Source organism: Vulpes lagopus, chromosome 8, assembly GCF_018345385.1.
Source record: "Vulpes lagopus strain Blue_001 chromosome 8, ASM1834538v1, whole genome shotgun sequence".
Lineage (NCBI taxonomy): Eukaryota > Metazoa > Chordata > Mammalia > Carnivora > Canidae > Vulpes > Vulpes lagopus.
The window spans coordinates 43,955,129-44,027,217 of NC_054831.1; the positions used below are offsets into that span (position 1 = coordinate 43,955,129).

Genomic DNA, 72,089 nt, shown 5'->3' on the forward strand with positions numbered 1-72,089 from the left:
ATGGATCATTGTAAAGCCAGTTTTGAATGAAATATGTATCCTTACTTTTTCCATCTTAATTTTTAAGAATGTGTATATCCTTCAGTTGCTAAGTAACATGCGTATAATGTGTTATCACAGTGGTTCCATCTGAATAATTTCTGTAATCATGTAGGAGATTGCTTTAATAGTATATCATCCTAAATGGTAAGAAATGACTAATTCTAGGCTGTTTGGAGAAAACTGACTGAAGTATTTCCTCAAAGGCAGGAGGTTCATCAGCCAAGGAACAGGAGACAGAGCACATGATATATACCTCACTCACAGCAGTTCTCCTTCACAAGTTTATCACTGCCTTTAGTGCCTCCAGATGGAACACACACTCACCAGGAACTTTTTAAAGTCCCCAAAAGCCAAAGGATCCAGAAGGGGAGATTTTTAAAAAGGAGTATTTTGCTCTAGTGAATTGAAAAATTGCATTTATTACAGCCATAAATGAAGCATGAGACAGAAGTAAGGCTGCATTGCTCTAGTTCTATCGGTGCAGAAACACAAGCAGAGCAGGAATATGGAAATACCACGACTATCCTAGTTGAAGGGAACACCTGACCAGACATGGAGCAGTGTGGCTGCAGGAGACCCTCTGTAATGTCATCTTCTTCTGCTTTTTTTACACCAGGGTCTTGGGACTGGGGGGGGGGGGGGGAGCGGGCAGGGCTCAGAAATATGCTCATTTGAGCTGGGGACCAACAGGACGGAGTCTGTGACTCTGAACCCCAAAACATGGGCCAGGCTTGTGTAGTTCCCATGGGCAGACTCTACCCCAGTCCTCACTATCATATGGAAGCCATTGTCCAGGGTGGTGTGTATAAGCAGCACAGCACACATCCATGTCTCTTGTACCCTGAAGAAACTGTGTCCCTTAACCTTTCCTTCCTTTCTGTTGACTGATTTCCTTCCTCTATCACCAGACTTTTAGAAAGGTTGGCACTGCTTCCACTGTCTACACTTTCCGGCCCTGCATTTTCTCTTCATCTCACTGCAGTCTGGATCCTCGCTCTCCTCCCCAAATAATCACTAAACTGTTCTCCTAAGGTCAATTGTGACATCCTGAATGCCTGATCCCTGTCCAATTTTCAGCCCTCCACCTGAAGGACATCCCTGCTGTGTTCCACATGGGACACTGTCCCCTTCTTGCAGCTTGTTTCTCCAAAGGTCTTGGCTCCCTGGGTGTGTCTCTCAGTCCCACCTCCTAATTCTCCTGTTCTTCTCCCGTTTCTTCTTGATCCGCTTGGCTGACCCTCTTCTTTCCATCCTGTAATTGTTGGTGATGTAGAGGATTATTATTTTAGCTCTTCCTTCTTTTACCTCTGTCCTGCTATCCTTCCCCCTTTTCCCAAATCCAGAACCATCTTACCCACCCTACTTGGTGCTGGGCACTGTTTGTGCTGGAAATTCAGAGATGAATAAGATCCAATCCCTGACTTCATTGCACACACTAGAGTCCAGAGTGAATGTTAGTGTACCATGGCATACATTTGGACAAGGAGTCCAAATGGGGAGTGGTGGGGAGAAATCAATTCTACTTGATGGGAAGGGAGTACAACACACTGGAAGTGTGTGTGTGTGTGTGTATGTGTGTGTGATGTTACGTGCATGTGTGCCTAGAAGACTTGTGTAGTTGAGGAGCTGTTCCACTCTAAGAAGGGGAACTTATCTTATTCAGGCATTGCTACTAATGTAAGTTACCAGAAGACTAACTAGTTGGGGGAAGCTGGCTTTGCCCATATTTGCAGATGAGTCACTAATTCTTCATATTCCCCCTTTGAACTCTATACTCAGGATATCAAATTATTTTTGTGTCTCCGAGGGTGATTTTAAAAAATATTTAACAAAGTCATCAACACAGATCAATCAGAATGAGTGAACATGATTCTAGAGATGCCCTTCTATGCCATAAGGTGAATCCATTAGGTCCTTGAGATCATAGGGAAGTGTGTGTATGTATGTGTGCACATGTGTGTGTGTATGTAGGCACGTGTACGGCGTCCTGAAGGAGAAGCTAGGCAGCTAAGGCAGAAAGGAAGGGATTTTGGGGGTCTTAGGACAGAGCAATTTCCCATCTATATGAAGGTATTTCAATATATCAGCATCCTATATGGCCATACAGAGGCAATCTTGCCTTCCTCCTGCGACTGCAGATTCTCTGAGAACAGATTACACAATCTTATTTTCAAGGTCAGCCCGTTAGCATTTCCCCTTTGCCATGTAAGCCACATATTCACAAGTTCTGGGATAAGATGTGGACATTTTGGGGGGCATGCATTATTTTGCCTACTATAATGCACCTATGAGACAAAAGAGAAAACAAAACCCACCAGTCTCCTGACATCGTGTGAATGCTGGTTAAAGCCTGGGATACATTTCCTGTGAAATACGGTAAAGTGTCGTATGCAAGCAACACACATCAGCAGTAAATATTATCTACTTGGAAAGTTCCCTTACGTGACTCAAAAGGAATCTGGTAGACTCTAACCCTGATGATCAAAACATGAAAAAGTTTGAATAAAGTTGTTCTATAAATAAGAGATTAGAAAGAGCAGTTTTTTTTAAAGTATGTATTTAAGTAATGCATTAAATATTTTAAACAGCCATTTGACTATTTCTGCTATCTCCTTAAGGGTTATGTGTTTGAATTGGCCTGAACACTTTTTAAAGATATTTTTGTTGGAAAATAGGATCCTCTAATATTGTGGTCACCTTATATTTGGGAGTATATGATAAACATTTCTTTTTTTTTTAAGATTTTATTTATTCATTCATGAGAGACAGAGAGAGAGGCAGAGACACAGGCAGAGCGAGAGGCAAGCTCCCCGTGGGGAGCCTTATGTGGGACTCAATCCCAGCACCCCAGGATCACTCCCTGAGAGAAGGCAGACGCTCAACCACTGAGCCACCCAGGTGTCCCAGACATTTCTTTATTAAAGATTTTATATATAGTCAAAATAAAAATCCAAATGGTTAGGAGAGTAGATGGTAAAAAAATAAGAGAGTGTGTGTGTTTGTATGTGTCCTGATCCACCCCAGTACTACCCTCCAGAACTACTATTAATAGTTTCTTGTGTATCTTTCCAGAAATGTTCTGCCTATAGGCCTATAGAATCTAGCTCCTGTTTACTTTTTGTAATAGTCTTTCCTTGCTTTCTGCTCTAGCCACTCTGCCTGCTTTTTGTTTTTCCAAAACATCTAGATCATTCCTGAAGCCCCAGGATCTTGGCACTTTTCACTTCTCTTCTTGGAATGTCTTCTTTCAGACTCTGCATGACTAGCTCTATCTCATCTTCCAAGGACCAGCTCAAAATTCCTTCCTCAGTGAAGCTTTTCCTGCCCCCATAGACCCTACTATCATATAATCCTGCTGGTGTTAGTCAGCTTGGGTGACCATAACAAAATTACTACAGACTGGGTGACTTAAACAGCAGGATTTATTTGTCACGGTTCTGGAGCTGGAAGCCCAAGATCAAAGTGCCGGCCAATTCGGTTCCCCAGTGAAGACTCTTTCCTGGCTTGTAGACCTCACTGTATCCTCACCTGGCCTGGAGCAGGAGTGAGGTGGTGGTGGAGGTGGTTGGGTGGGGAAGGAGGCAAAGTAAAGCAAGCACTCTAGGGTCTCTTCCTATAAGAGCACTATCCCCCTCATGAGGGTTCCATCCTCATGACCTCATTTAAACCTATACTTTTTCAAAGTCCCCGCTTCCAGATACCATCCACTGGGGGTTAGGGCTTCAAAATAAAAATTGGGGGGGGGGGGTACTCAGTTCAGATCATAGCACTATACTAGTCTTCAGAGAACATAGAATGTTACCAGCTAAAATTAGCGTCTAGTGTTTTGCTGTTCATGCACGAGCCCATCTAAAGAACACAGACCTCACCAGGAGGACCTCATCAGTCTTTGAGTCTCCTCTTTGAGCCTCCATGAGATGTCCCAGAATAGTGCCAGCCCTTAGAAGCTAGTGACAGATTTTACTGATGTATTTTCCAACAAGATTATCTCAGAATCACCTGACTACTTTACACTTTGTCTTGCTTTCTCCACAAGAGTAAAAGGAATTATAATAAGTATAATTAAGTATTGTGCACTCCTGATGCTAGAAGCACTCGGGTGCAGCATTGCTTTTCAGAGCTGTGTCAAATGTCATACAGTGAAGTCATTGGCATGGTTGACACTCTGCTCACCTGGCTGACCACATGAGAAATAAGTGTTGAGGATTTTTCCTTGGTTGCAAATTCACATGATGATGAAAACGCAGAGGCTCAGAAAGGGTAAGTGACAAACTCATTCAAGGTCTCACAGGGTGTCACAGAAGGAGCTGGGTTTAGAATCCAGGTCTTATCCTGAATGGAGAGTTTCTTCAGGATTCATTACCTCTTCTCCTTTTGGTCAAATAGCTGTCAAATAGCCAGCCAGCCTTCACTCAGATACAGTTCCAGGCAACTGGCATCAGAGGCCACCCCTTGCCACCAAAAGGAAGTGGTACAGAAAAAAAGTTCCAGATGGATCCCTGGGGTATATGTCCACTCATTGTTGAATTACTGCTGGGTGGAGGCAGGCCTGAGTTTTGGGCTTGTGATCAGAGCCCAGAGGATCTTATTCCTTTGGGTAGCTGTGAACATGAGGTTCTGGGAAGAAAACCAGAACATAATGAAGAGGAAAGGACTGAATGGAACAGGAATCATCTATCCAGCTGATTGGTTGGGCCCCCCAGGAATTCAGGAGCTTTCAACTTGAGATGCCAAGTGACCCATGAGGCCCTCTCTCAGGGTCTGCCTCAGTGAATTTTCACCAGCTCTGTTGAAAACACAGACACACACAACTCACGTATTCATTAGAGAATACGCTTTTTAAAATTTGCAAGTAGGCAAATGGAGAGCAGGTTGCATTCTGTATTGGTTTGTTTTCAGGAGAGTAAAACCTACAAACCAAGCGTTCTTCTCAGCTGAAATGCACAGTGAGCAAGGAATGAAGTGTGAATTTAATCCAAAGCTATGGGAAGACCTCTCAGCCTTGGGACAGCAGCCTGAGTGCCTTAAGACAAACAAGGACCCAGTTTGGAAAAGCCTCCTGAGGCCCTTTGCAGTCAGGTACAGTCACACAAAATTCCTGAGGCCTCTGGCAGGTTCTATTGTGTGGACACCAGAAAAACTGCGGCAGATTCCAAACCTGGAGTGAACTGAGCATTGAGGTGACCCTTGTCATCCTCACGTTTCCCTGCACGTCTGAGGTGGCTGAGCCCCACTGCTGGGCCATAGTAAAGCTCCTGGCTGCTGGGGCCTCTGATGTGAGTCTGATATGACGCCCTGCTTACTACCGATTATGTCCCACACCTACCAAGGTGCTTCCACAGACTGGGAGGCCTATGCACAACATTTACTTCTCACTGTTCTGGAGGCTGGGAAGTCCAAATTCACAGAGATGGCAGATTCAGTGCCTGATGAAAGAGCTCACTTCCTGTGTCTGTCTTCTGGCTCTGTCCTCCCATGGTGAAAGGGGTGAGAGAACTCTGGGGTCTTTTTATAAAGGCCCTAATCCTATTTCTGAGGGCTTCACCCTCATGACTTCCCAAAGGCCCCACCTCCAAATACTATCACACTGGGGGTTGGGTTTCAACATAGGAACTTGAGAGGGGACAGACATTGAATCTATTGCAGAAGAGGTACAGAGGGAAGTGTAAGGGAAGTGAGCGGGTTTCGGGGAGGAAAGCGAATGAGAAGGGGTTTGGCACACAGTGTGGGTTGTTTGATGAGTTGGGTTGCATAATTGGCCCATTCTTCGCTCTCCTTTGGACCCTCACTCTGTGCCAGGTGACTTTGTAGCTACTCCCACTAGTGTATTTCATCATCTCTGATTTGGCTGTATGACTACCTTTGTATAATAGAATGGGACAGAAGTAACAGTGTTCCTGTCCCAAACCTAGACCTTTGGAGGCTCTGCATGACTCTGCTAGTATTCTTGTGCCTCAGCCTTTGTCATGAGAGGAACATTCCTCAATGGTCTGCTGGTCCTAAGGAGGAGAGGCATATGGAGCACGGCCTAAATCAGTCCTGACATCCCAGTGATCCAAAGTTATGTGAGCAAATTCAGCTGAGATCATCAGAACCACTCAGCTGAGCCCGGCTGGGTCAACTGACTTCCAAACACTCATGAGAAATAATGAGAGATTGCTGTTTTAAGCCACTGAGTTTTAGAGATTTGTTACACATTAATAGTTAACTGGTATAACTACCTACCAGCCACAATCCCCTTCTGCCTTGTTGTAGAATCCTGATTTTGTTAATGATGACAATGTACCATGATTGACATAAGCAAACCCTGTCCCTTCTGTTACTGTTTGCTAGATACTCTCCTTCTCAGACTTCTTTGCAGCTTCTGGTGACCATGTGACCTAGTTCTGGCCAAAGAGACCTAAAGGGATATTTTACTTCTGGGAAAGATTTTCCTCTTGATCAAAACAAAGTCCTTTTCTGTGCATCCCTTTTATTCCTCTTTGAGCCCTGGTCTGACTCTGTGATGCCTGGAACTGTGGAAGCCATCTTGTCACCATGAGGCCACCTGTTTGAGGATCAGAGGTCCACATACTACAGAGGTCCAAACAGAATGAGAAAACCCTGGGTTTTTTGTTGTTGTTGTTTGTTTGTTTTTTGTTTTTTTACTGCATCGTTAAGCTTCAGAACAAATGCTGAGACTGCCTACCTCTGGCCTCTCACTGAGAAAAACAGTGATCATCTTTATAGTTCAAACCACTGTTAGTCAGGTTTTCTATTATAGGAGCCCAATGCATCATTGAGTGGCAAAGGATACGGTTAGGGTGGAGGAGAGGATTGTAGGTGACAAATGAGGAAGGTGTGGGCCATAGTGCTGTGAGAAGAACATTGAAAATTGAAGACCTTTTCCTAATTAGCTGTGTAAACTTGAGTGAGTCACTCACCTCTCCGGGCTGCAATTTCCTATCCCAAGAGAAGGCATTTAACTACCTGATCTCTAAGGTTGTCACAGCTCGAACACAGACTCTGAACATGCAGTCAAGTCTCTGGGCACCACAGCTGGGCAAATATTCACAGTGGATTTTGGAGAATTACTAATTACACCCCAAGAAAAGACTGAGAATAGTTGTTCTATAGCAAATGGTTAGCTTTGGGCTTGTAAATAGTTTCTTCTTCATTTCTGAGTTTGTGTCTAACGTAAGTCTTACCTGCTCTAAGGGACTTTCATCAAATGCTCATTAAATGCCTTGTTTATAAAAAATGATTTGCATGCAAGGAGCAAATGCTTCCTTTTCAGGAGCAGGTGTTGTGGGATGAAGAGAAACATGCTGGCTAATGCCTTGTCATCCAAATTCACAGAAATTTTTGGTATCCTGGGCAGGTTTGACACCATTCTGGGGAGACAGCTAAGGGGCACATGTTCTGAATAAATTAGTCTATTTATTCAGTTTCTGGTTCTGCAGAATAGAGCCTTGGCAGGATTCCAGAGAAGTATCAGCTGGGGAAAAAAATCACTTTATTTTCTGCTTTAGCCAACAGCATTTTCCTGCCCAGACTCTGCAAAAATGGACTTGCTTAGCTTTGCAGGCTCCTCCAGCTGCCACTGTTTCTCTGTGGCCTTCTGCTTACATATGCCCCCAGCTCAGTCAGGTTTCTTCAGCTCTAATATTTTCCCCCCAGATGATTTTTCTGTAATTCTTCCTTGCTCTTCACCACAGTGATATACCAAAGCCTTCCTTTTTTCTACCCCTTGTTTTCTTCCACCTTCTAATATCTTCCTTGCTTACCCTCTCCATTTGCTGTTACATCCTGAAAGGCTTTGAATTTTGTGTAGAGATGTCCCTAAAATCTATTAAGAACTCTGGGGGTCATGATTATCTGATATAATCATGTACAAATATTTTACCAGCTACTATTTGCTGTTCACAGAGAATTTTACAGTTATAGTCTTGCTCTATTTTCCTTAGAGTATTCTGTAGCATGATTTATAGCTCTGGAAACAAAATGCTAGACAAAAGTGGAATTTGGGAAGAAGGGTGAATCTGGGGTAAAACTGGGGCAGAGCAGTGAAGATTACCTGGGCGTGTGAATGTTACTCATTTATATACACATTTTACAAAACTTTATTGAAGATGACCGAAATTTTAAAGCATGATGCTAAGGACTATAAGTGGAGACAAGTCACCTTATGCATGAATGTGTCCTATATGGAGCTTCCTTACAGGAGAAGCAGGTGGGAATTTTAAAAGAAAACATTTCCCCTTCTGGCAACACATACCTTAGGAGTTATCAAGATTAAATGTGTTTTATCATAACTGATTCTACTCAGCTGAAGTGAATCCCAAACCAACCCTCTACTGGACTCAACTAAAGACTCTTTCTTGAACAATGAACAATTAGATCTGTTTCAACCAACCAGGTGTAGATCTGTAGATTAATTTCCAGAGTGCTGTTTTTCAAACTTTAACCCCTCTTTCTGGATTAAACAATCTGATCCCCCGCCTCCTCACCACCACCATGGCCAGCCTTCAACTAACTAGTCAGTAAATTTCTTCACTCGTGTGTGTGTGTGTGTGTGTGTGTGTGTGTGTGTGTGTCTGTGTGTGTGTTTCCTTGGCTGGCAAGTCAACAAACTTGGCTTTGTGGATTTTATTTATTTTATAGCTCTGGTAATCTTCATTTTATTTGTTTTCAGAATATAGGCTGTAGGGGAGCCAACTATGTTTAACATCTGGCAGCAGCACATAAGAAATTCTGAACATTAAAAACAACTAAAAGAAAAACAACCAAATCAAACCAAACCAAACAACCAGTAACAGCAGCCGTAACATAATAACAGCAAATCTTACTCAGGAGATGGGGCCCTGCTAAGAAATGAGATCCACACTAACTTCCCAGTTCAGGTCATTTCTCAGTAGGAGCTAGTTTCAACTGGATGAAGCCAATTTCAACAGTGGTCTGATCCAGATCTGAATATTGCTTTCTACGTTTCTGTGGCTTCACTGTTCATTTAACATTGCAAGTTGAGCAAGCTGATAAGGAACGAAGGCCATAATTTTAACAAAAACTACCTGCCTTTTTTACTTTTTAATGATTTACCAGGTACTGCTGTAGAATTTTGTTAGTTTAAGCAGGAATTGTGCATCTTTGACTTTTGTACTGTGATAATCTGGATTTTTCTCAGAAGAATCCTTCCAGAACTCAAGTTCATTTTGTTTTGTGATTTTTTTAAAGGAAGTCAGGAGAGTTTGACTTCCTAGCAGTGCTTTTTCAGCACACCTTCCAAACTCTGGGAATTACTGGAGTCCTGCACATCATTCCTCGTGGAATGAAACATCCAGCACTTTCCCCATATGTGTACTTTCCTCCCACATCAAGATGCTGTTATGATTTGTTTTTTCCCTTATGGCAGATTACTAATATGCCACATATTTGTGAAAGGAATTTATAGGAAAAAAATAGAAGAGTCTTTTGAATGTACTCCTTGTTGTAGCTTTCAAGTATTACAGCTCAATCATGTTTCTGCCTCTGGCTGTCCCAGTATTTTAGGGATTTTTAGTCTGCCCTGTGAAGTCCTAAATTATATGGGACTCAATGTCTTTCTTGCTTATTGGCATCTTTAAGTAAATGTTTATTCAGTGCCCACCACCTAGGACTTCACCTTGGGCATATGCAAAATGGTGTCTGAATATACTCCCTTGGCCTCCAAGAGCTCAAGTTAAGCCATCTTCCTCCCTCCCTCCCACATTTGTTAATGGGCAGAAGAATGAACATAAGGAGAATCCTTTGATAATTTAAGAGGTAAGCCAGAGCAAAGGCCCCAATTAAGAGTGAATGCTTAATGGCTTGTTTCCAGAATGTAGAGAGTGGGACAGTGTAAGCCAATAGTGGGACTCTATCAAAGGAAGGAAGGAAAATATTTATCTTCCTTCTGTGGAAATATTCCCATAAGACATGGTTTCTTGAAACTATCAGCTATCAATTGCTGTATAATGAATGACCCCAAAACTCAGTGACTTTATTAAAGCAGCAATGATTTATTTTCTCCTGTGATTGTTAGGGTTGGAAATCTGCACAGCTCTGTTGCCTGTCTTGCAATGAGAGTTGCAAGAATTTGGGGGTAGAGTGTATAAGACGGCCTCACTCATTGTCAGCGGTCAATGCTGGTTGTTGGCTGGGGCACGTCTATTCTCTTTCACATGACCTCTTATCCTCCAATACACTAGAGTGAGCTTTTTCACAGTAGGATGGTCTCAGGGTCTTAAAGCCTAAGGTCTAGAACTTGTACAGTGCTACTTCTGCCACATTCTACTGGTCCAAGTAGGTCTCAAGGACATTCAAATTGGAGGGGTGGAGAAATAGAGTCCACCTTTTAATGGGATGACCAAAGGGACATAGATCCCAGCAGATGTGATTCATTGGGAGCCATTATTCTGACAATCTATCACAGAAGAAGTGGGGTCAGAAGAATGGGGATGGGGGCAGGGCTGAGAGGTAGGAGGAAGATAATTTAAGAGCTAAAGATGAAGGCTTCCTTCAGAATCTTTATTCTTGTATTCAATTATGGAATTCTATGTGTCAGAAAATAATTGTCTCTAGTTATTTGTTTCTGGGGATACAGACTTAAGGGGATGTATTAGTGAAAGAAAAATAATGGATGCCTACAATTTTATTAAAGTTTGGCATTTAGAGAATACTATAAAAATGGAGAAGCAGAAAATATTTCATTGCCAAAGAGATGAGGGGAAACAAGATTTTATCAGGAAATTATATACACATTCCAGATTATACATGCACATTTGAGCATACATATGAGATTCTTTCTGTTGTGAGACAACTTTAATTTTATGGTTGAAGATTTAAAGAGGGTTTTCCATTCCTTAGCCCTGCAGTTCAGGCAGTCTGTCACTAAGTGATGGACATATGGCTTTAATTGAGAGCCAAGTGGGTCCTTTTGTTCAAGTCTCTTAGAGTCATAATCTCAAATTTTCTTTAAGTAATAAAAAATGATAGCCTGTATTAAAGGAATTGAATCTTAAAGAATAACTGATTCTTTTAAAGTTGAGTTTTAGAAATGATACTCATAGCTCAATTTTGTACCTTTCTCATCAATCTTTAACTTTCTCTTTATCTAGATCCTGAATCTAAAGCCAATACTCTTTCCCAGGAGTTCCTGTCTTAGTAGTTACTGTTGGGTTTCTGTTAGAATTTCTGGAATACTGAAGAGGTTGTTGGACCTAACTGAAGAGATGGCTTTAGTTTGTCTTTCCATCATGCCATGACTGTTTTATCTGCGTGCACATGGGAAAAAAATGTAAAATAAAGCATGGGGGAAGGTGCCACAGAGATCATAATTGTGTTTTTATTCACCAGTAATTTACTCCTGAGTTTTATTTTTGCAGGACTAGTATGGCCTGACTAAAACATAGGTAGTTTACATTCTCTCCTTCCATTGTAACCAATAATCACTTCCTTACACACTGCCATAACCTCAAGATTCTATAGAAACATCCCTGGTAGATTTACAATTTTGAACAGTTTGAAAACTAATCTTCAAAGATTTGGAATAGTAACTTAAACCACGCTTATTATGGAAGCGCCATCTTTATTTTGTGAGCCAGGGCAACTCAGGTTAAAGAAGAAAATAAAAAAAGCAAGAAAAATCTCTCAGAGATGATCACTCTTAATTATATTCCAAGCCGAGTCATCTTTTTGAAAAGTGAAGCTACCTAAGTCTCTTCCCCAATCTGTTCAGAGTACACAAACACCTGTCCTCTTCACCTATCAACCAATGGCAACAGTGCATATGAATCCTGAGTTGCCCCGTGGCGGTTCCCCTTCTAGGGTCTTGTCTCTAGCACTCCGTGAGGGTGTTGAAGATCCTTCTTACTTCCCAGTTCTCTCTGGGGAACTTTAGGGGTAATCGGCCTCAGCTGAATCTCAATATGAACAAGATCAAAACCAAACACGTGCTTAATCTTGAGTTACTGTAGTTGGATGACAGTGAAGTCCTTACCAGGTGCAACAGCAGGCCTTCCAGCCCCAAGGCCACAAGCAGAATGTTAAGTCTCCAAAGCTTAATGATTGCAGCATTTATGTAGCCGCTTCAGTTTCCCCAGCCTGCATTCAACCAATTTCCACAGCTCACTCTGGAGGTGAAGATGGAAATACCACCAACTTCTGCAATGGATGCAATATCCTGTCATTGGTCAATGATTCACAGCAATACCAACACTAAGGCTGCAATTCTGGGGGATGCGGGGACCTCCTGAAGTATCTCTGCTCTGCAGATCAGATGCTCAGGTTCCCTCCTTTAGACTATCAGTTGTTTCTGCGGGATATTTAGAGGACTCTGAAGGGCAAACCATGCATAGCTGAGGCCAGTGGCATGTGCCTATTCAGCAGATAAAAAACAGCTCTAAAGAGTAAGCATGTAGATGACACCCCCTGGTGTTGGTGAGGATGGAGCAACAGGCACACACTTAACCACTGCTGGTGCTGTCAGCAAGCACAAATCCCTGGGAAGGTCAGCAAATACAGTAACAGCATGGTTGTGTGTCATTATTTTAACTGGCTGTGTAGGATATAATTTATGTAACCAATCTTTAAGTTGTTTCCAAATTTTCACAGTTATCAACAGTGTGTAAATGAAGAACCTTATACATACTTCTCTGTGAATTTAACCCATTAGATCCTTGGCAAAAATTCTCATGATTGGAAATGCTAGATCAAAACCTATTATGCCGTGACCACCTAGAAAGTTGCATACTAAGATTACCAATTGATTACCTATGTTTTGTCTCAGTATTTTGACTAAAGTATATATATTTTTACATTTAGATATTTGCTCCAGCTGGAAATTATTTTGGTGGTAGCGATGCCTATTTTTCCAAATGACTAGGTCAGTTTTCCCCACTCACTTTTACCCTGTATCAAATTCTCATTCATTTATGAGTCTGTTTCTGCATTTTGTACTACTAAGCTTTGTATTAATTGTATAATACCTTAGTTTCCATACTTGTATCATATTTTTTAATGTCTAGTAGGACAAATATTCACTCATTATTCTGCTTGGCTATTTATTCATGTTTATTCTTTCAGAAGAACTTTGTTATCAATTTTTTTCTGTATTAAAGGAAAAAAACCCTGTAAATTTTTTTTTTTTTTTTTTTGCTTGGAATTTACATTGAATCTGCAGTTTGATTTCAGGAGAGTTACTTTCTTACAATATAGAGGATGTGTTCAAAAATCAAATTTATTGTTCCATTTATTCAAATATCACGTGTTCTTCAGTAGAATTTTATTGTTTTCTTCACAAAGGCCCTGAACATCTCTTGTTAAATTTATTCCTAGGAATTTTATACTTTTTTGATTGCCATTATTAAAGGGATATTTCCCCTTATAGCTATCTAGCCCATTTTACCAAGTAGACTAATCCACTTAGCTCCTAATGCACAATTATCTGGAAGCTCCTACAACCTACAAGGAGCAGCAGAGTGCAGACTGGGCCAGGCCCCTTGCCTTCTCTCCTTCACCTTCTGGGCCCTTCCTCCTTGGCCCCAGGATATGCCTGTGGACCCAGTTGTCATAGTAAATAAGGGAGAATCAATCCACGTGGTGAAATTCCCCACAAGTGGCCAGCAGTGAAAATATGAGCTTATTTCTACATGCCCAGTACCTGGGGTTCCTCAGGCTGGGCCAGATGCCTTGTAGCTGAGGGGTCAGGCATTAGGGCCAGGAGTGGGTAGCATCACTGATCTCTTATCCTAGCTATGGTCTTGTGACCCAGAGCCTGGGTCTCCCTGAGGGTACTCTCTTATCCAGGGCATGCCACTGGAAATTTACTGAGAAGGATGGCAGCCCTAGCTTTTCAGAGGAGCTAGGCCATCTCCCCAGGGCTCTGGCCTGCAGGAAGAACAAGCTCTAGAAAACAAGGCGGTTCAATGTTGTTTTTAGTTCTGATTTCTATCTCAGTCGATTAAAAATCAAGCTTTAAATATAAGACCTTATCCATTATGTTTTAATAATCATCACTGGGGCTTAAAGTGATTAATAATGGAAAGTTTTTGTTTAAATATTAAACATTAATGGATTTATTCTGCTCTTGAGAACTGGAGACAGAGTTGGAAATGGGCTCACAACATGCTTTACCCCTGGGGTCTGGGTTGATTGCAAAGGTGACCCTTGAGAGATGGTGCCTGTAATCAGAGGATACTCCTCTCCGCTCCGTGATCCTGATCCACGATCTGGGGCTGCACCCTCTCCCCAGCAGCATGAAGTCTCACAAAAGCCTTTAACATTTTTGTTTTCCCACATGACCTATGGATCTGCTAGAGGGGAATTTATTATCAATTGCTTCGTTCCTTTGATGCCACATGATGACTTCGGGGCTGAGAAAGCCAAATCCCTTAATAATAATAGCTATTATCTGGCACTGAGCCGACACTTTATATGCATTATTCTATTTAAAGTTTACAAGTACCCTGAGGGACATGTAATATTATTCCTATTTTAAATATGAGGATATGGAGACTTAGAAATGTTAAGTAACTTTTCAAGTATCCCCAGCTTGGAAGTGGTAGAAGATTTGGAATCAATTCTTATCTGATTCTGAATAACATGCCTTTTCCATTGCCCTGTCTCACCTAACTAAATAATAATTAAATGTCTGATGCAACTGTCTTGGGATACTACTGTCTCCTAGACCCTAGACCAGTTCCTGTTCTTTTTCGAGTAAGTGATGTGTCAGTATGATTTCAGAGGGTGGGCAACTGGGAGCAGTGGCATAAATATAAAACAATTACACCAGGCTTTACCCTGTGCCAGACACTGTGCTAAGTACTTTGTAGGTAATAAATAATTGAATCCATAACAACCCCCAGATGTAGGTTCCATTATTGTCTCTCCATTCTATAGTTAAATCACAGAGACACTAAGCAACTTGTCTAAGATCAGATAACCAGCAGGTGGCCAAGTCAGGACCCACCCAGACAGGCTGGCTCCAGAGTCCTGTGCTCTTACTATACATTTGGAGTCTCTCAAACTAAGATGGAGAAGGCTGGGAGAGGAGCTTTCAGGGATAAGGGCTGGTGTTATCAAGAGTTCTGTTTGAGTGTACTATATCTGAAGTAGATTATTGGGTATCCCAATGGAACTATCAAGAAGGCATGTGAATATCATCTTGGCATCATCAGCCTATAGGTGGTAGGTAAAGCCCAAGATAAGATGAAATTACCTCTAGAAAATATATAGGTAGAGAAGAGGAGAGGTCCATGGCCCCTTCCACATCCTGAGAGTGGAAGGGGGAGGGTTGGCAAAGGACCCAAGCGACTCTTGCCTTTCTCTCACACTCCACATCCCAACCATCAGCAGGACCTGTGGATTTCTACCACTCCTTACCACTGCCCAGCCTCCACTGCCTTAGAACAAGCTATCAACATGGCTCACTCCTACAACCTAGAGTCCCATCTGACAGACCACTCTAGTCACCCCACCTTCCTCACTAAACTCCTGCCACATCAGCCTTCTTGCTCTGAATGTGTGGGCATGCTCCTCTCTGCGCTACTGTACTTGCTATTCCCTTTATCCGCAAATACTCTTTCCTAGATAATCCCAGAACTCCATCTACTGCTTTGTTCAGATTCCTACTCTACTCAAATGCTACCTCCTTGCAAGGACCTTTCTTGATCATTCGATCCAAAGAGCACCCCCAATTCTCTTTCCCAAGATCTGCTTCAGTTCTCTTCATAGTCCTTATTACTTTCTATTGTTCTACATTGTATGACATGTTCAACGGCCATCTCTTCCCTATGATAGTAAACTCTGAGAAAGTGGGGACTCTATGTTTATTCACCACTATATGCTTAGTGCCCTGAAGAGTGCCTAGCTTGGTGGGAGGCATGTGACAAATATTTGTGAATGAATAATTGATGAAAAAGAAATTGAGAAGTAGTGGCTGGGTAGGAGGAAAATAAGGAGGAGTGTGTCATCACAGAAGCCAAGAGAAGAAATTGTCTTAAGAAGGCAGATGTCTGCCTACACCTAATGCTGATGATGGTCAAAGTAATCAGGATGGAATCTGAATGCAGATGCTCTTCCCCTTTCACTTTATTATTATTGGTGTGATAGAGACTCATTTGCTGCATTGTAGGTAACCACAAAACATTGAAACAAACTGAATAAATAGGCATGGTTAACTTAATGGTTGAATACCTTAATATAGCTGTTCTATGGAATACTATGCAGTCATCCAGAATAAGAGGAAGATATACAACATTTTCTAAAATATTGTCCAGATATATTAAATGAGAAAGTAAACTGGAGTCCAATTTATACTATGATTCTTTTTTTGTCTGTTAGAAAAGATATATATCTGTGAAGGAAAAATTAGGATAAATAAGGGATGCCTGGATGGCTCAGTGGTACAGTGTCTGCCTTTGGCTCAGGGCATGATCCTGGAGCCCTGGGATTGAGTCCCACATCAGCCTTCTTGCATGGAGCCTGCTTCTCCCTCTGCCTATGTCTCTGCCTCTGTGTGTGTGTGTGTGTGTCTCTCATGAATAATTAAAAAATAAAAAGATAGATAAATAATAAATAAATAATAAATCATTTAATAAATTATCTTGGTGGAGTTGTAAGGGGAGTTTTCACTTTTTGTTCCGTATAGTTGTGTTTTAAGTGGTAGGATTATTTTTGCTCTTTGCAGTTGCCATTTCAAGTAATTGAGAAAGGAAAATAAATAAATAGGATGTGTGTATATACATAAATATACGAAAAAAATTGAGGGTGGGGGCTGGAAGGTCTGGACCAAAGATGAGCCAGAGAACACAGAAGAAAAGCTTCAGGTAAGAATGGAAGACTTTCTACTCATTTGCCCCTGCTCTGGGTATATTAGAGGCCCTATGCACCTGGGGTGATGGGTGGCAATTGTTATGACATCATACTGGTTTTGAGCTAGCTACTCTGTCTCTCCCTCAGGGAGAAATTTCCAGTATGTTCCAGCAGCTGAATTAGTCCAATGGTCTGTGGAAAGCTCCTGTAAATTATGGGAAAATTTAGCTGCTGACATCATCATTCACCATTTTTTTTTCTCCTCAAGACACCAGTCTGTGAAGTATATTCTGATGAGAATATGGCACGCTGGCCCAGTTCTTCTCTCTTCCAGATGCATCATTTGCCCAGATTCCTTTGACAACAATGAGCTGTGGGACATACTTGGCTTACCTCCTAGAGTAAGAGTCAAGGTCATCCTCTGAAATGGATTTTCTTGCAAAACGGAAATTGGTAATTTACTCCACGAATTGCACTTCTAAAATTAAATTCTACTTCAATAGTAAGAGATGATAAAGGATGTTTTTACTTTGTTAAGTTATCAGGATTGAGCTACGTGTGTGTTAGTAAGATCTCCAACCCCATTTCCCAGTCAAACTTCTTGAGAGAGTAGTCTATATTTGATGTCTTTTTCTCACTTCTAGATCTTTTCCCAGCCTTCTGCATTATGATTATCCTCCCTCTTTCTCTTTCATTCTCACTCCTTTGTCTGTCACTCACATGCTAGGAGACTGTCTTGTGTCCCCAGAGCCCCTCCTGGCATCTGAGTGGCTCTCCCTGCACAACATGCCTGCCTCAAATGCTCACATTGCCTTTGCTTAGTGTGCAAAGGCATGCCTTTCCCTCACTTTTCTACCCAATTAACTTACCTTTCATGATTAGTTCAGTTGTCACTTCTTTGGAGGATCTTCACTGGCCTTTCCCTCCTATCCCCAAGGAAGAACTGAGTCTCCTCCAGTCTGTGTTTTCATAGCTGTGAACACACTACAGGTACAGAGCTTACCTGAGAATCACTGTGGCTTTGTCCTCACGTGTCTCCCGTCTGTCTCTTCCATTAGACTTACATCCTCAACCCTAACACAGCAGTGGGAGCAGAGGAGGCACCCAGCTTGTGTTGGTTGAATGAAAGGATGCGTTTATTGATTCCCAGGGGGAAATATGAGAGGCAAAACTACAGTTTTGCTGGGGACTCAGTGATGATAGGAATACTGAAGAGCCACATGCACATAGACCCCTGCCCAGTTACCACTCTGACTCGCTTCCTTCTCAATCTGTGCTGGGGCTGGCCCAAGAGTTTTAAATCCCCATTCCCAATTCTGTTTCTGACTCACTAGCTCTTTCTGTTACTCACTTCCTGTCTACAGTGGCACTTGCTGGTTTATAAAGCAAGGTGACCCTTGAGGGATGACAACAACCCAGAGCTTAAAAACAGTTCCTGAGTCCCAGGGACTGTGTAAAGCCTAAATGTCGTTATGAATCAGTGAAGTGTGTTGAATGAAAACTGCTAAGCTCTCCCCTGGATTGCTAACAATTTTATTTGTCAAGTTTGAAAAGTACTAAAACCACCCCAAGGGGGGAGTTTTGATATTCACTCTTCCTCTTGAGCAATTTCTTACAAAGAACAAATAAGGCAGGAAGCCAGGGTTTCAGCCCGACAAGGGAGTGGGGTGAGGTGAGGTGGCCTCTCCTGCTGTAATTCCCAGTCTCAGTGTATTTAAGCAAGTGTCTGCAAAGACAACAATGCATAAATTATGAGTACTCGAAGGCAGTTCCTGCAAAAGGAAGAGAATTTATAAATGTTGCAGCACTGTTTCCTTCTGAGGGGTACCCAGCGAGTCAAAGGTCACTGTGATGTTTACCTCTCTCTGTCTCCTGCTAGGGGAAGGAAGGGGTGACTCCTGCGTCATTTCTCAGCATCTCAGCAACACCAGATAGGAGGTCCTTCACTCTCCTCCAGTCAAGCCAGGGTAAGTGGTATGGGCTGTGGATCCCTGGCCTCCCCGACAACGGGTACCTTCCAGATCAGAAATAATTAGCTGAGTCATCCCATGGCCAGAAGAGTGAGGACATGCCAAATGCCAATTAGCTTGGCATAGAAACACATAGCTTCCCAGCAGTCGGGTCTAAGGTTAATATAAGGACTAATGGGAGTAAGAATTCTTTTTGAGAACATGGTTGGCTTCAGGCCTCACAGCGAGGACCTGGATACCCCAACTCATCTCCTGGGCTTTCATAAGAACCTAGTGCACACTACCTAGTATTATGGGTTTTAGTGAAGCTTTTTGTCTTTCTAGTTGTGGGGGTGGGGAATGGCAGGGTGGTAGGGGAACACTCTTGTCCCTGTCAGCTTTAAGGATGTGGATAGTGGACTCTTTCCCATCCCCCTGTTAGGTGTTGTGAGGTCCCCTTTGCACTTCCAAGTGTCCTGAGGGCCATGCAGGGTGAAGTCTCTGCAGGCAGCTAGGAAGGAAGAATCAATGGCTCATCCTGTGGGCTTTGCTGGGAGAGAGAGAGGGATGGTCCCACCACAGGAAAACTAGATGGTCAGCATCTGCAGATTTGGGAGTGGTTCTTATTCAGGGAGAGGCTTTCCTTCTCTCCTTGAAGGGCCAACCGGACCCTCAAGTTGGGTCAAATGCCTCTTTCCAATGTTAAAAATAACGCCAAAAGGCTGTATTCAGACATTTCTAAAAATCTCAAATATTCACACAGAGTCCCTTATGTAAAATATGCATACATAGTGTTATAACTGTTTATAATATGTGTATGAGTGTGTTGGTATATATAAACATATATGTAGTGTGTGTGTGTGTATGTGTGTGCACTCTCATAATCTCAACAGAATAACGTATCTTGGGAAACTCCTTCCCTATCCACATTTATCCTGGTCAACATGGTAATCATCCCCTCAGTGCAAGCTTTCAAAGACAAGCAGTTCTTTCCAGGTTAGAGCAGCACACAAGAACTTAAAACTGGAATAGGTCACCTGAGATTTGTATTCAATTTATATTTCATCTTATTATTATTTTTAAAAGATTTTATTTATTTAGTCATGAGGGACACACACAGAGAGGCAGAGACACAGGCAGAGGGAGAAGCAGGCTCCCTACAGGAAACCTGTTACGGAACTCAATCCCAGGACCCCAGGATCACAACCTGAGCCAAAGGCAGATGCTCAATCACTGAACCACCCAGGTATCCCTATATTTCATTTTAAAACGTGAAAAATACCTTGAAAAAAGATGTATCTTGCCACGAAGTAGGTTGGGGGCTGGGGACAGTCATATGCTAATTAACTCCAAGAAACTCCCCAACACCCTATATCCAATCCAGGGCTAGATGCCTGTAGGTTAGTAGAGTCCATCTTTATAAGAGATCCCAGGACACATGAGTTAGACCACCCCTCCCCTGACAAATGTTGAATACTTAAAAATGCAACAACAAGGGAGTGAAGCTCAATGAAGCCCAATAGAAACATTTCATATCTTCAGGATGTTTAGGGACTTCTATGATTGATGGCCTCACAACATTGGTCATTTATTGACATTTTACACTCTATGGGCATGATCCCAGAAAGCCAGACCCCAAATGAAATCTGTCCCCATATTTTAAACGACAATTCTTTGCTTTGACAAAATTATGGGCCTCTCAGCTTCTTGGATATTGCATCCAAAATTATAATGGTTTCCTTATTGATAAACTTCGATTCTGAGCTTCTCAGGTTAATATTTTACATGGCAAGTAAGATGCTTGGACATGGCTATTATATGCATAAGCACATTATACTTTGAATGATCTTGTTAACAAATATGTTAGGAATTGTGTAAATTGTGGCAGTTTTGGACTCTGACTGAGAGTCAGTGGACAGGAATGGGCTGGGAATTGGCCCAACACAAGGGTAAGACTGGCCTTTCCCAGGAGAGAAGGAAACTCTCCCTAAAATGAGAACCGTCTATGGACTGGGTTGCAGAGCTCAGTAGAAGCCACTGGAGATTGAAAACTCTGAATATATACTGAATGTATTTCCATAAACCTGTTCCTGAGGACTATGGGGTTAGCAGGGCTCTCTTTTCATAGGTCAGGAAACAATTCTTATTGCTATGAGACAGATGTATTCTCATCCTCTTTAAATTTATAGTTTAATGACTTGGAAACACACACACACACACACACACACACACATATGTCAGGGATGGCAAGTAGGTGTCATTCTTCATGGAAATGTCAATTGCTTGGTGGAGATTGCCCTGAGCAATGAGAGCTGTGGAGCAGTGGAGAGAAAAACCCCTGGTGGCAGCTGGAGACAGCTGCTAAAGGCATGGAGAGTGTCGAGGGCTGAGGGCTCTTGTAGGGGGAAGCTCAAGCAGCATGGAAGGATCAAATATCACATCAGCTTAGGTTTCATACCTGTCGAGAGCTATTCTATTTGATTCAAGCTTGTTAAAGTAACTGCAGCAGGCATTCGGCACATAGTAGTAGTCACCTCCAAACACCAAAAGTTCAACTAGAATTTGTGTCTTGAGTGGAAAATAAGTGACTCAATTTAAAGCAAGAAATGGAAAAGAAAATTGGTGAGTTCATTTTAAGCTGGTTCTATTGGAAATAATCAACATTACGTTAAGTTCATACATTATCCCCAAACCTACGTTAGCCATGCTTCATGACTTCCACTATTAAACATATTTCACAAACCTAATCCTTCATAAACACAGAAAGTATACATTTTAATTGGATAAAGATAGGCTTTATAGTAGAATAATTTTATAAGAGGGCCGTTATCTCTTTGCGTTAGCTAGTACAGAAGAAATCTGTGACTTGTGAAGGAAAACAGGGATGAGACCAATTTATATTCCTTCAGACCTTTGCCTCAATCTGATTAGTTAGCAAACAGTTTTTTTTTAATTGTTTAGTTCACTAGGCCATAAATTCAGCTTCCTTATCAGCACAGAGCAAGGCATTTTATAGCGCAGCGTCCAGAATAAACAAAAGCCCTTTAAGCCCTAGTGATTTGCTTCATAGGTTCCCTTTAATTAAAGCTCTCCTCTTAAATAGAAGCTCGTGTTTCTGATTTCACATTTGCCTTTATTAGAGGACTTGTATCATTTTATTTGTCCACAGGAAAAAAAAAAAGGATGCTTTCAGACAGTGATTGTATCATTTCGGAATTGCATTTGGCTGGCAGTCACAGAGACCTGACAGTAGCAACTTAAGCAGATTGGGTTATTTTCCTCTGTTGTAGGAGGATGATGAACATTGACACATGCACAGCAGCTCTGTGAATCATCAAGAACCCAGGATCTTTGTGACTTTGTGCTCTTTCACATTTGGTATGTGGCTTTCATCCTCAACCTTGCCTCATGGTGCAAGGTGGAAGGAGCTTCAATAGCCATTGTGTCTCCATTCCAGGGAAGAGGCGGGAAGAAGAGGGTCTGGGTATCTTTCAAGAAACTTTTCCAGAAGTTAACACCCAGAACTGACCACATTCCAGGAGACTCCTGGTCTCACCTGTCTCCATGGTCCTCAGCTACTGTATCAACTCTGCATAGACTTGTCACAGTGTGACCTTGCTGCCTGCCTACGCTCTGTAGCTTTCCTTGCAAGGCTTCCCCATCTCCACCTAGGAGTGGGGTTCCATCTGACCTGGGGCAAAGGAATAGGCCTCATGAAATTGAGCGATCAGTAGTGTTTGATGCCCAGCAATGCCCAGCTTCATAACACATCTTCCTATCGGCTCTCTCTCCTTCCCTACCTCATGTCCCTTACCTCTCCTTCCCTAGGAGTGCATTTCCTAAAAAAATAGCGACACATCCACTTTATCTCAGGCTCTGCTTTCTTGGGAACCCAGGCTATAATAGGGCAGAACAGGGTGACATGAACGTATTAGCTAGGGCACCCCAGCAATGTAGTCTTTTAGCTGGGAATCTTGACTTGTCAAATCAGATCAGATTTCTGTTGCTTAGGAAGTATGAGAGAAGTCTCTGCCACAGTGACCTGCAGTTAAAGGAAATTAAGCAGAGGCATGGTAGAGAGTGACTAGGGGCAGGGCCACTTCTAGGTGGTGGGTTTTGTTTTGTTTTTTTTAAGATTTTATTTATTTATTCATGAGAGACACACAGAGAGAGGCAGAGACACAGGCAGAGGGAGAAGCAGGCTCCTTGTGTGTAGCCCGATGTGGGACTTGATCCCAAGACCCGAGGATCACGCCCCAAGCCAAAGGCAGACACTCAACCAATGAGCCACCTAGGCATCCCCAATTCTAGGGTTCTGTGTGCACCTAAATTGGTCTCTTCAACAGTAGGCAAAGCAGCATTGAAAAATTCCATCAGCTACATTTAGCTAAACTAGAATTCCTGGTGCCTTTGGGGCTGTGCCGTGGGAACAAAATCCAAATGAGGCAAATTGCACCAGCCGAGATCTTTTTCTTTGAGGCTAATAGAGCCTGGTTGTCTAGAGGCAGCTTGCAGCTACAGTACCAGTTTTGCTTGAATTAGAGAAGGAGGTCTTAGGAGATTTGGGCCAATATTATTAGGACGTTACCCTAGAGGCTACCTTCAAAGGTCTATTATTTTTTATCAGGACTGTGAAAGGCAGGAGATAGTGGGTGCTGGCAGAAGTAAAGTAAGGTGGGAGTCTGGATGAAAGTGGAAGTCAAGGTTTAGTGTGATGCAAAACTGAAAAAGATGCTACTCTCAGGGGGCAGGGCTGTCAGCACCAAGAAAGTAGCTGAGTAAGAAGAAAGCAAAATAAGGTAGAATAACAGAATGGGGTTATCCAGAGGCCTTTAGAAGTGGAAGATGAGGGGGAGGCATAGGGAGTTGGACCTGTGTGGAAGTTTTCCTTGGTTGTGCCTTAGAGAGCCTGAGGGCACTCCCCCAATTAGAATGGCTTGATTCTTTTGGATTCAGACATCTCCCCCCAACCCCCAATGTTGAATATTACTTTTTAAAAAGATTTTATTTTTAAGTAATCTCTACACCCAATGTGGGGCTTGAACTAACAACCCCAAAATAAAGAATAGTGTGCTCTTCCTACTGAGCCAGCCAGGAGACCCTGGATATTACTTTTAAAATAAAATTAAAAAAAAAATCTCTGGGATATCTAACATCTGATATTACTCATCAGTTAACACTCAAACAGTGATTAGTTGATAATTGTTGAGAGCAATAGGACAGTGGACTGGGGTATGTGGAGATGGGCATGTGGAGAGAGCACCCCAAAACTTGAAGTGCAGAGAAGGAAGAAAATTACTAGCAAAAAGCTGCCTTGGCTCACAGTGTTGGATTCCTTTCCCTAAGCAGTTTGGCAAAACTCCAGAATGTTAGGGAGACCAGGAAAAGTACCAACTGGGTCAGTTATACTACAAACCATTAGTCCAGAATCCTGTGCAGTCCAAGTGGGTTCAACAAAACAGAGCCAGGCCAGACTGTCTGAAGCATATTTTTATTAGGTGCTTCTCAAAATACAGAAATAAAGGACAGAAACAGATACAGTGCTTTTGGCTGCAAGTAACAGAAAAACGTAGATTCACTGCTCTTAAATTATGACTAGTTTTAGGCTTATTATTCAGATACTCAAAAGCATCTTCAGGATCCCACTATTCTCATCCCATCCTTCTGTACTGCTCTGCCATCCTCAGTTTGCCAAGATGGCTGCCATGGATCCAGATGTGGAATGGAGACACGACAATGTCTGGTGGAAGAAAAAATGTTTCAAGTTCTGATTGCATCACTTTTCTGAGGACATCCAGATGGCTAACAGACACATGAAAGGATGGTCAATATCATGCGTCATCAGGGAAATGCAAATCAAAACCACGATGAGATACCACCTCACATCTGTCAGAATGGCTAAAATTAGCAACACAGAAAACAACAGGTGTTGGTGGGGATGTGGAGAAAGGGGAATCCTCTTGTACACTTGGTAGGAATGCAAAATGGACTGGTGCAGCCACTCTAGAAAACAGTATGGAGGTTTCTCAAAAAGGTAAAAATAGAACTACCCTCTCTTAAAAAAAAAAAAAAGTTATGAAATGGAGCCCCATGCCAGATTCAGCCCTGGGTGTGGATCCTGCTTAATTAAGATTTTCTCTCTCCCTCTCCTTCTGCCCCTCTCCTATATCCCACCACTCCTGCTCACACACACTCTCCCTCTAAAAAAAAAAAAAAAAAGTAGAACTACCCTATCCAGCAACTGCACTACTAGGTATTTACCAAAGGATACAAAAATACAGATTCAAAGGACTACATGCACCCTGATGTTTATAGCAGCATTATCAACAATAGCCAAACTATGGAGAAAGTCCAAATATCCATTGACTGATGAATGGATAAAGAATATATGGCATTTATGTACAATGGAATATTACTTAGCCATCAAAAAGGAGAGAAATCTTAGGGTACCTGGGTGGTTCAGTCAATTAAGTATACTACTCTTGATTTTGGCTCAGACCATGATCTCAGGGTTGTGGGCTCCACACTGGGCATGGAGCCTGCTTAAGATTCTCTTTCTCTTTCTCCCTTTGCCCCTCCTCCTCCCAGGTCACACAAGCATGCACTCTCTCTTTCTCTCAAAAAAAAAAAAAATCTTGCCATTTGCAGTGACATGGATAGAGCTAGAGGATATAACGCTAAATGAAATAAGTCAGTCAGAGAAAGACAAATATATCTCACTCATATATGGAATTTAAGAAAGAAAACATGAACATATGGGAAGGGGCAAGAGGGAAAAAAAACCCCTAAGAGACTATTAAAAATAGAAAACCTGAGGATTCATAGAGGGAAGTGGGTGGGGGATAGGCTAGATGGATGATGGGTATTAAGGAGGGCACTTACTTTGATGAGCACTGGATGTTGTATGTAAGTGATGAATCACTGAATTCTATTCCAGAAATCAATATTGTATGTTTACTAATATTTACTAATTAATACTAATAACTAATATTTACTAATATTGTATGTTTACTAACTAAAGTTTAAATTTTTTTTTTTAAAATTTTTTTTTTTTTTTTTTTTAATTTTTATGATAGTCACAGAGAGAGAGAGAGAGAGAGGCAGAGACACAGGCAGAGGGAGAAGCAGGCTCCATGCACCGGGAGCCCGATGTGGGACTCATCCCGGGTCTCCAGGATCGCGCCCTGGGCCAAAGGCAGGCGCCAAACCGCTGCGCCACCCAGGGATCCCCTAAAGTTTAAATTTTAAAGAAGATATATATATAAAGAAAAATTCTGATTGTGTCAGCAAGAAGACCTTTTTCTAGAAGACCTTCAGCTGACTTCCTCTCATGTCCCATTGACAGAACTGCCCCTGCCCAAGCCACATATTGGGAGAGGAAAAGAGCTGCCAGCATTGCCTTACACTAATCACGATGACACTCTGTAGGGCTATGCCTGGAGCCGATTTCCCATAAAGCATTTGGCCATGTGGAAGAGCCTGGGAACCTGAGGAAATGTATTCTTTTGAGCCTCTGTTCATCCATAAAATTTCGAAGACTGTTTGTGATGAACAAATGAGATAATGGACGTGAAGTGTGACCCACACAGCAAACACTCCGTAAGTGGTCGCTATGATTATGGGCATTTCCTATTCCCTAACTTCAGTTCCAGAACGTGAATCCCTCTTGCCAGCACACACAAAAGATTATATACTAGGTCAGCAATCACAGTGAGAGCCATAGAGCCCCGGCTTGCAGGGAAGATGTTCTTTCTGTGTCCGATGCCGAAGCTCTAGTCCTGGCTCCTGTGTCAAAGCTGTAGTCTACTCTCTCCCTTCAAGGGTTCAGGGATGTTTCAGGAGGCCGGCATTATAATTCTCCTCTTGTCAACTTCTCCACGACAGGTGATACATCGGCTGCAGAATGTGGACAGTAAAGTAAGGAAGGATTAAGCACATATGTTCCCTATGCACTGCCCAAAGGAAAAGCAATATTGTCTGGAGTCTCAGTCACTATGACTGGGTTTCAATGAGCTGGGCTGGCAGATAAAGACTCTTCACGTTCTGACTGCATTCAAAGTATGTCTTTGGGCCACTGGCCTGCAGCTACCCAGTGACTGCCCCGTTGCCACCTCCGGCTTCCCTAAATAAGGGCAGATAGTGGTCTGACTAGTGGAACAGGGGCTTTAGAATCAGACAGAACAATCTGCATGTGAATACTGGCTCAGCCACTATGTGACCATGTAGAAGTCACTGAACTTGTCTCCTGCTCAGTTTATTTTTCCATCTACTGGAAAGTAGATGCTATGGATTGAATGTTTTACTCCACCACCACCCTCCCACCCCCCATCAAATTTGTATGTTGCAACTCTACTCCTCAATGGGATAATATTTGGAGATGGGGTACTTAAAACATAGTCCCTCATGAATGGTATTTCTGCCTTTATAAAAAAGGCTACAGAGAACTCCCATCCCCCCTCCCCTCCCCAATCTGAGGACATGGTGGGAAGGCTGCTATCTGTGGACTGGGAAGCTGATCCTCAACGGGTACCACATCTGCTGTGCCTTGATTTTGGACCTCTCAGCCTCCAGAACTATGAGAAATAAATGTTTGTTGTTTAAGCCATCCAATCAATGGTGTTCTGATAGGGCAGCCTGAACAAGGACAGTAGGTTTAATATCTGCCTTGGAAGGTTCTAAGGTTACAGATAACACATATAATGTATCTATCACAGAACATACATTTAATGAATGATAACCACTATTATTAGTAAACTGGGTTTGTCTTTATGTTCATACATGTATATACACACACACACACATATATATAATGTGTATATATGTGTATTATATATATAAAAAGTAGGTTTATTGAGGCTTAATTTATATACAATAAAATTCATTCATTTTAAGTGTATGGTTTGGGGAGTCCTGGCAACTGTATGTTCATGTAATCATCACCACAATCAAGAAGATCTAGAACATTTCTATTGCCATTCGCCAAACTTTTTTTGTGCTTCTTTGGAGTCAGTCCCTGACTCCTCCATTGCTGGACTCAGGCTATCACTGATTTACTTCCTATCATTAAAATTTTTGCCTTTTCTAGAATTACATAAAAATAGAATCATGTACTATAATCTTTTGTGCCTTGCTTATTTCTCTTTGCATAATGTTTTTGAGATTTATCCATTTTGTGTGTATATTAGTTTTTTTTCTTTTGCTGAATAGAATTCCATGTACTAACTGATGGACATTTGGAGTGTTTCCTTTTTTTTTTTTTTTTTTAATTGGAGTGCAATTTGCCAACATACAGCATAACACCCGGTGCTCATCCCATCAAGTGCCTCCCTCAGTGCCCGGTCATCCAGTCACCCCCCCGCCCCCAACCACCTCCCTTTCCACCACCCCTTGTTCGTTTCCATTTGTAGAATGCTGCTATGAACATTCATATCCGATGTGTATACATATGGTTTAATTTCTCTTGGGTAAATATTTAGGCCTGGAATCGATAGGTGATAATGGCATATTTAATTTGATAAGAAAGTACCATCTTCCAAAATGGCTATACCATTTTGTATTTCCACTAATAATGCATGAGATTTATAGTTGCTTTTACTCCTCACCAGTACCTGGTATTGTCATTTCTTTTCATTTTAGCTGTTTTAGTGTGTGGATGGGGACATCTCATTGTGATTTTAATTTTTCATTTCTTTGATAACTCATGTACCAAGCATCTTTTTGTATACTCATTGGTCATTAGTATATTTCCTTTTGTGAAGTGTCCAATCTTTTGTCCATTTTAAAACTAACTGGTTTGTCTTATTATCATGCTGTAGAGTTCTTGAGATATTCTGGGTTCAGGTCCTTGGTCAGATATATGTTTTACAAAAGTTATCTCCCATTTTGTGACTTGCATATTCATTTTCTTAAGGGTATCTTTCCAGAAGCCTAAGTTTTTGACGAAGTTCACCGTATCAAATTTTTCTTTTATGGTTTGTATTTTTGTGTGTATGTCCTATCTAAGTACTCTTGGCTTATCTCAAGCTAACAAAGGATCCTCTCCTATTTTAGTTTTCACATTTAGGTTTATGATACAGTTCAAATTAATTTTTATGTATGATGTGAAGTAAAGGGTCTTTTTCTCCATAGGGATATCAAACTGCTCCAGTACCATATGTTATAAAGATGACGCTGGGGCACCTGGGTGGCTCAGTGGTTGAGCGGCTGCCTTCAGCTCAGGACATGATCTGCAGGTCCTGGGATCCAGTCTCACATCAGAGTCCCCGTAGGCAGCCTGCTTCTCCCTCTACCTGTGTCTCTGTCTCTCTCTCTCTCTCTGTGTCCCATGAATAAATAAATAAAATCTTTAAAATAAATAAATAAATTGGGACACCTGGGTGGTTCAGCAGCTGAGCATCTGCCTTTGGCTCAGGTTGTGATCCTTGGAGACCTGGGATCAAGTCCCACATCAGGCTCCCTGATGGAGCTTGCTTCTCTCTTTGCTTATGTCTTTGCCTCTTTCTGTGTCTCTCATGAATAAATAAATAAAATCTATAAATAAATAAATAAATAAATAAATAAATAATCCCTTCCGTATTCAGTTATTGTGACATCTGTGTAAAAAAAACAAACAAAAAACCCCAACGGACCATATAAGTATGGGTCTATTTCTGGATTCTCTATCCACTTCTATTGATCCTTATATGTATCCAATGCCAATACCATGTTGTATTGGGTAATACAGCTTTACAGTAAGTTTGAAATCAGATAGTGTTAAGTCTTCTAATTTTTCTTTTTCAAAATATTTTGGTTATTCTAGGTCCTTTGCACCTCCAAATATGTTTGCCAATCAGCTTGGAAATTTCTATAAGAAGTCTGCTGGGATTTTGATTGGGATTGCAATGAATCTGTAGAATAACTTGAGGAGATACAGCATCTTCAACAAGATTGAATCTTCTGATGCACAAACATGGTGTATTTACCCATTTATTTAGGTCTTCTTTAATTTCTCTCTGTAATGTTTTGTAGTCTCCAATATAAAGATATTGCATACATTTAATCAAATTTATTCCTAAGTGTTTTTATTTTTAATGTTATAAACAGAACTGTTTTTTTTTTCTCAATTTCATTCCCTGAAATGAAATTTTGTTGTTAGTATATAGCGATGGAATTGATTTTTGTATGCTGACCTTGATGCCTGCGGCCTTACTAAATTCGTCTACTAGTTCTAGGAGCATTTATGTGGATTCTTTGAGGTATTAAAGATTCATGGTTTGGTTATCCAAAAATATAGATGGTTGATTTCCTCCTTTCCAAACTGCATGTCTTTGCTTACTTTTCTTGCCTATTGCATTAGGATCTCTAGTAAATGATAGAATAGAAGTAGAGGTCCCGACTAAGGTGTTGACTAAGACTAAGGCCTATCTCGAAATAGGCAGACAATTGCTTTATTTGCTGTCCTACTGAGGAGACAATATATCAGATGGCTCTGATAGAACTGCTTCCAAAGCTTATCAGTTTACCAGTGATTATATGAAAAAAGGGAAAGGAGTGTACGTGCTTGCAAGCAATTCTCCAGGATGTCATTGCACATCACAAGGTATAATTTATTTGGTTGTAAAAATTAAGGCTTACTGATTTCCATGTAGACATGTGAAATACCGTTAGGTCACCTAAATACATTGTTTCTATCATATCTGATTATTTAAAAATATTTCCTGCATGCCTCCACTCAACTGGTTTTCTGGTTTGTTTTTTGGTTTCTCCTTGAGGTCATTTGAGAGGGTCACAGGAGGCTAACATCAGCCACCTACTGTAGTGTGTGGGTGAGAGTAGTGGTGGGGAGGTTGGGGGGTAGGGTGGGGGAGGGTGGAGGGCAGACATCTCTGCTTTGTGACTGGTCTTTCGGTCTTTCACCTATAAGAATGATTTCAGGTGTAGCAGTTTCATAAGTTCTTTTTATCAGGTTATGAAAATTTCTTTCAATTTCTGGTGTGCCCAGAGTTTTTTTGTCATGAATGGGTGTTTAATTTTGTCAAATACACTTTCTGTGTCTATGGAGATGATCATAGGAGTTTCCCACTTTACTGTATTAATATAGTGAATTATTTTTAAATAATTTTGTTTTAAACCAATCTCACATTCCTGAATTTAATGTATTATTCTTTGTATATATTGCAGAATTAGATTTGCGAATATATTTTAAGCATATATATCTTTTGTATCTGTGTTCATGGTGAAGTGATATTGTTTTCTTTTGATATTTTCAAATGTTTTTGGTATCAGTAATTCAGGCTAATAAAAACATGTGGAAAATGTGGTGTGGTGGAAAAATAAGCTAAACAATGCTCCCCAAAATACATCCATGTCCTAATCCCCAGAATCTCTGAATGTCACTTTATATAGAAAAAGAATTTTGTCAAAATGATTAAGTTTCTTGACATGGGGAAAGAATCTTGGATTATCAAAATTGTTTGTGTTAAAGAACAAAAATTCAGCTGAATAAATCTGAAGATCTAATTGGCTTATTCAAAGACTCACAAATCAGAGCAGCATCTCTTCTGGTAAATAGACAAGAGCTGGAAGAATGGTATAAAATAGATGGGGCCAGGGTCGGGTTGGGGGATTAGTCAAAGACTAGAAAGTTATTAGCAAAAGAAAAGACAGGATTATTTCAGGCTAGGTTACCCTCCCTTAGGGGAAGGCAGGGGGTTTTATCAAGCAGATTACCTCACTAGTGCTGACCAGAAAATTCCAGACTGATTGGTTTAAAATTCCATCCTGGGAGAGGTTGAAACTGCAATTAAGACTTCGTTTGCTATCCTGGAAGCAAGTCATTCTACCTTGGGCCCGTATTTTTCTTTTCTTTTAAATATCTGTAAATGCAATCATAAAGGTCCTTACATGTGAGAGATAGATAGAGATTTCACACAGTCAGAAAAGGAAAAGGTACACAGAAGAGGAGTCAGTGTGTCCATGGAGGTATAGATTTACATGTATTTGGGTATATTCCAGATATATTTTTGTTACTGAGCTGTAATTCTACTCTGCTACGGGTCAGAAAACACATGCTGTATGAGTTCAATCCTTTTACATTTATTGAGAGTATTTTTTAACCTGTCATATAAGGTCTATACAAGTGAATGTCCCATGTGCCCTTGAAAGTCCTGCTATTTTTGGGTGGAGCATCAGTAAATCTCAATTTGATCAAGGTGGTTGGTGATTTTGTTCAAGTTTTCTATATTGTTACTGACTTTCTGTCTACCTGTTCTATCAATTTGTTGAGAAATATGAAAGCCTTGGTTCTAATTGTTATCTATTTCAGTCTAGAGTTTTTGCTTTATGTATTATGGAGCCCTTTTATTAGGTGCTATACATTTATGACTGTTCTATCTTAACTTTTTCCTGTCTCTGGAAGTTTCCTTGTCTTAAAGTCTATCTTGTCTCATATTAATGGTGTCTCTCCATCTTTCTTATGCTTACTGCACGTGATGTCTTTTCCATTGTTTTATTTTCAACCTATTTTGTCTTTGTATTTTGAATGCTTATATGATAGCATATTGCTAGGTGTTGCTTTTTAGGTAATCTCAAAAGCTCTACCTTTTGATCAGTGATAAGTCAATTACATTCAAAGTAATTAATTATACAATTGGATTTAGGTCTTTCATTCTGTTATTTAATTTTAACTTGCCTTTTTTTTTTGGTTCCTCCGTTCTTCCTTTTCTGTTTTCTTTTCTGTCAATGAAATGTTTTAGTGCCTTTGGCTTTTTAGGTATTTCTTTTCATTAATTTTGGTGCTCGCTCCAGGGATTACAGCATTCATCTTTTACTTATCACAATTTACTTCAAGTTACTATAGGAACCTTGCATCCGTATATGGATCCACATTTGTATTTCAATACTACTTTTGGTTTTTATTTGGTGCAATGCTATTGATTTTTTATATATATGTTGGTTGCAGAAGAGAATGGTTGACCTCTGCTAAAGTCAACTTAGTGAGTCATTTGCCCTAGGAAAGTCTGAGGAGGTAGAAAATCTGAGAAGGTAATTGGAATGATGGGGAGGGGCAGAGGTATGACATCATATGGGTAGATTACAAAAGGTAGAGGAGCTTCCGAGATGTTGTGGTTGTTGGAGAACAGGAAAGAGGAATGTTGTTCCCGAAGGTAGGACAAATCTGAAGTACAAATGTATGTGAGCTGTGGCTTTCAAATGACAATGAAAATTGGAGAATGGGTGAGTAAAATTTGGCAACTCAATTGAGGCACTTTTTAGTCGTAGAAAAAATTAAGAAAAAGTTGTGTTAGTATGGAAAAGTATATTTTCCTGGGACTTTGACTATTGTACACCTGAGTGTAAGCTGAGCTAGGGAAAATCTATCCATGGAAATGTTTTGAGACATTTATGGAAAGGAATAGAATAAAATGAAATAAATAAGAAAAAAAAAAAGACTGGATGTCACATTGCCATGACTGGCAAATCTAGGTATTAGCCTCACTTTGCAGATGAGAAAAGCAACTTTTTGTTTTTGCATAATATGGAAATTTGGGATGAATTAACAAAATCTTGCCTTGTTATATAAAATTTTTACAAACACTAGCAAGTCAATTCTGCTATGCTTATTTTTTTTAATGTTTGTTCTTGAGAAAAGTCTTAACTATATTGCACTTATTCTTGTATTCAAAAAAGCATTTTAATCACCAGCAGAGGTGCCAGTGGCAAAAGAAAATATGAAGTCCTAAGCGTCTCATTAGACAAACTCTAGGATAGGATCAGTTACATTTAATTCCCAAGGCCCTCTCATTATATTTCTCTTTAAAGGGCTTGTTGCAATATAGTTCTCATGAACTGGGAGGTTGTCTTACCTCGGGAAATTTTAATATTTCATCCGGTCCTTTAATGAGCCTGCCAATATATTTAAAAGACGAATAAAAATTACATATATTGAGATGATAAAAAATGTTTTAAAACATAACCATAAACTTTAAAGTATTTATTTTTTTTTTAATTTTTAAATTTTTATTTATTTATGATAGTCACAGAGAGAGAGAGAGGCAGAGACACAGGCGGAGGGAGAAGCAGGCTCCATGCACCGGGAGCCTGATGTGGGATTCCATCCCGGGTCTCCAGGATCGCGCCCCGGGCCAAAGGCAGGCGCCAAACCGCTGCGCCACCCAGGGATCCCTTTTTTTTTTTTTTTTTTTTTAATTTTTTAATTTTTATTTATTTATGATAGTCACAGAGAGAGAGAGAGGCAGAGACACAGGCGGAGGGTAAAGTATTTAAATCATTTACCATCGGAGGTAAATTCAAGAAGATAACATTAATTAAAGAAGCTGAGGTATGCTGCCACATAGTATTGTCATAGTTGAAACTGGACATGATGATTTCCCAGAATCCAGTGGTTGACAACTGAGTGTAATTAGCTACCTTGTGTAACCGAAGACTGCTCAGCCAGTGGCACTATGAGGGTCACACCAACATTTTATTGTCTCTTGCCCTCATGTGCTGACAGAGTTCCTCCCACCCTTGCAAAGTCTTCCCAAGCTGTGTTTGAATGTTTCTGGGGGTTTCTTATACACATTCCTGAATGAACCTTCTCGTAAATTGGCCACATCTGCCTTCTCTATGTCAAAGGCTCATGTAGATGCATATGTGTTGAGGGGGGGAATGTTCCCTTCCCGTCCACATTACACTCTATAAGTCTGGTGGAATGCAGGACCACTTGTGCTCTCTCCTGTTTTATAGAGGCTGTAGGGAAACTGCTCTTTCATGTTTCCTGCAGCCCCTGTCTCTCTGGAATGTGACCTTGGAAGACAGACATAGGGTCATCTGTAGGATAAGTAATGCTGTAGCCTAAGTAGCTGCTCTCTTCTGCTTCTATGGTTTGACACATGGCAAGTGGGATGTTTCTGGCTTCTTTGCCCCTAAGGGAAACTTTCTACAGGGTTAGGCTTTCTGCTCTGGGAAAGTAGATCCATACTCTGTGGTTCATCTCTGCATCATCAGAGTAGGCACATGCTAAAAACTCGTCATCTCTCTGCCTGGGGTTCTTAAGTTTTTCCACTAAATAAAATTCTTCTGGGGCTGGCCGCACAAGCTTGCCAGTTGCCTACATCATATCTTCGGGACGAGTTAAAACTCTCATTACATTTAAGATGCCTCATGAAATATCATAGTTACTTTAGGCTAAGTTGCTTTATTCCTAAAGAGGTTGGAAATTGTGACGAAATTTCATTGCCCTTACTGTTACCATTTCAACTTAGGCATCTCCTGATTTCTATCATTTTGTGTTTGGTTTAAATATAGACTAATGTTGGCATTTCAACAATTCAATCATGATGAGATCATCGGCTCTTGCCTTGCCACTAACACACCATATTGGGCTAGTGTTGCCAGAGAAAACACAAGATGCTTAGTCAAATTTGAATTTCTAGTAAATATAATGAATAATCTTTTAGTATTATTAAGTCTTTGCATTTTGGCAATGGGGCAGAGTCCCAAATTTATACTGAAAATTATTTTGTTCATCTGAAATTCAGATTTATTAGTTGTCCTGTTTTCATTTTTCTGGAAAAATCATTTCTCTGTATTTCTGTTTCTTCATCTATAAAGTAGAATACCAACCTTGTGTATCTCATTAATCTAAAGCTCAGATGACATCAAGTACATTAATGTTTTTTGATAAGTAAAAATGTGCTGTACATATGTGAGACACTACTAGCCATTCAACAAAGGTTTATTGAATATCTACTATTTGCTTCGGCTGATGTTAGCATACATTTGCATAGTGAACTTAAAATAAGCAGAAGACATTTGCTTCTAAGGAGCTTTTCACATTGCTAGGAAGACAAGCTCTGTGGTCTTTTAAACACTACACAAGATGAACAAGTGTAATACAAGGTAGTAAGAACAGTGTGTACCATCTGGAGGGTGCTGAGAATGGAGTCCTGAGTTGGACCAAAGGACCTCATGGATTCTGCATTCCTTGCTGGGAACCCTCTGGAATCCTGTGAGCACCCCTGTGGAATGCCAGAAATATAGGAAACAATAAAATCCAGAGACAAGGCATTGGAACAAAGAGGAAATTGTCCTTGTAGCATATCACATCCAGTTTCCAAGTTCCAATGTTATGCATTCTCATTTTTAATCTTAATTTCAGCTTGAATAATAGCTTCAAAAACCAAATTAACATGTTTTCAAATGAGAAAAGCCTCTACAATCCCATAAAATCCAAACAAAATATGATATAATGGGAGATTATGTTGTTTTTTCATTCATTTGTTCATATGTTATGTACTCAATAAATAGTATTGACCACCTCTGCTATGTGCCAAACAATGTGCTCAGTATACAGTATATTTAGAGATAAAAAAGAGACAATCTAATTGAGATGCTAGCTTTACATGTTTCTATAAATAGATTCTGAGATCTTGCTTAGAGATTCTAGGCCAGATAAGGTTTGAGTGTGCCCTTGATCTAGGAACCCTCTTTATTCCTGTGGGAGGAATGTCTCTCTTTAATGAACCTTATAGTTGGGTAAGATCACGTGATCCAGATTAGCTGACTAACTCTGGTCTCCCAGAAAGTGACTGATGTTATAAACAGATAACCCTTATTTCTTAAAGTCTAGGAGAAGTCAGACATGTAATGCATATTGTTAATACTGTATGATGAGGGGTTTGTGGAAAGTGCTATAGAAACCAAGGAGAAAGTGTCAGAGAGGGATTTCTGGGCAGCTTTTTAGAGGAGGCAGCCCTGGGAGCTCACCAGGGTGTGAACGTGGGAGACTATTGCTGGTGCAATGAACACCATGTGCTTCTAAATAGCATTTGTCGTACTCTGCCTTATGGCTTTCTGCTGTCCTGCCTCAGACTATAGGCTCCTCTAGGCCTGAGAGGTCTGTGTCTTGTCTTTGCATCCCATCATCTAGCAGTCTTTCAAATTGCTATTTTAGCTCAATGTGCTGAAGTTGCACTAATAACTTTTTTGAACAGACTTCATAATAATGAGATAGTATACATTAATAGGCAGCGTGAAGTCAAAGACTTTGGTTCAAATCTTGGTTCACCACTCACTGGGCCATATAGTTTTGAGTATGACTCCCTCCCTGAAACTTTTCTTTATAAGAAAAAATAAGATAGGCTTCATATGTTGTTTTGAAGACTATATAATTAGATGTTCAGTACTACTGGTTTAATCAGAGACCTCTTATTCCGTATTAATTCCCCATCTCCACCTATAATATGCTTCTTACACTGACTTGGAATTTAGTTGCTACATTTGTTGGAAGAAAAATTTAGGAACCTGGAATACAACCACCTAAACAATAAAAATTCTGCTAGTGTGAAAAATAATTATGTTTACAGCTTTATACACATTCATATACATTGTGATATATTCACACATTGCCAGGAGATCATGTGTAGATAATTCTCTTGGGAGGATGCTTTTGTTGGCTGATGGTCATGCATGATTCCCAGATGTATTCTGGTGATGCAGCATCTGGGAATCAGGAAGCTATTTGCAGTATACCATGAATATTTGAAGTGTTAAATTAAAAAAAATATACCGAATATGCATTTTGCCGTGGAATCATTGCAGGTAAAGAGTAACCCATGAAGGCTCAGGGTGTGATCCCAGGGTCCTGGGATTAAGTCCCTCATCAGGCTCCCCATAGGGAGCCTACTTCTCCCTCTGCCTGTCTGTCTGTGTCTCTGCCTCTCTGTCTGTGTCTCTCATGAATAAATAAATAAAATCTTGAGAAAAAAAAAAAAAGAATAACCTATGAGAAGTGGTTTTTAAAATAATTTTTGGAAAAAGCTAAGTATTCTCTCCATGAGTCCCTATGGATCAGTAAGAGCTGGCTGTTGAATGAGGGACGTGGTAGGATACCTATATTCCTTGGCGGCAGAATTTGATTAACCCATTTCAGTGAAAATCCGTTCTAAATCATTTAAAGAATTCCTTAAACTGGTATCTTTCTAATAAGACACAGCCCTGAGAGAGGTGGGTCATTTTGGGGAATAGCTAATTTCTGGAATAACAGAAGACTTAGTTTAAGCACTCAGGGCATTATTAAAAGATATAAAAGGCTTCATTCCTCTTACTGTCCCACCCAAATCAACACCATTTTTAAAAAAGATTTAAAGGCAGCCCGGGGTGTGATCCTGGAGACCTGGGATCAAGTCCTGCATCGGGCTCCCTGTGTGGAGCCTCCTTCTCCCTCTGCCTGTGTCTCTGCCTCTTCTCTCTGTATGTCTCTATGAATAAATAAGTAAAACATCTTTTAAAAAGATTTAAAAAATTTATAGATTGATGAGAGACACACAGAGAGAAGCAGGGACATAGGCAGAGGCAGGCTCTCCATGGGGAGCCTGATGTGGGACTCAGTCCCAGAACCCCGGGATCACAACCTGAACCGAAGGCAGAGGCTCCACCACTGAGCTACCCAGGCGTCCCTCAACATCATTTTTGAAGAGGGAAATAATTAATTCCGTATCAAGGCTCCTTATCTTATGAAACCTCCAACTGCCTGTTCCTACCAGGGACCAAAGAGAAGAAGCTGAGACTCAAGCATTGTCTTTGATGGAGAGTATTTTCCACTTTCTATCCTGGTTCAGCATCCAAGAGTCAACTTCAGACTTGGTCAGTGGATGGAAGTGATTTTATGTCTCCTCCTCTCCTTATGTCATCTCTCTTGATTAAAACACCAAGGACAGAGGGCTTCAGTGGCTTGATCTGTGAGTTAACATACCTGGGAAAGACTAATTAAGTAAGACAGTGTGAGAGGGTCCTGTGGGACTAAAGAAAGCCTGGTTCCTCTGAAGAATGTTGCAGCATAACTCCCTGCTGTATTCTCCTTTCTGGCCACATTTCCTGGCATATCCTCTCTCTCCCAAACATCCTGTGCTCCAGCCATGTTGAGCTGTTAATGATGATACTATGACCTTGAGGGGAATTCACAGAGCTGCAAAACAGAAATATATTCCAAGCACATTTTTAAAAAGATTTTATTTATATATTTGCCAGAGTTAGCATAAGAAGGAGGAGCGGCAGGCAGCGGGGGAGGGAGAAGGAGAGGCAGACTCTGATGAGCAGGGAGTCCTATGTGAGGCTTTATCCAAGGACCCTGGAATCATGACCTGAGCTGAAGGCAGACCTTAACCAACTGAGTCACTCAGGAGCCCCCAAACAGATCTTGTATCTGCATATGCTATTCTTTGGCTTAGATTATCCTTCACCTCAGTATCCGTAGGAAAGCTCCTATTCATCCTTCAAAACCCTCCCCCAGTATCACCTCTTCTATAAAGCTTTCATCAACATTCCAAGGCAGTTACTCAGTTCTTTTCCTGGGCTCCAACAGCAGATTTAATATCTCATAGTACTTATCACACCATTTTATAATTTACCTGCTTATCTGTCTGCTCCCTGGGGCACCCATCATTAGTTGCCTACCAAAAACCTTTCTCCACCTCTTCTTACTGATAGAAACTTGATATTTTTCAGGTATCCAGCCTCAAAGAAGATTGGACTTCTTTCTCTACCCCTAGGGGTGAATTTTGGTTGCCTTATGCCAACAATGGCAATTCTAGTCTGCCTGCTAGTAACTGGTTTCAGCTGGAGTGTGAGATGCAATGCTGGCCAGTGGAGTCAGCTGTGGAGGTGTTTCCCCAGCTTGTTTGTGCACGTGCATGACCTGGGATTCTGCAGATTCTGATTCTGGCGGCCTGGGGTGGGGCCTGTGGGTCCCACACGCTGTCCATATGAGACCACCTTTTGAGTTGTAAGCCAAGGGGCTTCTATGTTAAGCTTCTTTACTTTTAGAAAGAGACCTGAGAGGATAATGGGTCCTTTCATGTCTCCAAAAGTGGGTCACCCGAAGCTGCTGTGTGAAGTGTGTCACCTAAACCTGCTGCTGGCATCCCGTGAATGCCAAGGAAGTAGCGAACGTGCTGGCAATGGCAGAATGGGAAGATGGAGAAAAGCCGAGGCCCGGAGTTCATGCTGTTAAAATGTTGAATTAAGCAACCCTGGAGGAGTCCATCCTTTGTACATTTTATTGTTTATGTTCCAGGAGGTATTGCTTTATACAATTATATATTTTATGATTCAATTATTTATATATATATGTGTGTGTGTGTGTGTGTGTGTGTGTGTGTGTGTATATCTACAGGGCCATGATGGGTTGTGGTCATCAATGTTTGAAAGCACTAGCCTGGCCAAAGGCCAGTTGTTCCTTGGGGGTACTATGCACCTGCACTGCATTCACAGGAAGCGAAGCTGGTTCCTTGAGCCCTGTTATCCCTGCTCCCATTATTTCTCTCTCCAGTCCCCAAGCCCTATGCTCACCAATCCAGCCTATGAGCTGTTTCTGACTTGGAGGAAACAGCACTTTGTGCTCTCTTCATTCAACTATTTCTTATACTTCGTGCTAATACTTTGAGCCACATGAGTGGACTGTCCTCTTGTGGGCTGACTCCCGAAAAGACCACACAGATCCCAGCCAGGGTCAATTTGACTCCTGGGTCCTGCTCTCTGTGCTTGCCCCAGTGGGACATGGACCAGAGTCAGCATTTGTGGCTCAAGGGGCCTTAATCAGTTAGCAGCCTGGAGTTTTGAACCAGATCTAGCATCATCTGCTTCTTGGAGTGCTGCTGAAGGAGCACATTTAATGACAGGACTTCAGTTCTGAGCCTGAGACATCACTCTGGAAACTGTTGGGAGGAACGCCCTATAAAACCACTCTTGGGATGGTGTATAGAAACCCAGTTCCTTATCTCTTTCCTCTTTCCATATTCTAAGCCCCACTTTCCATCCCTGACCCCTGGGGCTCTGCCAATTTGGGCAGTTGTTTGAGGTGCTGATGGAAAAGACAGTAACTTACATTCTTCCCATGCAATCTCTCTCCACATTCAACCTGTGTTCCAGCCAAAGTGAAGCCTCTGTAATTTCTCACCTCTGGGCATTCCCCTATGATGCACCTTTCATCTGAAATTGCTTCCCCCACCCAGCTTCTGCATGACGAGATCCTATCCATATGCTAAGGTGGAGCTCTCACACTGTCCACACTATGAAAACTTGCGCAGTCTCCACTGCCAGAATTAATTGTGCTTTCCTCTGGACCCCTCAGGGTTTTGTTTGTGCCTCTTTTTGAGCACATGTCATATGCTACTTCATTGTAGTTGTTTGGGTTTCTGTCTGGCCTCTTATGTGTACTCCTGAACTCCCTGCAACTGGATTTTATTCATTTTTATTTAGCAAACTTCTGGACATGCAGCAAGTGCTACTACACACATTGTAGGATTGATATGCTATTATTTTCAGGGTTAAAAATGGCCAATGACCCATATAATCAATTGATTTTCAACAGGGGTGCCAACACCACTCACTGAGGGAAAGGACGGTCTTATGAACAAAAGGTGTTGCGAAAATGCATGTCCATATGCAGAAAGATGAAGCTGGACCCTTTATGCTATATACAAATTTAACTCTGATGGATCGGAGACCCAAATGTAGAGCTAAAGCTATAAAACTCTTTGAAGAAAACATAGGGGAAAAGTTTCATGACATTGGATTTGGTGATAACTTCTTGTTAATGATACCAAAGATAGCCAAAATAAAATGGATAAATCAGATTTTATCAAAATTAAAATTTTGTGTATCAAAGGACACTGTAAATAAAGTGAAAAAGATGATCCACAAAATGGAAAAAGAAATTTGATGTAGGATATATAAGAAACTCCTAGAACTCAACAACTAAAATACAGACAATTCAATGCGAAAATGGGCAAAGAACTTGAATAGACAGATGTCCAAAGAAGACATACAAATAGCCAACAATTGCATGAGAAGATGCTCAACATCACTAATCATTAGGGAAATGCACATCAAAACCACAATGAGATACTACTTCACAGTATTAGGTTGGCTATTATCAAAAAACCAGAAAATAACAAGTTTTAACAAGGATGTGGAGAAACCAGGACCCTTGTGCCCTGTTGGTGAGACTTTAAAATGGTGCTGCTGCTAAGGAAAATAGCATGGGTATTGCTGAAAATTAAAGTAGAATTACCATATGATCCAGCAATTTCACTTCTGGGTATATACTCAAACGAATTGAAACCGGGGACTTGAACATATTTGTATACGAATGTTCAATGCAGCGTTATTCACACAGACAAAAGGTGGAAACAACTCAAATGTCCATCAGCTGAGGAATGGATAAACAAAATGTGGCACATACATGCAATGGACTATTTTTCAGCCTTAGAAAGGAAAGTAAATATGATGTGTGCTACAGCACAAATAAATCTTGAAAACATTATGCTAAGTGAAATAAGCCAGACACAGAAGGATAAATATTGTATGATTCCACTCCAGGAGGCACTTAGAGTAGTCAAATTCACAAAGATAGAAAGTAGAATAGATGTTACCAGGGTCTGGAAAAGGGGGCAATGGGGAGTTATTGTTTAATAGGTTCAGTTTGGGATGATGGAAAAGTTCTGGGGATGGAAGGTATTGATGGTTGCACAACAGTATGAATGTATGTAGTGCTATTGAACTGCACGCCTAAAAATGGTTAAAATGGTAAATTTACATTACACGCATTTACCACAATAAAGCAAAATAAATAAAATGGTCAGTGAGTTGCTAGATTAGTAAGGATAAGATGGATTCTATCTTACTGAATGGGGAGAGAGGATGGAGGCATTTTCAAGAGCGCAAGATCAGGGGCCTGTGGTGTGCCTAAAACACAGCCCACTTCTCTGTCTGCCCTCAGTGTCTCCTGCATCTACACAGAGATACAGGAAGTTGCTAAGCCTATGGTTCAAGAGAACCCGGGACACTGGAATTCCTAAGAATTACAGTCTGAGGAAGGGACAGAGTTCCGTACTGTGTGTTTGGGTTTTGAAATTCTGCTGTGGAAGGAGGGAGACCGCTGCTCCACATCGTGTGTTACCTAGAGCACAAGCCCCTAGCATCGAGGCTGTGCAGGGCCGTGTGTCGGGCATGCAGGGTAACAGTATTTGTCTAGGCATCTCCCAGAACAAGAGCTTCGGGTGGGGTGGTGGTTTCTTGCTGAGGCCTGTGGGCCAGGAAGATCCACCTGCTGAGGGGATGCCCTATGTAGAATGCGGACATGTCCCACTCTCCACGAGAGTCACCCAGAATTCGTGACCTCTTTCTGAGTGAAGGCTCAGCTTTGACTCCTGGGCCTTGAGGCAGCTGAAAGAGTCAGTCTTGAAAAAACACCTATTTTCCCTTTGAAAGAAAAAAACACTCTCAATTTAGCAGAAATGAAAATTATTCTCATTGTTTTTAATCCATGCTCTTTTGGTAGAACAATGGTGTCTGTGTTGTCTTTACCCTGCTCTGTGACTCTGAACTCGGAGCCTCTTCCCCTCCCTGAGCAGGATGCAACCTCCCCCTTTATTTTTATCTTCTGAAGATCCTTCGATTGCACCCAATGCGATGGTGGTCACACACCATAGGCGTGACTGTGTAGGACTTGTTAAAATCAGAGACTTCACCTTTAATCCTGATTCACTGGGTCCAGGACAGAGATGTATACTTTAAAAACAATCTTGTGGGACACCTGGGTGGCTCAGTGGTTGAGAGTCTGCCTTTGGCTCAGGGTGTGATCCTGGTCCCAGGATCGAGTCCCACATCAGGCTTCCTGCATGGAGCCTGCTTCTCCATCTGCCTATGTCTCTGCCTCTCTCTGTGTCTCTCATGAATGAATAAATAAAATAAAAAAATAAGAACAATCCTGTTGATGTGTGATTCACATGGCCAGTGTACTTCAAGCAGCACCTCTGGTGATTCTGATGAGCAGCAAGGTTTGGGGACCATTGGCCTGAGGTGGAAGTCAGGCAGACCTGGCATTGCTCTGGGAGATGCAGAGGGGGAAGTCCAGTAAAACAATGCCCATCTCATGAACTTGCATTCTAGTCAGGTAATGATAGTTTAGTTCAGTAGGTAAGTGAGGTCAGTAGGTAAGGATAGACCTTCAGTAGGTAAATTTCAGATGCTGAAAAGTGCTATGGATAAAACAAGGTCATGTGAAATAGAGTGACTCAGGAGGATGCTTCAGCTGGAATCTGGGAAAATGTTCTGAGTGAGGAGAAACCTGAATGGTGAAAAGAACAGCTATATGAGGAGAAGGGGGTGACTCTGGTTCCAGCCAGAGATAGGAAATGCTAAGGTCTTGGGGAAGGGTGAGCCTGGCAGGTGCAGGGGCTGAAAGCAGTCCAGGTGGCTGGAATGTGACAGGTTGGTGGGAGAGTAGGGGAAGGTGAAATTACTGAGGCAGGCATGCAGCTCACGGTCAGAGAGTTTGAGTTTTATGATAACCATCATGGGAAACCCCTAGAAGGTTTTCAGCAGAGGAGTGACATGATCTTGTTTATAAAGAGCATACGGCTACTGTGTGAAGGACAGACTCAGGGCCCATGGCGACGGGGCACTGTTGTGGAAATCTAGGTGAGAAGTAATGGGGGTTGGGTTAGGATTGTGCCAGTGGAGATGTGGAGAAGTGATCGGATTTGGGATTGATTTTACAGGTACAACTGAAGAATTTACTAACGGATTAGATAATGGGTATGAGGAAAAGTGAGGATTCAAGTTTTGGGCTGATCAAATCGACAGAAGGCTCAAGGGGGTGAGATGGCAGGTTTGGTCATGTTAATTTTGAGATGCCTACAGGACATACAAGTCACGAGGTTAATAGGCAGTTGGAAGTATATCTGCATCTGATGGAAGAGTTCTGGGCTGGAAACACACATGTGAGAGTCAATACTCTAGATGGTCTTCCTGGCTGGGGAACTGGATTAGATAGTGCGGGGGAGAGTGTAGACCCAGAAAAAGACCACAGACCTGGGTTCACTCCGACATTAGAGGTTTGGTGTAGGAGGCCAAGAAAGGGAGATGGACAAGGGTGAGCCACGAAGAGGGAGAGAACCAGGGGGATGTGTCCTGGGAGCAGAGACAAGGCAGTGTTCAGGCAGGGAGTGGTCAGCCTTGATGCTGCTGAGAGAAAATGTAAAAATGCGCGGAGAATTAACCAATGCTTTGGGTAACATGAAGGTAGTAAGTGGCCTCCATAAGAGTTGTGTTAGTGATGTGACAAAAGCATAACTTTGGCATGGTGAAAAGAAAGTCCCTTGTCCTAGTTCTTTTTTTTTTTTTTTAAGATTATTTATTTATTCATGAGAGACAGAGAGAGTGGGGCAGAAGGAGAAGCTGTCTCCTCACAGAGAGCCCAATTTGGAACTCAATCCCAGAACCCCGGCATCACGCCCTGAGCCCAAGGCAGAGGCTCAACCACTGAGCCACCCAGGCTTCCCGCCTTATCCTGGTTCTATGAGAATAGTTGCTTCTGCAGACTGGGGAAACCTAAGCCATCAAAGAGATAGCTCAAGATTGGTGGGGGTGAGGCACAGCGGGGGCAGTCAGGAAGAATAGCAGTCCTGGGGGTAGAAAAGGAGAGATGGTTCTCTCTGGATCAGAAGGGATGGACAGAGACCAGCAGTGGCTCCCCTCAGAGGCAAGGGCTGGTGCAGGCTCCTTGCCTCTGGGCTCCAGGACTTGACAAAGATTTTGGGAATGGAAGGCAAGAACTTTAAGGGACCACATGAACTTGGGTCTGAGAGTACCATAGCAACTACCATAGACTGGAGGTAAGGGCCTTCACTCCATTTTCCAGGCGGTTCTTAAGCTTCCTGGATTCTACAGCAATAATTCTGATATTGATGGGACACCTGGGTGGTTCAGTGGTTGAGCAGCTGCCTTCGGCTCAGGTCATGATCCTGGGATCCTAGGATCAAGTCCCACATCAAGCTTCCCACGGGGAGCCTTCTTCTCCCTCTGCCCATGTCTCTGCCTGTCTTCTCATGAATAAATAAATAAAATCTTTAAAAAAAATAATTCGAATATTGAATATCTTCCAGTCCATTGGGATAGACCTTGATTCAGACTTCAGTTGACCTAAATAGACTGGTATTTCCTTTACACCTGAATTTGTGGACTGAAATTCATTTCCACTATGCTCTACAGTTTTCTTCAGCCTCTTTCTCTCCTAAATGAAAAGCATCATAATTAACTTACATGCACCAGAGCATAGGAGTTTATAGAACAGTGCAATTTAAAAAAAATGGATATGCTTTGAAAAGTTATAAACACTGAAGAAATGGAAAGGAGGAAATAGGAATGACCCGCTTGGAAAGAAAACCACCATCTCATCATTCTAGAAAGCTCTAATAAACCTGAGACCAGAAAAAACTAGAGTGAGTAACTCTTCACTGGTGTATGATTAACAATGTTAGCTTGAAAATGTTCATATCTTATCATAAGGAGTCTCCGGAGAGCAGGAGCTAGTATAGAGCCCTGCTAAATAAGTCACTACTTCTCTGTTACTGTTTTTTGTTAAACAGAAAGGAAGGGAGGGAAGAAAGGAGGACAAAAGATTGCTTTTCCTATTTCCTTTGTGAAATTCTACCCTGCATCCGAATAATGTAAATACTCCTGGGGAGAGTAGGGAGTAAGCAGTTTATCAATCATTTATATTTATACTCGGCTCTGTCATAGGACTGGAGGAGATTTGCCAAAAAGTGTAAACACTGTGAGCAGTTCGAAGAAGCTCCCTGCTAGGAAAAATCGCCCCCTCTTGCCCCAAATAATTCAGTGACGAGAATAAACTCGGGTGTCTTTGTAATTTGGCTCAGGGCATTTTCATCAGTACCAGACCAATGTGCCTTGGATGCAGATGGTCATTTGATAGTTTCTACAAGAGATCGCCCTGATTCTCATCCTACAGTCCAGGGTTCAGGCTTCAATCTCCACACAGTTTTGTTTTGACAGGGTCATTTGTTCTTTGCCCCGGGGCACTCTTTAGCTTGGTGGCCAGGCTCACTTGAGCACGGGCAATCCTGCACGTCGCTGTGGCCCTGTCCAAGCAGAAACAAGTCCAGAGGAAACATTAATCAGGTGTGACTCTTACAGATGAGAGAATTGTGAGGGGCGGCATGGCAGCGGAGGAGCAGCACCTGCCTGGTGTTTGCTGGATCACCAAGCCCAGGAGGCTGGGTTGCCTAGCAGCTCCCAGTCACTTCAGGCCAGTGCTAGGCAACGAGATGTAATCTGTCAGCTGCCGGCCATCCATGTTTTCTCCTGGTTTTTAGAAGACATGTAGGTATTTCAGGAGCATCTAATTATCTTTGCTCTCCTTCGCTTCGCTGTGTGCATCAGGTACCCCATGTCGGCACTCCCCCATCCCCGATGTTCAGATGCTTTTCTCACATAGCAGAGGACCTACACGTTGCAGGAAATTTTCACGCATTTCAAAGAACAGGAAGCTGAGAATCTGTTGCTGTGGATACATTAAGCCTGCTCTCCGTGGTCATTTTCAAGGCTTCTTGCTGACATACAAATTGTTAGATGTACAAAGAACAATTCACTGACGGATGCTGGGGAAACCGGGAGACATGTTTTACTGTGTGAGCAGCCATTCTGCTACCTTCTTGCTCCCCCAGTAAAAGGAGAGAAATGGATATGCTGGTGCTCAGGTCTCATCTCATTTCCACGGCCAAGTGATCAGTAGTCTTTCTCGTGCACTTTCTATGTGTTAATCCTTTTTTACTTTTTAGTTCTCATGATAACCCTATGATTATTTCCATTTTATAGTTGAGAAAACAGGCTTAGGAAGTCTGTGTCTCCAAGTCATATAGTTGCTTAGTGGCTCTAAGTGTTGCTCTGGTGCCTCCCCAAAGTTGTGTGAGACCTGATCTCTGCCGATTAGGAAAGCTCTAATCTAGTTGAGTAACTTGTGATGATTTTGAAGTACTATTTTGTTTTAAGAACACTAAGACAATATGTAATTTAGAGGGATTCGGTAACATGGGAGTCTATGGTTGGGCATCTCACAGGGGATGAGCCTAGATCAAAAGATTGAGGAGGAGAGTTTCATGTCTCCTAAATCTTCTACTGAAAGAAGTTCCACCAAAGAACAGTGGCATCTGCAGGCCAATCTTTAATTTTCAGAAAGTAGTATGACAACTGGAAGCAAAGATAAACCTAGACTGTACTCAGCTCCCTGGTTTTGGTTGAATTTCAGACTCGTCCATACCCACCTCTACATATAAGTCCTGGCTGCTGAATAATCACCTCTTCAGGCACTGGGTTGAAAAGTATATACACATATGTGTACGTGTATAAATCCTTCCTGGCATTGTGGTGCCCAATTCCTAAGTAGGAAGCAGGAAACAAATGGGAGATCAAGTGACCCAGAGAACAGGAAGAAGGGAGGAAAAAGAATCAAGAGATTTGGTTCTAGGTCAAAGTGAGTAAGGGGAGAATTCACAAATGTACAAGCTATATCTTCATTTTTAAAATAGCCCCCCTAAAAGTTCATTACTTTTACTTTTGGAAAGGAGTTTTATGACATTTGGATGCTCTAAGACCTGGGCATCATCCCCTACACACCCATGCATGCATATACACTGTGGCTTTGTTCAGTTATTGATTCTTAGTCCACCTATGAAGGGTATTATATAAGGCAGTGACTCTTAAACTTTAATATGGATATAAATGATCTTGTCAAGATTCAGATTCTTGGATGGGATGGGTATAGATGGAGGGTGGGGCCTAAAACTCTGCATTTCTAACAAGCTCCTAGGTGATATTGACGCTGTTGGTCCAAGAACCATACTTTGGGTAGGAAGGCTGTTGGGATTTCCTAATTGGAGGATGAAATTGGGAAGAAGACCTCACAGGTCCTGTAGCTCTTCTCTGGGACCAGAGTGTGGTTTAAACACAAGCTATCAAAGATAAAAATAATTGATAGATTCATCAAATTTTGTTCTTTTTGTTGTCTGAAAAACTGCTTGACAATATAACCTATGTTTTATCCCAGCAGCAGTGAGATTTGAAGCAAAACCTGACATCTTGGTATGGAATCTCTGTGAATCTTTCACAGAGCTCTTTGAGGTACTGATTGTTATTTTTGTGTTCACAGTGTGGAAATCGGTGGTGAGTGTTGAAGTCAGGGCTAGAACCCGGATCATTTGCCTTCAAGTCATGAATTGTGCCTCCAAACCACACAGAAACATTTCACAGACCCCAAAGGAAGCGATGAGTAGCAGGTGTTTATAAACTCAGAACTGATCATGAGACTCCTAAGACTGGGACAGATATTTTGGGCTGGGGGCAAGGTTAGAGGAGCTTCAGAGAAAGCATAGTTCCATCAGTCAACTCTGCAGAAAAAGCCGAGGAGGTGAGATTGCATTCAGTGTGATGCTCTCCTCCTGGTGCCTCCTTTTTCTTGCCTTACTTCCTCTCCATACACAGTCCACACACACGGGCATGCTGCTCTCAGCTTGGCTACGGTGGTCTGGCCTAGTGGGCCCAGAAGGAAAGGATTGGAATTCATTCAAAATGAGGTATATTTTATTTGTTAATTTCTTTATTCCAGAAGTAAATTGAAGACATCAATAATAATATACATTTACTGGGTTGCCTGGGTGGCTTAGTGATTGAGCATCTGTCTTCAGCTCAGGTCGTGATCCCAGGGTCCTGGGATCGAGTCCTGCATAGGGGCTCCCTGTGAGGAGCCCGCTTCTCCCTCTGCCTATGTCTCTGTCTCTCTCTCTGTGTCTCTCATGAATAAATAAATAAAATCTTGAAAAAAAAAGAGAGGCAATATGCACTTACTGTCTCACCCTTTCCAGGGTAGCTGGGGAGATATTTAAAAGGAGATTGTTCAGCTTCAAGGACAGAATTTCTAAGAGTAGAATATGAGATATTTTCATCTGTGTGTGTGGAAGCGGGTTAGGGATGGGTGAGAATATCAGACGTGAACAGCGCTGCCCCCAGATGCTCAGGCCCATCCCTAGGAGTGCCAGCCCAGGTACGGGAGAGGGCAGGGTCCCACCGCGGCAGCAGGCAGCACCATGTACAGTGGCTTTTGAAAGGTGCTTAACACCATTTAGGAAAACAAAGTCATATTAGGTGGGTTTATACAAATGGGTTGGGACATGTCCATGAAGTATGAACACAGGCTGTGGAGAAGTAAACAATGATTAATAGCAATGTCTCCTGAGCTGCTCAAGGGATCTTTATTACATTTTATCTAACAGCCTCATTAATGGTCTAGAAGAGGTAGACGCTAACAGAATTTTAATTAAATTCATGGTGGATATTAAATTGGGAATGATTGGGAATCTCAGGGAAGGCAGGAAGGCAACCTAAGAGTACGCGAGAAGATAAAATAAAATTCATTATTAACGGGTGAGAAGAAATGGCTTCGAAAAGACTTGTGTGGAAGTAAGGGTTTCGGAGATTGGCTTATTGTGTGCCAGACACTGTCCTGGGTGCTGTGGAAGTGTAGCTCATTTGTTCATTCCAATAACACGACGGGATATGTGCAGAGAAGAAGGCTGAGGCAGGAAGAGGTGAAGGGGCTTGCATAGGGCATGCAGGTGACAGGTGATCTAGAAATTTTTTAAAAAAAATCCCATTGGGTCTTTCTATTTTATATTTCTTTTCCTCTAGAGTTACAAGGCTGTAGTAAAACCATGCTTTTAAAATGTTTCTGGCCATTTGGTTTTAATGGAAATGTGTATTTTGTGTATTAGCCTAAGGATAATCTTTTTAAAGACATGTTTTTCAGAAAGAGATGTTCATAGTATCCATTTTGTGACTGCTGTGAATTTGGGCCTCCTGTGAGTTGGCTCTGAAAGGGCAGGCAGCAGGGGCTCCACCTACAGAAAACAGTGTGTTTGGGGGCCTGGTTTGCTTTGGCCACTGCTGTGGTCACCCAACTCCAAGAAGAGTGCTCAGCACACGGGAGACATTCAAGAAATAATTAATAAATGCATTTCTATTAGTCCACGTTGATTTCCTGTCAGCTTCAATTTGGAATTCAGAAAGTGTAAAGTAGTTGTTTCAATGGCAGAGAGGAGGGCTGTGGAGGCTAGGTAATGACGCACCTGCACTCCAGGGGCTTATTTGTTTGAGCTGTGTCACAATTACCATTTGTAGTGTGCACCCCAAGCAGGAAACTCACCACAGTGTCCTTGCCCATATGGGAGATAGTGGCTATGCCCTCTCTCCTGCCTCTGCAGAGTCGGGGGAATCAAATGAGAGGTGGGCTGGGAAATCATCTGTCAGCTGGGATGCACATCACCAGTGTTAGTTACCACACAGTTAGAACCTTACATTGTGTTTATCAAATTTGCTATCATCCCCAGGGTACTTCTTGGAAAACATTTAAACTAGTTTAACCACTCAAATAAATTGACTGTGATACAGAGATAATCCAAGGTAGAGTGGCTCATCACTTAGGAAGAGATGGCAACAGACTCGGCTTTCTTTCCAGGTGAACTTCAGAGTCTTTGGGCATGAGGCCCAGGAATGTTGTTCTTAAAAAGGGTACATGTGATCGTGATGTTCCATCATGTTTGAGAATAATGACAAGTTCAAGAGAAAAGCTGCTTCCTGAGAGGATAGTTGAAAGGGGTAAGGCTGGGGAACAAATGTCCAGAAGGCAAGGAAGTGGCCAAAGGATGTGGAATACTGGGAACCTTGATTTTTTAGCAGGGAAGAGGTCATAGGAAATGATGTCAAAGTCAAGGCCAGGGACTGTGCCTCGCAGGGTGATTGCAGGGCCTTCCATTGCCCAGCTGAAGGCCTTTTGTGGGGGGTGGGGGGGGGTGGGGTGGACAGTGTCTCTCAGGACAGGAAACAGAGTCAGTAGTTGCTAGTTCTGGTAATTGAATATCTTCTTGCAAAGAGGTGAGTTGTTTCTAGGGTCAGCTTTCATGCCTTTGACTGAGCTCCTATACCTAGAAATCTTAATTCATCCCCCCTGACCTGGCCATTTCTCTGAGACGAGCAGTGAGTGGAAACTGTGGAAACTGTGGTCTTTCATTGAGTACCTACTATGTGAGGCCCTGGGAATACAACAGAGAGCAAAACAAACATGTCGCTGCCCTCTTAGAGCTCATGATGAAGTTGGGGAGACGGACACGAATGAAATAATCAAGTAGGGATGCCCAGGTGGCTCAGCAGTTGAACATCTGCCTTTGGCTCAGGTCGTGATCCCACAGGGCTCATGTGGGAGTGTCCTGCATCAGGCTCCCCACAGGGAGCTTGCTTCTTCCTCTGCTTGTGTGTCTGCCTTTCTGTGTCTCTCGTGAATAAATACATATTTTTAAAAAATAAGAAATGATCAAGTAAATGCATATATAATTTAAAAACCTCTGTACATGCCATGAAGAAAATGTCTAGGGTCCATGAGAGTTTGTAGCTGGGTCTGCTGTAGTGACAGTGTCGTGATGAGAGAGAGAAAGAAGGGGATGAGGGATGGAAGGGAGAGGGAGGGAGGGAGAGGGAGAGATAGAGGAGGAGTAGGGAGAGGAGAGAGAGAAGCCATGTTAGTTTGCTCAGGCTGCCATAATAAAATACCACAGAGTGAGGTGCTTAAACAACAGAAATTTATTTTCTTACAGTTATGGAGGCTACAGGAAATTAAGGTGTCAGCAGGGTTGGTTTCAGCTGTGGCCTCTCTCCGTCACTTAAAGATGGCTGGCTTCTTAGGTCCTCACCTGGCCTTTCCTCTGTGTATGTCTCTGTCCTCATTTCTTCTTCTTCTTCTTCTTCTTCTTCTTCTTCTTCTTCTTCTTCTTCTTCTTTCTTCTTCTTTTGCAGGTTTTATGTATTTATTGATGAGAGACCCACAGAGAGAGAGAGGCAGAGACACAGGCAGAAGGAGAAGCAGGCTCCATGAAGTGAGCCCCATGTAGAACTCGATCCCGGGACTCCAGGATCAGGCCCTGGGCTGAAGGCAGCGCTAAACCGCTGAGCCACCGGCTGCCCTCTCATGTCTTCTTCTCATGAGGACACCAGCTATTCGGGATCAGAGTCCCGTCCCCCACCCCCACAAACCCTCTCTTTTTAAAGAGAATCACCTTTTTAAAGACACTATTTCCATAAATGGTCACATTCTGAGGTCCTGGGGATTAGGACTTCAACACAGGAGTTTGGGGTAGGTGGACACAATTCAGCCTAGAACAGAGGTGTAAGCAGACTTATGTTTGGAGAGGCTTCTCTGGCTCCTGGGTACTGGGTGAACGAGGGAGGGGACTGATGGCAAGAGGCCCTGCCCAAGCATGAGGGGTAGAGCCTATTCAGGCAGGCTTTCAACCTCCTTTCTGTCTCCTGTTCTGACTTCATTGCATTTTCATGCAGAATATTCAAATGCTATGGAAATCTAAACACTGCTGTATAAGCTATACTTTTTAAAGTAGTCAAATGGGACACTAGAAAATCTTACATTTGAAGCAGTACTTCCAAGTTTGAGTTTAAAAAAGAAAAACCCAAACAAAAAGTCACCTAAAGGCAAAGGGAATTTTTTTTTTTTTTGGTAGGGGGAAGGAGAGAATGATTTTTGTGGCTTAATTATGAAAACACCAGATTAAAAAATGATTTTATTTTTATTTTATTTATTTTAAAAAGATTTTATTTATTTATGAGAGACACACAGAGAGAGGCAGAGACATAAGCAGAGGGAGAAGCAGGTTCCCCATGGGAAGCCTGATGTGGGACTTGATCCCAGGACTCTGGGATCATGCTCTGAGCCAAGACAGATGAGGCCCTGAACGACCCAGGTGCCTCAAAAATGATTTTGTATTATTGAATTTTTTGCTGAAATGTCACTTGAAATAAAAATAAAATACCAGATATTAGCTGTCCCTTAAAATATGCTTCTTGGATTTGTTGGTGTTTTGGGGAATGAAAGATGAAATAAAATGACATTATTAGCTATTGAACATTCATTTTCTTTTTCTAGTACTTGATAATATCAAAATTCAGAACAGCAAATCAGAATTGTCTCCCAATCGCAATAATAATAATCCTCACCACATATTCATCATAAGGAGATGCTTTCTAAATTTCCAAAATGTATTAATAGGAAAAAGCACCTCCACAAAATAAGCTGTGGCCTACACTGGAAAAGATGATAGACACCAGAATCACCAGTCACTCAATCATACCTGCTTTCTAGGCTTTGCATACAAGAGCAGATCTTGGATACGGCAGATAGGCCGCCTGCATTGGGAAACTTGTCACAGATGCAAATTTTGAGGGCTCATCTCAGCTCAAATCCAGAGGTTTGGACAAAAGACTGAAGCATCAACAAAACTCTAAGCCACCAGAAAGCTTTACAGGTGATTGTTAAGCCCAGTACGATTTGAGGACCACTGTGTATGCTGTGCCGTGGGAGTAGGAAAAAGAGGATCAGCATTTTGTGTCTGCTCTGAGGACTGTTGGGTGGGGAGCCTGAATGGAAACATGAAGTCATAAGGCAACACGCCACTGCATATAATTTCTTGACTTCAGGAGACCACTACAGTCATTTAAGCTGAATCTTTTCACTTTTCAAAGAGCAACCAACACAGAGAAAGCTTACTGACCAGGTCACATGCTTAGGGGGTGTGCTGGAATTTGCTCTTGCTCACCATTTGGTCCACTGATTGCTATCCTTGTGTTGCTTCAAACACATTCAAATGAATTCACAGAACATGGTCCTTACAAAGATGGGAGGGTGAACATCCTACTTAAGATGTTTGGTTTGTTTTTTAATGGGACACATAGTGCTTACTCTTTTCCAAGTTTGAAATAATAAAATCACTCACACAGTCTGTAAAGGGTGGCCCTGGGAAAAGCTTACCCTCTGTGCTGCATGTTGATCAGAACATTGACTGGGGACAAAAAAAAAAAAAAAAGGTCACCCAGGCAGTACAAGTGGCCTGTTGAGCCTCACTGATTCCTGGAAGGCTTCAGTGGCCCTCCGGGAATTAATTTTTAACTTATCTAGGTATGTTTCTTAAAATAACATTTTAATCTTACTGAGCTAAAAATAAAGGGACTGGAGATTAGTTTATCCTAAAAGATTGAGGAGGAGTTAATATCGTCAAGAATGCAAAGTGCCTTATATAAGTTAGAACCAGAGAAGAAATCATTATCTGATATCATGCAGGATTTAGGCACTAAAGAAGGGGATTACTGCCAGGAAGAATGTGATACCATCCCTTTTTGCAAAGGACTTTGAGGACAAATGGACCTTGCTTATAGTTTTCTTGGGTTTTCTCATCCAAGCTCATGGCTTCAATCACTCTCTACATTCTAAAGTCCTCCAAAGCCCCTACTGCACTGAGGATGCAATAGGGATCCTCCTCCTGCTTGCCTTGGCATACGTGTCCGAAGTGCCCTAGTGGCAAATGTATCTGAAAGTTCTGTGGGATTCTTGGTGTATCCACTGGTAGGTGTATCCCATTTTGAGAGCCAGAACCTGTTCACTTACAGAGCTCAGAGACACAGGGATGAGAAGGCAAACTTTCCTACCTGGTGATAAGTGGGGCCCCTCTTGTTTCAGGGCCTGTGTATTTTTCCTACTTGGGACAAAGAACTATACTGGTCAGTGGTTTAGTGTATTTACTGTGTTCAGTAGGATGTACCCCATCTGTGCAGGGTATTATGTCCTAACAGGCTCCTCTGTTGTACCTTCAGCAGATAATTGTCTTTCCTTTAGACCAGCAGCTTCCCTGTGATGTGTTATGTGAGAGAGCAGCGGGTCCCATGGTCATGTGGGCACTGACATATCTTGTGCTGTAAAGTGGGCTCTTGATGTTACGTGGGCTACAATGTCATGTGGGTTGTAAGAGTGTGGATCAGACACTCTAGAGCCTTCAGATAGCAGTGCTGGTGGAGCCACTGTGAGAAAGGCAATCCCGTATCAGAATATTGTCAATTCTATCAAGAGGAGTCACACTCTTTCTAGGATAGAAGAGGTACCATAGAGTCATTTTTCTACCAAGAGGCTGGCTGGTTGGTCTCCTTGAGGGAAGGTGCCATCTTGGGGTCCAGCATTGTTTTGTTTTTTCTAGGGTTTTGCTCAGCAGTGGCAGTAGCTAGATCAGCCTTGACCAGAAAGAGGCCATACTGTTGGGCCCATGCGTGACCTCTATCCCTGCCCTATGGCTACTTTGTGCATGTGACTATTGGGGCAGTACAATAAAAACAAATATTTAAAAATTCCCCTAATTTAAATGTCAAATGTGGTAAATATTTACAAATACAGCTCAAATACTCCAAAGCTCTTGGGGTCTTCCATAATTTTTAAGAGTTTAAGTGGTCTTGAGAACAAAATGTTTGGGTTTTTGTTTGTTTGTTTGCTTTTTTAAGAATTTTATTTATTTATTCATGAGACAGAGAAAGAGAGGCAGAGACATAGGCAGAGGGAGAAGCAGGCTCCCATGCAGGGAGCCCGATGTGGGACTCGATCCCGGGTATCCAGGATCATGCCCTGGGCTGAAGGTGGCATTAAACCGCTAAGCCATCAGGGCTGCCTGAGACCAAAATGTTTGAGTAGCACTGCTCTGAATCAATTGAAGTGTCTCTGATTGGCCAGGGCTACTGGGTCATGGGCCTGTCCCACCAATGGGCTGGAGTTGGGGCTGTCATCAGCCCCTCATAAAACACTGTAGACAGTAAATGAGGGGCCAGTGGCTCACCAAAAGGAAAGCTAGGAGCTATTGTCAGCAAAAGGGGGAGTACGTACTGTTGTCTGATCCAAATAAACAAAACACAAAGCCAGACAATGGGCTTCTACCACATTAAAGGTCTTGGTTTCACTGTTTTTGAATCCTCAGGGCCTAAACCCATGTTGACTAAATACTGTTTACTCAATGACTAAATGAACAAGTGAGTGGAGGAATGAATAAACAAGTGGCTGAATAAATGAGTGAGGGAATGAATGAATGAATGAATGAATGAGGGAATCAACAAAGGCTGGCGAATGATCCAGAAAACCTCTTGCAGTCCTTCTAACAGCTTGATTTTACATATCTCCCATGGAATAACACCAAGAAGTGTGTGTGTGGTCTGTGTATGGTGTGTGTGTGTCTGGTATGTGTGGGTGTATATGTGGTGTGTATGGTGTGTGTGTGGTGTGTGTGTGTATGTGTGTGATGTGTGTATGGTGTGTGTGGTGTGTGTGTGGTGTGTATGTGTGTACATTAAGCAGGTAGGAGGATGGTGACGATGACCTGAGAGGGGACCCTCCTGTAGTGCTCTTAGCCCAAGGGGCACTGAGAAGATCAGACCAGGATTTAGCTGGGAACCTAACACAGGCTAGAAGGTGGGACCGTGGCCGCAGAGGCTGGTTCACGGCCACCTGCTCCCTGTGCCCCGTCAGGCACAAGCACAACCTATCCGAAAGCTAGAGGCTTGGAGGAGGAAGCTGGGCAACCTGATGCAACTGTGCAGCAGAGGCCCGTGAGCTCACAGGAAAAAGACAGGGTTGAATAGGATGCAGGAAAATCACATGGCAGAAAGGCAAGTCCGTGGGTCAGTGAGCTACAGCTATGCCTTTACGAGAAGTTGCCTTCTGGTGGAGCTTAGGTATGCCGTTCCTGTATCTGGATACAAAAAAAAAAAAAATCATATTTAGGGATGAATTTACAGGGACTCAGAGAAAAGTACAACTAATAGAGTCCTGTGGGACTGGGTAGATGCCAAGCAGTTATGGGAGGGAAGTAACAGAAATGCTTTTAATGAATAATTGCACTGTGGGTGCCCAGGGCTGGGAAACTGCTGTAGTGAGTTGAAGCATCATGCTGGGCCAGGAAGGTTTAGCTGGGATCGCTGATCACATCCGCAACGCCAAGCCCTGTGCTCCCTGTCTCACTGGTGCCACTGCTGGAACTCTGAGCGCCAGGTGAGCTTTTGCATACTTCTCTTCCCTCTTGGAGAGAAGCACTCCAGTAGTTTTCCAGGTTTCCAGATGCCTCCGATTGAAATGTGTGAAATCGGATATTGCTAGCAAACTAACTGAAGCCCAGCAAAGTATTTGGGAATTCTGGTAGGGACTTTGTCACCCAAAAGAGATAAGGCAACTCCTCTTGATTGTAGGGATGGCTCACCTTGCAGCCCACCCGAGAGGAGGGGCAGAGGTTTCAGCAGCCATGCAGATTGCAGATGAAACATGATGTCTGAACCCAACACGGCCTCACAATCCAAGGAGGACAGGAGATTGGTAACTGGAATGTGCAGTGAGATGAGGATGACACTTTCCACCTCAATCTGTCCTCAAAGAACAAGCATTCAAGAATCAGGCTACATCAGAACTCAGGGAGAGATTGTTAAAACTGAGCTTGTCCTTGGCAGCCATATGAACTTTATGCTTTCCAATCCTGTCCTTTGGATTTTTATCATTTTATGAATCTGATGGGGCCCCACTTATATGAGTAGGGAAAGTTTAAAATAAAAATATAAAGAAGAAAAATGTCACTGGTAAGTCTGCCTTTCACAAAGAGCCACTAATGCCATTTTAACACCTTTTTTTTTTTGACATTTAACTATATCCATTTTAAAAATAAAATGGTAATTGTATTTTCAACAAGCAAACAAGCTACTGAAAGGATAGTGAGGAAATCTATACAAGTGCACAGATTCTTAAAGTGAAGGCATGCAGGTCACTGTAACTGGAAATCTAGTCAGTGTGCTCCCTGAGGAGGAATTTCAGAGAGAAGAGTGGCTAAGGAGAGCATTTCAGAGCCATGTCTACAACCAGGCTGCAAAAGAAGAAAGAAGCATCGGTGAACAAAGGCAGAGAAGGTGCCTGAACAGCATGAGCCAGAGGACCACGATGGTATCTTACGGAGCATTTGCTTTATATCATTATTGTTAAAAATCAACTTTATTTTTTAGAGCATTGTTAGGTTCACAGCAAAATTGAGCACAAAGTACAGAGATTTCCCATGCACTCCCTCTCCTCAACATGCACGGCAGCCCCACTATTAACATCCCCCACCAAACTGGCATATTTGTTACAATCGATGAAGCCACATTGACACATCATTATCACCCAAAGTTCATAGTTTAAATATGATTCACTCTTGGTGTTGTATATTCTGTAAGTTTTTAACAAATGTAAAATGACATGTATTCACCACTATAGTATGACACAGAGTAGTCATATTGTTCTAAAAATCCTGTGTCTCCATAGATCAATGGAACAGAATAGAGAACCCAGAAGTGGACCCTGAAATGTACGGCCATCTAATATTCGATAAAGGAGGAAAGACTATCCATTGGAAGAAAGACAGTCTCTTCAATAAATGGTGCTGGGAAAATTGGACATCCACATGCAGAAGAATGAAACTGGACCACTCTCTTTCACCATACACAAAGATAAACTCAAAATGGATGAGAGATCTAAATGTGAGACAAGATTCCATCAAAATCCTAGAGGAGAACACAGGCAACACCCTTTTTGAACTTGGCCACAGTAACTTCTTGCAAGATACATCCACGAAGGCAAAAGAAACAAAAGCAAAAATGAACTATTGGGACTTCATCAAGATAAGAAGCTTTTGCACAGCAAAGGATACAGTCAACAAAACTAAAAGACACCCTACAGAATGGGAGAAGATATTTGCAAATGTCGTATCAGATAAAGGGCTAGTTTCCAAAATCTATAAAGAACTTATTAAACTCAACACCAAAGAAACAAACAATCCAATCATGAAATGGGCAAAAGACATGAAGAGAAATCTCACAGAGGAAGACATGGACATGGCCAACATGCACATGAGAAAATGCTCTGCATCACTTGCCATCAGGGAAATACAAATCAAAACCACAATGAGATCCCACCTCACACCAGTGAGAATGGGGAAAATTAACAAGGCAGGAAACCACAAGTGTTGGAGAGGATGCGGAGAAAAGGGAACCCTCTTACACTGTTGGTGGGAATGTGAACTGGTGCAGCCACTCTGGAAAACTGTGTGGAGGTTCCTCAAAGAGTTAAAAATAGACCTGCCCTACGACCCAGCAATTGCACTGTTGGGGATTTACCCCAAAGATTCAGATGCAATGAAACGCCGGGACACCTGCACCCCGATGTTTCTATCAGCAATGGCCACAATAGCCAAACTGTGGAAGGAGCCTCGGTGTCCATCGAAAGATGAATGGATAAAGAAGATGTGGTTTATGTATACAATGGAATATTACTCAGCCATTAGAAATGACAAATACCCACCATTTGCTTCAACGTGGATGGAACTGGAGGGTATTATGCTGAGTGAAGTAAGTCAATTGGAGAAGGACAAACAGTGTATGTTCTCATTCATTTGGGGAATATGAATAATAGTGAAAGGGAATATAAAGGAAGGGAGAAGAAATGTTGGGAAATATCAGGAAGGGAGACAGAACATAAAGACTCCTAACTCGGGGAAACGAACTAGGGGTGGTGGAAGGGGAGGAGGGCGGGTGTTGGAGGGGAATGGGTGACGGGCACTGAGGTGGACACTTGACGGGATGAGCACTGGGTGTTTTTCTGTATGTTGGTAAATTGAACACCAATAAAAATTAACTAAAAATAAAAAAAAAAACCAAAAAAAAAAACCCAAAAAAAAAAAAATCCTGTGTCTCACCTTTTCATTTGCTCATTTGTCCCTTATCCTTAGCAACCACTGATTTTTTCTTTCTTTCTTTTTTGTTTTTTTATTGCCCCCATCGTCTATAGATTTTTTCAGAATGTCATATACCTGGAATCACAGACTACATAGCCTTTTCAAATTGGCTTTTTCACTTATTATTCATTGAAGTTTCTTCCATGTCTTTTCATGGCTTGATGGCTCATTTCTTTTTAATGCTAAATAATATTCCATTGTCTGGATGTGCCACAGTTTATCCATTTACCTACTGAAAGAAATCTTTGTTGTTTACAGGTTTTGGTAATTTTGAATACAACTGATATAAATGTGTGTGTACAAGATTTATTTGTGTATATATATGTATATATACAAGTTTTATTTATTTATGTATGTACAAGACTTATATATTTATTTACTTATATTGTGGCAAAATCCACATAACATAAAATTTACCATCTTGACCATTCTTAAATGCACAGTTCAGTGGTATTAAGTACATGCATAATGCTGTGCACCACAATATTATGGATGCCACCACCATCCATCTTTAAAGCTATTTTCACCTTGAAAAGCTGAAACGCTATACCCATCAAATAATAAATCCCATTCCTCTTCCCCAAGACCCTGATAACGCCAGTCTACTTTCTATCTCTACAAGTTTGTCTAGTCTAAGTAACTCTTATAAGTGGAATCGTACAGTATTTGTTTCTTTGTGTCTGGCATATTTTCCTTAGCATATGTCCTTACGGTCCATCCATGTAGTAGCGTATGTCAGAATTTCCTTCCCTTTTAAGGCTAAATAAAGTTCCATTGTATGCATATACTATATGCATATACTACATTTTTAAAATTCAGGTATAATTAACATACAGTATTATATTGATTTCAGGTGTACAGTATAATGATTCAACAATTCTATATACACATTTCTCAGTGCTTATCAAGATAAGTGTACTCTTAATTCCTTTTATCTATTTCATCCATACCCCTCACTCACCTCCCCTCTACCAGCCACCATTCTGTTTTCTCTGTATTTAAGAATTTGGTTTTTTGTCTCTTTTTCTTCCTTTCTTTTTTTGCTTTGTATCTTAAATTCCACATATGAATGAAATCATGCAGTATTTTGTCTTTCTCTAACTTATTTTTTTAGTAAAATTTTATTTTATTTTATTTGTAAATTTATTTTTTATTGGTGTTCAATTTGCCAACATATAGAAAAACACCCATTGCTCATCCCATCCTCAGTGCCTGTCACCCAGTGGACCCCACCCCTGCCCACCTCCCCTTCCCTCACCCCTAGTTCGTTTCCCAGAGTTAGGAGTCTCTCATGTTCTGTCTCCCTTTCTGATATTTCCCACTCATTTTTTCTCCTTTCCCCTTTATTCCCTTTCACTATTTTTTATATTCCCCAAATGAATGAGACCATATAATGTTTGTCCTTCTCCGATTGACTTATTCCACTCAGCATAATACCCTCCAGTTCCATCCACATCGAAGCAAATGGTGGATATTTGTCGTTTCTAATGGCTGAGTAATATTCCATTGTATACATAAACCTTATCTTTTTTATCCATTCATCTTTTGATGGACACTGAGGCTCCTTCCACAGGACTAACTTATTTCACTTAACATTATATCCTCTAAGTCCAACCATATTGTTGTAAATAGCAATATTTCATTCTTTTTATGGCTGAGTATATGTGCCACATCTTGGATATTCATCTATCAATGGATACTTGGGTTGCTTCCATTTATTTACAATAGCCAAGATGTGGAAGCAACCTAAGAGCCTATTGACAGATGAATGGATATGGAAGATACAGATATATACCACATTTTGTTAATCCATTGATCCACTGATGGATACTTGGATTTATTCCACATTTTAACTCTTGTGAATAATGCTGCTATGAACCTGGGCACACATATATGTCTTCAAGATTGTACTTTCGATTTTGGGGGATACATACCCAGAAGTGGAATTGTTGGATCATATGTGCATGTGTACAGGTTTTTGTATGTGCATGTTTTCATTATTTTGAGTAAATACCAAGGAGCATGACTGCTTTATCACACAGTTAGAGTGTGGTTTATTTTATAGGAAACTGCTGAACTGTCTTCCAAAGTGACATTTTGCATTCCTCCCAGCAATGAATAAAAGTTCCTGTTGCTCTACATCCTCACCAGTATTTGTGGTTGTCAGTGTTTTAGATTTTTGCTGCTCTAATAGGTGTGTAGTGGTATTGTATTGTTGTTTTAATTTGCAACTTTCTAATAGCATATTATATTGAATGTCCTTGCTACCTGTACATCTTCTTTGGTGAGATGTCTGTTCAGATCTTTTGTCTATTTTTTAATTAGGTTTTTTATGTTCCTATTATTGAATTTTAAGTGTTTTTTAAAAAATATTTTGCGTAACAGTCTGTTATCAGATATATCTTGTACAAATATTTGCTCCTAGTCTGTAGCTTCAAATATTTCGGAATTTTCCAGTTATCTTTCTATTTTTGATTTTTAGTTTAATTGTCTTGTGGTCTGAGGGCAGACATTGTATGTTTTCTATTTTTTAAATTTGTTCAAGTGAGTCTTATGGTCCAGAATGTGGTCTGTCTTGGTGAATGTTCTTTGAGCTTGAGAAGATTGTATATTCTGTTGTTGCATGAAGTAGTGTATAGATGTCAATTATATCCAGTTGGTTGGTGGTGTTGTTGAGTTCAACTATGTCCTTACTGATTTTCTGCCCTCTGGATCTGTGCATTTCTGAGAGAGGTGTTGAAGTCTCCAACTATGAAAATGTATTCATGCTATTTCTTCTTGCAGTTCTATCAGTTTTTACCTCATGTAGTTTGAATGGTTACTTGTTGGGTAAATTAAGGATTGCTGCATTTCTTGGAGTGTTGACCCTTTTAGCATTCAGTAAAGTCCCTCATTAATCCTCATCACTTTCCTTCCTCTGAAGTCTGCTTTGTCTAAGATTAATATAGCAGCACCAGGTTTCTTTTGCTAGTATTAGCATGCTGTTTTTCTCCAATATTTACTTTTAATTTGTATGTGTTTTCAATATTTAAAGTTAATTTCATGTAGACAACATACAGTTGGGTCTTATTTTTTGGCCCATTCTGACAATCTCTGTTTTGTGTATTTAGATCACCCATGTTTAAATGATTACTGACATTGTTGGATCAATATCTACCGTTTTCTATTTGTTGTCCTTGTCCCTTGTTACTAATCTTTTTTCCCACTCTTTGTATATCTTTTGTGGTTTTAATTATTTTATATGATTTCATATTCTTAGCACATCAATTATGCCTCTTTTTGTACTTTTATGGTGGTTTCCCTAGAGTTTGCAATATACATTTGCAACTAATCTGAGTCCACTTTTAAATAATACTATACTGCTTCTAAGGTAGTGCAAGTACCTTACAATAAAAAGGTATTCCTAATTCTTCCCTTTAGTCCCATGTATCATTGCTGACATTCATTTCACTTATATATGTTATAATAATCAGATATATTGTGGCTATTATTATTTTGAACAAATGGTTACTTATTGGGTAAATTAAGGATAAAAAAATAAAAGTTTTTATTTTACCTTTTACTTATTTCTTCTCTAAAATTCTTCCTTTCTTTATGTAGATCTGAGTTTCTGACCTATATCATTTTCCTTCTTGCTGAAGAACTTTGAATATCTCTTGTAAGGCAGGTCTATTGGTATCAAATTCTCTCAATTTTGTTTGTCAATATTTTGTTTCTGCATCATTTTCAAAGGATAATTTCACAAGGTATAGAATTCTAGGTTGATGAGGTTTTCCCCTTTCAACACTTTAAAATATTTATTCTATTCTCTATTTTCTTGCATGGTTTCTAGGAGAAATCAGATGTAATTCTAACCTTTGCTCTCTATAGGTAGTGTTTTCCCCTCTGGCTTCTTTAAAGATATTTTCTTTATCTTTGATTTTTGCAGTTTGAATATGATATGCTTATTATATGCATATGAACCTGATAAGCTTAGGTGTAGTTTTGGGGCATTTATTCTGCTTGTGTTGTTCTCTGAGCTTCCTGGATCTGTGGTTTGGTGTCTGACATTAGTTTGGAGAAATTCTGAACCATCATTGTTTCAAATATCCCTTCTTCTCCTTTCTTTATTTCTTTTCCTTCTGGTATTCCCATTATATGTATGTTATAGTCTTCCCATAGTCCTTGGATATCCTGTTCCTTTATTTTTACTCTTTTTTCTCTTTCTAGTCTTTTCCTCTTTTTTGCTTTTCTATTTTGGAAATTTTTACAAATATACCTTCAGCCTCAGGGATTTGTTCCTCAGCCACATCCAGCCTATTAATGAACCCCTCAAAGGCATTCTTCATTTCTGTTACAGTGTTTTTGATCTCTAGCATTTCTTTTTTAGTCTTTCCTAGAATTTCCATCTCTATGCTTACATTACCCATCTGTTCTTGCACATTATCTACCTTTTCCATTACAGTCCTTAGTATATTAATCATAGTTGTTTTAAATTCCTCGTCTGATTATTCCAGTATTTCTACCATATCTGAGTCTGGTTCTGATGCTTGCCTTGTCCCTTCAAGCTGTTGCCTGCTGTTTAGTATGCCCTGTAATTTTTTGTTGTTGTTGAAAGCCAGACATGATGTGCTGGGTACAAGAGACTTCTGTAAATAGGCTCTTAGTAATGCAGTGGTGAAGTATGGGGGAAGGGAAACATTCTGTAGTCATATGATTGGATCTTAGCCTTTTAGTGAGACTCTGCCACTGGACTGTAAACTTAAGAAGTACCTTTCAGTACCTGATCTCTTATCCCCACCTCTGCTCCATCTTAAAGGGACAGGAGGGCTAGAGGGTGCAAGAGTTGGGTATCTCCTATCCCCCCAAGTCAGTTATATTTTGATAAAAACCCAGTAAGTTGGACTCTGGTAAAATAGTTTCTTCTGAAGGTAGGGCTTGTTAAGTAGAGAATACTCTGGTGTATTTCAAAATGGTTATCTTTTTCCTGTCTAATGGGAAGCTGGAAGGGATTTTTCTCCAATATTCACTGTGAGAACCTAGTAGAACTCCTGAAGGCAAAACCCACAGAAATATGGGCACCATCCCCTAAAAGTGAGCCCTCCCTGAAGTTTTTATCTTCAGATTTGTCCACTATGTGCCGCCAGCAATTTGTCAATGATAATTTAATCTTTCCTATGCTACTACTGGTTCCCATGGGGATTTCTACTAGTAGGTCTCTGCTCCAACAGACTCTCTGTATCTACCTGTCTCTTTCTAAATTGGGGGATAATAGTTTGTCCCATAGATCTAAGAAGAGTTACTGATTGTCAGTTTGTTCAGCTTTTTACTTGTTAGCATACAACGATGACTTGCAGGTCTTTTACCTGTCATACTAGAGATTGGAACTGCAGAATTCTCTTCATTACTTTGTAACACCCAGAAAAATATCAATTAATAGTACTTGGTCTTCAGCCAGCACAAATAACAAAGAAATACTTAAGGTAACAACTTTGAGATAGTGGGCCATATAGAAATCATTATGCTCTGGGAGGGGACTGTGGATGTTCTGTCCACTTACTTGGGTGGTATTCCCTGCCGGAAGCCATAGGGGGCAGGCACAACAGAAAGAAAGGAAAAGTGGAAGGAAGAGAAAGCAAAGTCTTAAGAAATGCTGACAATAAAACCTAGTCATTTACCAGATGGCCTGTTCACAGTAAGATAGGACTAGTGAGAGAAGCATTTTTTCCTTCTGGACTGTGAAGGACTTTACCAGCTTTTTTTCTTTATTGTAGCAGAATGAGTCATATTAGAACACTTAAAAGATACTTCTCTGATATAGTAAACTTCGGATAATAACTACTGGTGCTCAAAGTAAGGCATTATACTTTTAAAATGGAAACATGATATTTGTCTACATGTTGCAAATATGGACAATGTACAGACTTTTGACATATTTTGGCACATGGGCAATAATTTAAGCTTTGAGTTATGTAATACCTATGAGTCAATGAAAATGGAGAAATGTTATCACACAGAGCAGTTTTGCTCAAATGGGAGGCAGAATCATCTGGAAAAGGGATCAGAGCATTTGCTCTACAGAGTTGGGAAGAGCCCCATGGAGAAATTTCTACCCTAGACCCTTTTCAATGCCTTCCTTGGGGGGTCTGATCTTTTTTGCACTGTATTTAGCACCATCACTTGCCTTTTATTATAGCTGGTCTTTGGTCCATTCTTCCAGATGGCTTAGAGCAAGGGGGAATGATAGAGAGAAAGATAGATGCTGGCCCTTAAGCTACTGCTTAATTAGCCATTCCCTCTTTGTTCTTTCCTTGTGTTTTGTAATCTTATTTACAATGCTTTTTAACTGTACCTTCCTATTTCATTAGGTAGTGAGGCTCAGGACACAAAATTCTAATTTACCGTCTCATCTTCTACAGGACTCAGCACATGCCTATTACATATTGGGTGCACCACAGCATTTGGTGGAAATGAATTGAAATGAAATAAATTGAACTGAATTATGCTAAAAAAGAAATGGTTATCCAAGGTCTGTAGCAGTACAACATAATGATTAAGGGCATAAGCTTTCCAGTCAGGCCAGTGAAGTCTCCAGAACTTCCATACTGGATGGGTTTAGGGGTGGCTGGTTGGGAGAGAGGACAAGGAGATATGGCCTAAAGTTACATTTGTACCTTGTTGTGACTCGATTGAGTTTTCAACTCAATTCTTTTTTTTTTAAGACTTTATTTATTCATGAAAGACACAGAGAGAGGCAGAGACATAGGAAGAGGGAGAAGCAGGCTCCCTATGGGGAGCCCTATGGAGGACTTGATCCCAGGACCCTGGGATCATGACCTGAGCCAAAGGCAGATGCTCAACGACTGAGCCACCCAGGCATCCCTCAACCCGATTCTTAATAGCACCCCTGCCTCAGATAAATGTGGGTTAAAATAATTTCTCCAATTCTCAATTTACACATACATAGATATGGAAATAATGATAATTATAACACTGACCCCAACAGAATGTTGTGAGGATTACTGAGATAATACATTTTAAATATTTAACTCAGTCCTAGCATATAGTAAACACTCAACAAAAAGCTAACTATCATTATTATTACTCTCATGTCAAAAGTTGGTTATATTAATAAAATGTCAGAATGTTGGAGCTAGAAGAGGGCTCAGGCACAGCAAAGATACAGACTGTAGTCTCTATACACATGAGTGGGAATCCTGCCTCTGCTGTCTCCCTCCCAGCAATGACCTTGGGCAAGTGACTCACCCAATAAAACCTCAGTATGTGAGAATAACCTGGGCTAGTTAAAGTTCAGACTCCAAGGCTCCTTGGTAGATATTTTGATTGAGTAGTTTTTTTTGGTGGGGGGGGGATCCAGGGATCTGCATTGTAGAAGTTTCAGGGGGATTCTGATCTATGAATCCCATGGGTCATACTTTGTGGAATGTTGACTCAGTTCCTTAAAGCGTCAGGCCTTTCCCTATACAGGGGAACAGTGACACCTGCTTCTTGGTTTGTGTATGGAGAATACCTGGCCACGAACCTGGCATATTGCAGTGCTTAGAAGAGTTGGCTACCTTTCCTCCAGGTATTATCTATTCAACTATTCTATCCAACCATGTGAATCCAGTGCCAAAGAAGAGACCAATTCTCCAGAATGTGCTAGAAGTTGACAGAGATGAGTTAACCTATTAGGGAGCATCACACTGTAAAGTGTGCAGAGTCTGTGAAGTACATTAGGCATATTTTGAAGAATATAAGCCAGGAATAGAATGGATTTCCACTCCCACTGCACCAATTGGCATGTATGGAAATAAAAATTCCACTCTGATGAACACATTTCCCTGCTTTCAAATGCCAGAAACCATGTCAGAAGTGAGCACAACCTGCACCATTACTGTTGGCAGCAAACGGTTTTCTAATGAGTTTTAGAAATTTGACTACTTGCCGGACTCTGATTCATTAAGGTAATATTAGAAGAAAATTAACAGGGTATGATGACCTCAGAGGACATTTGGGTGGAAAGCCAAGTCCATGCTGAACTGAGTCAGCTACAAAGAAATGAAACTTCAATTTGCCCACAAGCACTGGAGATTTTAAGGTTCTTGTTTGCTATGTGTGCATCCTATTATCTTAGCTGATGGTGGCTCCTGCTGTTGCTATAGAATGGGAACTTTGCAGCCCCGGTGTCTATAATAAGCCAGATGAGCTCACTTGTCAGTGCTTTTCCTTCCTGTTATATTTTTCAGGATGGTAAGCTGCTATTTAACTTTGAATTGTCACAATCTGTGGCATTATATACTGATATAATTTCTTTGCTGTGTAATTGGTAAAGAACTTAGTGATACTCCTGATTGCAGGGGGATAAAACTATAGAGAAACATAAGACTGTTTGTAGAAAATTAAACAAAATCAATTCCATCAACTCTCCCAAAAACAGGTTGGGCAAAAACATTAAGACATCTTTATTTTTTTTTCTTTCATGCAAAGAATATACTTTCAAATGAATTTTCCCCCCTTTCATCCTCTGTTTGTGGACACAGGATATATAGCAGCAGGGGAGGAGATGAGAAAAATCTCCCAAAAGCTGGTTCTGTTTAACAGATTAAATTCAAATTTGCTTTTAAAAAGAAAGAGTTTGCAATGTTTTATTCAGGTTTAGCAATGGCAGCATCATCAGAGTAGAAGCCTGCCTTAAGGAAAGAGTTTTGAATTTTGTAATTAGAAACTCCTAAATAAAGCTTTGAAACAGAGTCTGACTTGTCTACGGGGAGCTTTTTTGTTTGTTTTAATTTATTCAGATATTGGTCAATTCATTCAGCAATCACTGGCAGCTGCCATCTGTGCTAGACAGAGAAAAAGGAAAGAGAGAGGATGATGGCCTCAAGGACACTGTGATCTCTGGAATCTGTCTTGGTGGTGTCCTGTGCTCCATCATAGCCCGGGTGACATTTTATTGAAACTACTGATTCAACAAACACCTGTTGAGTATTTCCTTTGTGGTGAGCACAGGGCTTTCTAGTTCTTGTCTACTGCCTGGGGCTGTTGTGAGGAATATTCGGGTTATTGATGGCATATGCTGCAAGTCTGGGGGTGTAGAAGGTCTTTCACAGATATGTGAGGCCTGGCTGGCTTAATGCCCACTGGGAAGAGGCTGCGAAATGAGACTATGGTGGTGGGCTTCAGTAGATGAGATGTGAAGGATGAAGCTTTTTTTTTTTTTTTTTTTAAGATTTTATTTATTTGAGAGAGACAGAAAGAGAGAGCATGAGCAAGGTGGAGGGGTAGAGGGAGAGGGAGAAGCAGAGCAGACTCCCCGCTGAGCAAGGAGCCAGAGGTGGGGCTCAATCCCAGGACTGTGACATCATGACCCGAGCTGAAGGCAAACGCTTAACCAGTCAACAGAGCCACACAGGCACCCTGAGGATGAAGCTTTTACCATCTTCTGGCAGCAGTAATCCAGCGGCTCTTCTGCAGTCATGCTTTTTGACCTTGTGGTATCCCCAACCTTTCTCAGGTTTCCCTTTTGGCTTCTGCCACTTTGTGGTTTCCTTCCTTCCTCCCTCCCTCCCTCCCATTGTCTCTCATAGTCATTCTATACATTCTGCTGCCATGAAATCCTCGCAATATTTTACTCCACCAATTTTATTCAAGGAAATATGAATGGCTGTTAGGGGACAGGCTGCCCAGGAGGACCCAGAAGGGCCCTGAGTCATTGGCCTGTAGGAGTTAGGGCAGATGACCAGCCTATAAAGGCTTTGTTTGATGTTATAACAAAGCAAACCCTAACTTCAGCTTACCAAAAATAAATTTCTAGTTTTTGGGTTTTTTTTTAAAGATTTTATTTATTTACTTATTCATGAGAGACACACGAGAGAGGCAAAGACATAGGCAGAGGGAGAAGCAGGATCCCTGCGGAGAGTCTGATGTGGGACTTGATCCCAGGATCCTGGGATCACACTCTGAGCCAAAGGCAGACGCTTAAATGCTTTCCCACCCAGGTGCTCCTAATTTTCTAGTTTTAGCAGCAGCAAGTTAAACAACCATACCCAAGCCATTTGAGTAACCCCTGGATATATATAGCCCCATAGGTAAACTCAGCAGGTTTGGTTTACTGACTAACTTGAATCACTATGTAGTCTGCATTAATCAATGGCATTTGGCTTTTTTTTTTTTTTTTTTTTTTTTTTTGGCATTTGGCTTTAAATCAGATCAAAATACGCATGAAGGGCAAAGAATTTGATTCAGTGGCTTACCCAAGACATACATTCTAGGAAGGAGAAAGAAATTTGATTAAGCCGAAAAGAAATCCAGATATGTCAAAATAATTTTTTTAAAGATATAAATGGAAAATAAACTCTCAGAATTGTGTCTGCCAATGAATTACTGGATCACATTGACAAACTATTGGTAAGGGCTGACAAGTATTTTGTTTTTGGATGAATTTCCTTCCCACCGACTAGAAAACATTTTCCATGATATTCTGTTATTAATAAAGGGTTCCAAACTATAACTAACCAATAGTTGCTTCCTGTGTTAAAGATAGAGATTTCATATAGCAGAAAAGTTTGTTTTAGGGAACTAACAGAGTGTGTCTGTAAACAGGCAGCTGAATTGGACACAAATGGAAGATTTGGTTCTCAAATTTGCTATGGCTCATTAAGATAATATTTGGAGCAGAGGGACAATTACTTCTTGGATTTTGGTGCTTGCATAGTTGCTTAAACAGGCCACAGAGAAATGAAACGACCAAATTTTTTCCTTGCATCTATTTAACAGTGCATATATGCATATGGCTATGATGTTTGGTGCCAGTGAACTGGAACACAAAAATGTTATTTCTAAATATTGCCAATATCCTTAATGGAACTACCTACAAAATTATACTATATGAGGTAGTTTGCTATTATATTGTTTGAACTTTTTTTTGTTCAATCTCCAGCAGTTTCCTTTTTTTTAAAAAAAATTATTTATTCATGAGAGACACACAGAGGGAGGCAGAGACACAGACAGAGGGAGAAGGAGGCTCTCCTTGGGGAGCACAATGCAGGACTCAATCCTGGGACTATGGGATCACGACCCCAGTCAAAGGCAGATGCTCAACCACTGAGCCACCCAGTTGGTCCTCTTTTTTTTTTTTTTTTCCCCTCTCCTAATCATTGTTGAAATGCGTAGTACTCATAGACAGGAGGAAATGGATCTAGGGCATCTTTGTGTAAGGGTACAACTCTGGACTGCCAACCCTGGGCACAGAATCTTGAGTGAAATAGCCATGACCTTGTCCCAATCTTTTCTCCTTATGAAACCGGGAAGCTCTTCACTTACAATTTTCTGAGAATATCAGTAGAACCAGCTAAGGATGACTAAAATCGTACTATAGATTAGAACAAAAACTCTACATAATTTACAGATGACTCAAGTTTACTTTACAGATAACTCACATTTGATCAGTTAAACACTGAATCTCAATCCCCACCCCCACCCCCAGCCCCGGCAACCACCCTTTTACTTTCTGTCCCTATGAACTTGGCCACCCTATGTAGTTCATGTGTGTAGAATCATGCAGTATTAGTCCTTCTGTGCCTGGCTTATTTTACTCAACATAATGTCCTCAAGGTTCATCCATGTTGTACCCTGTGTTGGAATTTTCTTCCTTCTTAAGGCTGAATAATAATCCACAGTATGGATAGACTACTTCAGTAAACCATTCATCTGTCAATGGACATTTGTGTTGATTCTACCTTTTATCTATCGAGAATCATGCTGCTGTGAACACAGGTGTACAAATATCTCTTCC

At 41.2% G+C, this 72,089-nt stretch overlaps 1 long non-coding RNA gene across 3 annotated transcripts; it reads left to right on the top strand.

The window, feature by feature from the left end:
* Nucleotides 1-32,933: 32,933 nt before the first annotated feature.
* Nucleotides 32,934-44,990, top strand: LOC121498242. 3 transcript variants are annotated; one of them, XR_005989653.1, is made up of 4 exons: nt 32,934-33,014; nt 38,327-38,426; nt 39,288-39,858; nt 41,152-44,990. It is a non-coding gene; the product is annotated as an uncharacterized LOC121498242 (long non-coding RNA). The 3 variants fall into 3 exon arrangements; XR_005989654.1 differs by having other exon boundaries at nt 38,327-38,521; nt 39,288-44,990; XR_005989652.1 differs by having other exon boundaries at nt 39,288-44,990.
* Nucleotides 44,991-72,089: the final 27,099 nt, after the last annotated feature.